General features: G+C 37.4%; 1 long non-coding RNA gene across 1 annotated transcript; it reads left to right on the forward strand.

Annotated features, from left to right (window-relative positions):
* The first annotated feature begins 13,175 nt into the window (after positions 1–13,175).
* On the forward strand, positions 13,176–35,886 carry LOC115507547. Its single transcript, XR_003966697.1, has 3 exons — positions 13,176–13,327; positions 35,572–35,582; positions 35,873–35,886. It is a non-coding gene; the product is annotated as an uncharacterized LOC115507547 (long non-coding RNA).
* Positions 35,887–72,089: the final 36,203 nt, after the last annotated feature.

Below are 72,089 nucleotides of genomic sequence, written 5' to 3' on the forward strand. Positions count from 1 at the left end.
TGGGGAAAAACTGAGAGCTTTCCCCCTGAGATCAGGAAGATGACAGGGATGTCCACTCTCACCTCTGCTGTTTAACGTAGTGTTGGAAGATCTAGCATCAGCAATCAGGCAACAAAAAGAAATCAAAGGCATCAAAATTGGCACAGATGAAGTCAAGCTTTCACTTTTTGCAGATGACATGATACTATACATGTAAAACCTGATAGACTCCAAAATCTGCTAAAAATGATACATGAATTCAGCAAAGTTGCAGGATACCAAACCAATGTACAGAAACCAGTTGCATTCTTATACACTAATAATAAAGCAACACAGAGACAGATACATACACCGATCCCATTCACAATTGCACCAAGAATCAAAAAATACCTAGGAATAAACCTAACCAAAGATGTAAAACATCTGTATGCTGAAAACTATAGAAAGCTTATGAAGGAAATTGAAGAAGATACTAAGAAATGGAAAAACATTCCATGCTCATGGATTGGAAGAATAAATATTGTTAAAATGTCAATACTACCCAAAGCAATCTACACATTCAATGCAATCCTAATCAAAATTGCACCAGAACTCTTCTCAAAGCTAGAACAAGCAATCCTAAAATTTGTATGGAACCACAAAAGACCCCAAAAAGCCAAAGTAATATTGAAGAAGAAGACCAAAGCGGGAGGCATCACAATCCCAGACTTTCGCCTCTACTATAAAGCTGTAGTCATCAAGACAGTATGGTATTGGCACATAAATAGACACATAGACGAATGGAATAGAAGAGAGACCCCAGAATTGGACCCACACAAGTATGGCCAACAAATCTTTGACAGAGCAGGAAAGAATATCCAATGGAAAAAAGATAGTCTCTGTAACAAATGGTGCTGGGAGAACTGGACAGCAACATGCAGAAGAATGAAAATAGACCTTTCTTAAACCATACACAAAAATAAACTCAAAATGGATGAAAGACCTGAATGTGAGACAGGAAACCCTCAAAACCCTAGAGGGGAAAAAAAGGAAAAAAACTTTTCTGACCTCAGCCGCAGCAATTTCTTATTCGACACATCTCCAAAGGCAAGGGAATTAAAAGCAAAAATGAACTATTGGGATCTCATCAAGATAAAAAGCTTCTGCACTGCAAAGGAAACAATCAACAAAACTAAAAGGCAACGAACAGAATGGGAAAAAATGTTTGCAAATGACATATCGGACAAAGGGCTAGTATCCAAAATCTATAAAGAACTCACCAAACTCCACACCCGAAAAACAAATAATCCAGTGAACTAATGGGCAGAAGACGTGAATAGACACTTCTCTAAGGAAGACACCCAGATGGCCAACAGGCACATGAAAAGATGCTCAACGACACTCCTCATCAGGGAAATACAAATCAAAACCACACTGAGATATCACCTCATGCCAGTCAGAGTGGCTAAAATGAACACATCAGGAGACTATAGATGCTGGCGAGGATGTGGAGAATTGGGAACCCTCTTGCACTGTTGGTCGGAATGCAAACTGGTGCAGCCGCTCTGGAAAACAGTGTGGAAGTTCCTCAAAAATTTAAGAATAGATCTACCCTATGACCCAACAATAGCATGACTAGGAATATACCCAAGGGATACAGGAGTGCTGATGCATAGGGGCACTTGTACTGCAACGTTTATAGCAGCACTTTCAACAATAGCCAAATTATGGAAAGAGCCTAAATGTCCATCAACTGATGAATGGATAAAGAAGTTGTGGTTTATATATACAATGGGATACTACTTGGCAATGAGAAAGAATGAAATGTTGCCTTTTGTAGCAACACGGATGGAACTGGAGAGTGTTATGCTAAGTGAAATAAGTCATACAGAGAAAGACAGATACCATATGTCTTCACTCTTATGTGGATCCTGGGAAACTTAACAGAAGACCATGGGGGAGGGGAAGGAGAAAAAAAAGAGAGGGAGGGAGCCAAACCATATGAGACTCTTAAAAACTGAGAATGAACACAGGGTTGATGGGGGGTCGGAGGGAGGGGAAAGTGGGTGATGGTCATTGAGGAGGGCACCTGTTGGGATGAGCACTGGGCATTGTGTGGAAACCAATTTGCCTGTAAATTTCATATTAAAAAAAAAAGTATTCTGGGGCGCCTGGGTGGCACAGTCGGTTAAGCGTCCGACTTCAGCCAGGTCACGATCTCGCGGTCCGTGAGTTCGAGCCCCGCGTCGGGCTCTGGGCTGATGGCTCAGAGCCTGGAGCCTGTTTCCGATTCTGTGTCTCCCTCTCTCTCTCTGCCCCTCCCCCGTTCATGCTCTGTCTCTCTCTGTCCCAAAAATAAATAAACGTTAAAAAAAAAAAAGTATTGAAATTTTACTGTCAGTTTCCACATGCTTCATAGCTAGTATACAGAAATACATTTGATATTTGACCTTGGATCGTGAAACCTTCCTGAAATCATTTATTTGAGATTTTATGTAGAGTCTTTAAGATCACCTATATAGACAAGCATGTCATTTGCAAATAGGGCAGTTATATTCCTTCCTTTGCAATTTGTATATCTTTTACTTAATTTTCTTACATTTTTGTACAGGCTAGGACTTCCAATACTATGTTGAATAAGAGCGGTTAGAGCAGACAGCCTTTGCTTTTTTTTTTTTTTTTTTTTGATTTTACAAGGGATGCATTTTGTTTTTTGTCATTAAGTATGGTGGTAGCTGTAGGCATTTTATGAATTTTTTTTATCAAGTTGAGGAATTTCTTCTCTATTATTCATTTGCTGAGATTTTTAAAAATCACAAATAGATACTGATTTTTGACAACAGTTTTATGCAGGAATTTATATGGTCATATAATTTTTTTTTCTTCAGCTTGTTGATATATGATTGTTTACATTGATTGAATTTCAAATATTTAACCAGCATTACATTCATGGAATAAGTCCCACTTTGTTGTGATATGCAATTTGTATTTTTGCTGGATTCAATTTGCTAGTAGTTTGTTGAGGATTTTTGTGTCTCTGGACATGGGAAATATTGATGTTTTCTTTTTTTATATGTTATTTTCTTTTAGTTTTGTCATTAGGGTAATACTGTTATGAAAATAATTTGGAGTGCATCCCCTCCTCTTAATTTTTGGAAGTGATTGTGTAGAATTGAAACTAGTTGTTTTTTGTATTTTTTAAAGTTATTATTTATTTATTTTGAGAGAGAGAGAGAGAGCTTGAGCATGGGAGGAGCAGAGAGAGAGAGAGAGAGAGAGAGAGAGAGAATCCCAAACAGGCTCAGCACTGTCAGCACAGAGCCCAACACAAGGCTTGAACTCACAAACCATGATATCATGACCTGAGCTGAAATCAAGAGTCAGATGTTTAACTGACCTAGCACCCAGCTGCCCTGAACTAGTTATTTTTAAATATTTAGTAGATTTCTCCAGTGAAGTTATTTGGACCTGGTGATTCCTTTTTCAAAAGATTTTAAATTCCAAATTCAATATTTTACATCTTAATAAAATTATTGTGGTTCTCTCTTTTTTTAAATTTTGTGAGCATTGTTAGTTTTTGGTATTTGAGAAATTGTTATATTGATTCTAAGTTCTGGAATTTATAAGAAAATGTTGGTCATAGTGTGCCTTAATTATATTTTTAATGTCTGTGGTATCTGTAGTTATATCACCAGTAGCATTCCTGATATTGGGAATTTTTGTCTTTTTATCATATTTCTCTTGTCACAACTTTATCAATTTTATTGGTCATTTCAAAAAACCACCCGACAAAAATGCACTTTCTCTATTGTTTTTCTGATTTCAATTTCATCGATTTCTGCTCTTGTCTTTATTATATCCTTCCTTCTCTTTGTTTTGAGCTTGTTTTCTTCTAATTTCTCTAATTTTTTTGAGGTAGAAACATGAATTATTGTTATAAAATCTTTTCTCTTTACTAATGTCAGTATTTATTATAGTAAATGTCCTTCTCAAAACTGATTTAGTACATCCCACATATTTTGACATGTTGTGTTTTTATTTTCATTCAGTTCCAGGTATATTTTCATGTACTTTGAAACAGCTATGTTTGACTTTTCTATTATTTTAGAGTGTGTTATTTATTTTTCCAGTGTTTGGTAATTTTTCCTTTTTTTTTTTCATTTGCCTTATCCAAAACAAAGTTGGATTTTATTGTCAGAGAACATACTCTGTATCTGTCATTATTTTTACATTTGTTGAGGTTTTTTTATGGCCCTGGATACAATCCATCATAATGAACATTCCTAATTTTCTCTCATTTGAAAATCATTGTTTCCCCTTCATTTCTGAGGGATACTTTCACTAGATACATAACTGAGTGCTGGAAATTCTTTTCTTTCAGCATTTGAAAAATGTGGCATTTTCGTCTGGTCTTCATTGCTTTTTATGAGAAATCCACTGTTTTTTGAGTTATTGTTTCCATGTAGGTTGTTTTCAGTATTTTTCTTTGTGTCTAGTTTTTGGAAGTTTGTATGTGCCACGTCTTGATATGGATTTTCTTTGGGTTTATCATTTTAAATCTGCAGATTTATGACACTTGCCAAATTTTGGAAGTTTTCATCCATTATTTATTTTAATACTCTTTCACCTCAAATTCTTTCTTCTCTCCTCTTGGACAATATAAATGTTAGATCTTTTATTTTATTATTGTCCCACCATCCCTGAGACTGTGCTTATTTGTTTGTGTATATTTTCAATCTGTTGTTCATATTTGGTAGTTTCTATTGTTCTGTTTTTGAGTTCATGGATTCTTTCTTTTATTGTCTTCAATCTACTACTTGGCCACCTAGAATGTTTTTTTATTCTTTATTTTAGTAATTGTATTTACTGATTCTATACTTTCCCTTTGACTTTATTTTATATTTTATGTTTTGTTGTGATTTTCTATTTTTCACTTGTTTCTAGAGTGTTCACAATAATTAATTGAAACATATTTATGATTGCTGCTCTAAAACACCTGTCAGAAATTTCCAACATCCGAGTCACTGCAATGTTGAGGGGTGAATGTTCAATTCCCCACTGGTCCCTGCTGACACCATCCTGGCCAAAGAATGGCCCTAACTTGCTCTGCCATTTTGCCAATGGGTAACAGTAAAAGATTAGCACCTTTTTCTGTTCTAGTGACTCCTTCCCAGTAAAAATGTTGCACTGACTTATAGTGTCTCATTGCCACTGGTTTTGGGTGGCAGTTCAGCTCTCTATTGTTCCCTGATGAGGACAGATATGGTAGCTAACTAGCATCACCTTGCACTTGTTCTATCTCAGTTATTTCAAGTGTATGAGGAAGTTGAGTTCCCACTGACTTCAGATTGGGGTAAGCAAACTACCATCAAGCACTACATTGCATAGCCTTATTGACATATTCTGACTTATTGATGTTAGGTTACAATGGAAATTCAGCTCTGTCTAAACCTCTCTTACCGCAAGGGAGGGAAAAGAAAAGTGCCACTTACACTATCTGATTCTATTTTAATTATTCTGGGTGAGAATGAAAGCTCAGCTTTTCTATGGCCCCACTGAAACTAGGGGAGTTGAAAGTAAAGAGTCTTAAACTGCCTCATTCTACCTTGTTGCTTCTGGGCAGAGTTAGAACTTCAGCTCCCTACAGGGCCCCTCTGACACTGGAGAAAAGTGGGTATGAAGAAGAGAGAGAAGTAACACTGCCTCACACTACTCTTTCTACTTCATTTCTGTTGGGTGACAGTGAAAACCCATCTTCCTACTTGGCCTTATTGACACCACTCAGGTAGTGGAATCAAAGTCTTGCCTACTATTACCAGGCAGGAGATGGAAGTCCCACCAATACCACCCTGATAGAAGAATTAAGGAACCATTTATCCATTGATGTTTGGCTTGGCTGGCATGGACACTATCAAAAATGCTCTCTGTTCTAATTTGCTACCCTCGCCTACATGCTTTGGAAAGAGAATCAACTTTCTTTGGGGCCCTTTATATCTATGTTTATTGGCAATTTTGGATTGCAAGTTTCTCCAGCACAATGTCCAGGATATATAAGAGGAAAACAAAATCCAACAGGATGCTCTCCTGTGTTGCTCAAGTCCCAAGGTCTCCAGGCTCTCTCTTTTCTTCTTTTCACTTTTCAGAGTTTTCCTATGCTTTATTTTTAGTTGTATGAGGAAGAACTTGAGAGTAAGAGGCAATTCCATCTTGGCCAGAAGTAGAAATTCTCCCATTATATATTTTATAGTAAAATATAGAAATACCTTAAACATTTTATTTTTAAAAAAATATTTATTTAAATTCAAGTTAGTTAACATACAGTGTAGTATTGGTTATAGGAGTAGAACCCAGTGATTCATCACTTACATATAACAAGTGCTCATTCCAACGAGTGCCCTCCTTAATGCCCATCACCTAGTTAGCCCATTACCCCACCCACCTCCCCTCCAACAACCCTCAATTTGTTCTCTGAATTTAAGAGACTCTCATGGTTTGCTTCCCTCTCTGTTTTTTATCTTACTTTATAATAAGGTAATGGATTAAGTTTCTCCTGTATTCTCAGTGGAATTTTGTACAGCCATTCAAATCACATTAGCAAATAATACTTATTGACATGAGAAAAATACCATGGTAAAGAGTATCAGAATGCAAAATTCTATGTACGTACAATTAAACCAATTACATAAGAGGGTGGGTGTGTGTGTGTGTGTGTGTGTGTGTGTGTGTGTGTGAAAGTATTCCCATGTTTGTGTATGCAAGTAGATGAAAGAAATAAGGCTGAAATTTTTACAAAAATGGTAGCAGTGGATACCTTTGTGGATTGGGATTATGCGTAATTTTTATTTTCTGCTTTATACCTTTCTGTTTCCAAATGTTCTACAATGGACATGTCTTATTTTCATAATCAGGGGGAAAAATAAAATCCTGATTAAATTAGATGCTCCATTCTTGACAGAACCATTTTGGTTCTATCAAGGAAAACCTGTTGCCAGTGACAGAACTAAGAAGTGAGTTTCACCCAATTAACAATGTTTAAATCTATAGAATCTCAGCAAAGAGGTGTGTAGAAAAAGGCAAGCTACAGAGAGAATTTGGTAATAGCTTCCTAAATCTTGAACTGGAAGTGTATAAGTGCTTTTGAGATGTAAAAATGTTTTAGGCAGCTACCACCAAGACATTTTAAGAAAATTATTTGAATTCTCCTAGGCCATTTTCTCCTAATATTTTCGATATATTTCCTTAAGAATTTACTAATTCAGTATCATTACATGGGAATGCTAGAACACATCATGGGAAAACCTTAGACCCTGAGAGATCCTTTGTTTTATGCTCTTTCCTGCTTCCTTTTACCAGATAAGTCAAAGACCTCTAGGCCAACCAGATATAAACTGTTTTGACTGAAGTCTCCAGAATCTCAGTCACATGAAAACCTGAAGCTCAGTTTATTCTCATAATTAGAGATAAATTATTTTTATCAGCCCTAATTTCAAGTCAGCAGTAGAAAGCTCAGTTCTAGATCAACATAAAAGATACAGTCCAGTCCCACCCACTCCAGTTACTTTAGGTTTAAAGATTCTTTTTGGTACATAGGCCCATAAAATTTGAGTTTTATTATTAGTTCCTTGTTGCAACTCTGTCTTAGAAGTAGAAAAAAATTTTACCCCTTGGGTAGATGTGTGTGGAGCTGCTAGTTCTTGATTGTGGTAAAGAGGGACATATGCTGCTCATTATCTCTCCCCCACTATTTTCTTCCTTTCTTCTGTACCTTCTCCACCTGATCAAGGGGTTGGTATTTGAGAAGGGAGGCAACTGTAAAATTGAGGCTCCACATACTAATGGTACTAAATTTGCTTCTTCTTTTGTTATAGTTCTTGTTGCTTATCTTTGAGATGCTGTACAGACAGACAGACAAAATTATAGACTGTGTGTTTTCTTTGTGATGTGTACATGCTTAATGATGGTGACTTCTTTTAGGATGTTCTGGGAAAAAGCAATATGTGCACCTAAGACTGTGTTATGCTTTAGTTCTAGGGCACAAAAGACCCTGAGGGGTGGCATTTTATTTTCACTTGGTACCACTATCAGTGATATTGAAAATATTCCCTTGTGCTGCCTGCCCCCTTATTCAAATGGCTTGCTTTATGATCCACATCTCCCTTTTAACTTCCCAGATTCCCCTTCATATTATCTTGAAGCCTGTGATTTTGGGTTTAGTATTTATATGCATATGTGGCAGGGAGTTGTGAGGGCTGACTTCCATTTTCTCTTCACCTAGATACCCTGTACCATAAGTCTTCTTATCAGCCCCATATGATAGTTTTGTGAATCTCTGGGTGAGAAGTAAACCTTTGTATATCTCAAAAATCATGGGAAATTCTGGGGGGAGGGGAACACAAATTTTGGGAAGGAACAAGCCAAATACTTCCCACTCACCTTGAGGACAGTGATGAAAAGTATAGCAACTTCTCATTAGCTCTGTTCTCTCCAAGTAGGTCACCTCAAAAAGGAGTGGCATGATATAGTCAAAGGGCTGAAAAGGAAAAAGAAACCCTACAATCTAGAACAGTCTACCCAGCAAGTTTATCATTCAGAATTAGAGGAGAGATAAAGAGTTTCCGAGACGAAAAAAAAAAAAAATTAAAGGAGAATTTCATCATTATACCAGGCTTACAAGAAATGTTAAAGGGATTTCTTTAAGTGGAAAAGAACAGGCCATAAGTAGAAATAAGAAAATTATGAATAAAAATATGTAAAATATGACAACATATGCATAAAACATGGAGGAGTGAGTAAAAAAAATTCTTTTAGAACATATTTGAAATTAAATGACTTCTAACTTAATACAGACTGCTATATACTCAAGATCCTATGTGTGAACCTCATGATAATCACAAACTCAAAAGCTGTAACAGATAAACAAAAAAATAAAGAAAAACAAAGCCAAGCATAACACTACAAAGTCATCAATCACAAGGAAAGAGAAGAAAAGAAGAAAAAGGAAACAGAGAACAAAAAAATAAATAAATAAATAAATAAATAAATAAATAAATAAATAAAAAACACCAAAAACCAAAAACCAAAAACAAACAAACAAAAACAGAAAATAATGAAGAAATGTCAACAAGTACATAATTATCAGTAATTCTTTAAATGCAAATAGTCTAAATGCTCCAATAAAAAGGCATAGGGTTGCAGAAATGGGTTAAAAAAAATAACACAGGACTTATCTATATGCTGTTTGGAAGAGACTCACTTCAGACCCTAAAGACAGAGAACCTGAAATTGAAGGGATGGAAAAAGATATTCTACGAAAATGGGAATGAAAAGAAAGCCAGAGTAGTAATACTTATATCAGACAAAAGACACTTTCATTTTTTTCTCTTCCAAAGTTTCATTTATTTTTTTTTCAAAATTTCATTTGAATTCAAGTTAATTAACATGTAGTATAGTATTGATTTCAGGAGTAGAATTTAGTGATTCATCGCTTATATATAACACCCAGTGCTCATCCCAATAAATACCCTCCTTAATGCCCATCATCCATTTAGCCCATCCTCCCCACCTCCCTTCCAGCAACCCTCAGTTTGTTCTCTACAGTTAAGAGTCTCTTATGGTTTGCCTCTCTCTCTGTTTTTATCTTATTTTTCCTTCCCTTCCCCTATGTTCATTTGTTTTGTTTCCTAAATTTCACATATGAGTGAAATCATATGGTATCTGTCTTTCTCTGGAGACAAAAGAGACATTTAAAATAATGTTGTAACAAAGATAAAGAGGGCATTACATAAGGTTAAAGGGGCCAATCTAAGAAGAGAATATAACAATTGTAAATACCTATACATTCAACATCAGAGCATCAAAATACATAAAACAAATAAAAACAGACATAAAAACAGAAATTGATAGTAATTCAATAATAGCAGGGGACATTGATAAGCCACTTCTATCAATGGATAGATCATCCAAGCAAAAAGTAAATAGGAAACAGTGTCTTTAAATGACACATTAGACCAGACAGCCTTGACAGATATGTATAGAACATTTCATCCAAAACAACAGAATATACGTTCTTTTCAAGTGCATGTGAAAAATTATTTAAGATGCAATAAAACAAGTCTCATTAAATTTAAGAAGATTGAAATGATATCATGCATCTTTTATGACCACAATGGTATGAAACTAGAAATCAATTACAATTTTAAAAAGTGGAATAAAACAAAACCATTTGGAGACTAAACAATAAACAAAAACAGAAACCAAAAAGGACATAAAAATAAATGGAGACAAATGAAAATGAAAACACAATGGTCCAAAATCTTTGTGATGCATAAAAAAAAATCTAAGTTGGAAAATTATAGCAATGAAGGTCTACCTCAAGAAACAAACAAAAAATTTCGAATAAACTATCTAAACTTACACCTAAAGGAATGAAAAAAGAACAAATGAAAACACAAGTTTAATAGAAGGAAGAAAATAATAAAGACAGCAAATATAATGAAGTAGAGGCTGAAACAAAATCGAAAAAATTGATGAAACGAAGATCTAGTTCTTTGAAAAGATCTACAAAATTGATAGTGCTTTAGTTAAATTCATCAGGAAAAATGGAGAGAGAATACAAATAAATAAAATCAGAGATGAAAGAGAAGTAAAAACCAACACCACAGAAACACAAAGGCTTATAACAGAACACTATGAAAAATTATATGTTAGAATAATGGACAACATAAGAGACTTAGGTGAATTCCTATTACATGCAACCTTCCAAAATTTAATCAGGAAGGATGGAAAATCTGATCAAATTACCAGTAAAGAAATTGAATTGGTAGAGAGGGGGTAGGCCAACATGGCGGAGAAGTAGGGGGATCCCTACTTCCCATGTCTCTCAAACAAAGAAGTGCTGAAGCCAAAGAATTTTGGCTTTCTCCTAAGAGTCTGGGAGGAAAAGAGACGAAATCTACCAGGAAGAAAATGGGACAACTTGAGAAAAGATATGTGGGTGATTGCAAATTGGGGGTGATAGGTATGGAGGGGAGGGATCCCCTTCTATGGAGAGACAAAGGGAAGAGAAAGAGCAGCTGGGGAAGTGTAGCACTGTATCTGGACAAGAGAAAAACCTCAGACTGGGACTGAGAGGGATCCTATCTCTAACTGTGGGGCTTTCTTCCGACTGGGGCTGCCTCCTTGTTTGCACACCTGGGGAGGAGGGGAGCCAGCCCTGGGTTCAGTGTTAGAACAAGGGTGCAGTCTGCAACAGGAAAAAGCAGTCCTCTCCCTGGAGGGCTGTGTGATAGAACAAAGCCTGCCTGCATCCGCCACCCCTGGGCTCAGTGGCTGGGTCGAGGGTGCAGTCCACAGTAGGAGAAAGCACCCCACCCCCCACGAGTGCTGTGGGAAAAGACAAAGCCTGGCTGCTTCGGCCACCCCAGTGCTTGGCAGTGAGGTCAGTGGCTCAGTCCACAGCAGGAAAAGGTGGTCCTCCCAGAAGTGCAGGGGCACAGACAAAGCCAGTCAGGACCACATATCGAGCCATGCAGAGAGGCGCTTGCCCAGTGCCAGAGTGCACAGAGCAGGACTTTGAATCCTGGACAAGCGCTGGGCCAGGGGAGTTGGTGGAGCCAGAAGGTCCGCCCCATCTGCACCTGCGACACAGTGAGGACGACTTGAAAGGAGTCCACCAGGTCATGGAGAAAAGACTGGGGGATTGCCATTTCCCACCTCCACCACCACCATCAAGGCAGGACCTCAGGGGTCAGTCCTGGGGTCCCTAGTGGAGGTGGGACCAGACTACACCAAACCACAGCCCTCCATGCCAGGTAACTGCATATCTGCTGGAGCCAGATAGATGCTGTGCAACCAGACAGCTCCATCATCCAGACCAGTGATGCTGCATAGCCTGGATTAATTCCAAGACAATTCTTGTTATTTAGATATAGTCTCCCTTACTATCTCTTCCCTACTCTAGGCTGGTACTCTGGTTGTTGATTTGTTTAAGCAGACATATTTAATCCATTCCCTTGATACATGTTTTACATCTCCTTCTGTACTGTCTTTTCTCTCTCTCTGGAATAATCAAGGCATATAGTTTTTCCATCTGGGTAACTTTATCTTCGTTTTTTTTCCCCCCAGCCTCCTTCTTTATTTTCCTTTCTCTATCTCTGGATTAAGACATTTAGTCTCTCTGCCTGGTCAATGTTTATTTTCTTTTTGTCCCTGCCCCTGTTATTTCTCTCTTTGTATGTGCTCTTCCATCAGCACCACCTCCACTCTGTTCTTTACTTTGTAGCTGTCGTTTCTGTCTTTTCACTTTTGGACTGTGTGTGTGTGTGTGTGTGTGTGTGTTTTGTTTGTTTGTTTGTTTTATTTCTATGTGTGTTTGCGTGTCTTTGTTTCCTGTTTGTTTTCCTACATCAAAGAACAAGTGAAAGCACACCTTGTGGAGGGTCCAAAACATCACTATGAGTATAGAAATAAAATAAACAAAGTCACAACAACAGATAGCAAGTAATATCTTCCAAAAAACACGTCCTGAAGGGCCAGACCCTGGACAGTGTATGAGGCCCTTTAATATAGCAGTGCTTGCAGGTGCAGAGCACATAACAAACTTTTTAAACTCATAAGTGACAGAAAACTAGCCAAAATGATGAAATGGAAGAATTCCTCTCAAAAGAAATTCCAGAAAGAAGTGACAGCTAAAGAATTGACCAAAAGAGTTATAGGCAATATAACTGAACAAGAATTTAGGATAATAGTCATAACATTAATCGCTGGGCTTGAAAAAGGCATAGAAGACAGCAGAGAATCTATTACTGCAGAGATCAAGAAACTAAAAAAATAGCCATGATGAATTAAGAAATGCTATAAATGAGGTTCAAAATAAAATGGAGGTGGCCACAGCGCAGATTGAAGAGGCAGGTGGGAGAATAGGTGATGTGGAAGATAAAATTATGGAAAACGAGGAAGCTGAGAAAAAGAGAGATAAAAAAATCCAGGAGTATGAGGGAAGAATTGGAGAACTAAGTGATGCAATCAAACGGAACACTATCTGTATCATATAAATTCCAGAAGAAGAGAGAGAGAGAAAGGGGCTGAAGGTACACTTGAACAAATCATAGCTGAGAACGTACCCAATCTGGGGCAGGAAAACAGACACTGAAACCAAAAGGCACAGAGAACTCCCTTAGGACGTAACGTGAATCAATCTTCTGCACAACATACCATAGTGAAACTGGCAAAATACAAGGATAAAGAGAGAATTCTGAAAGCAGCTAGGGATAAACAGGCCCTAACATACAAATGTAGACACATAAGGGTGGTAGCAGACATATCTACTGAAACTTGGCAGGCCAGAAAGGAAAGGCAGGAAATCTTCAATGTGATGAACAGAAAAAAAAAATGCAGCCAATGATCCTTCAGCCAGCAAGTCTGTCATTCAGAATAGAAGGAGAGAGAAAGGTTTTCCCAAACAAAGAAAAACTGAAGGAATTCATCACCACTAAACCAGCCCAACAAGAGATCCTAAGGGAGATTCTATGAGAGAAATGTTGCAAGGACCATAAAGTACCAGAGACATCACTACAAGCATGAAAACTAAAGACAACACAATGACTCTAAACCCATATCTTTCAATAATAACACTGAATGTAAATGGAGTAAATGCTCCAACCAAAAGACACATAGGGTATCAGAATGGATAAAAAAACAAGACCCATCTATTTGCTGTCCACAAGAGACTCATTTCATACCTGAGGACACTTTCAGACTGAAAGTGAGAGGATGCAGAACTATCTATCGTGCTACTGGAAGTCAAAAGAAAGCTGGAGTAGCCATATTTGTATCAGACAAATTAGACGTTAATTTTTTTTAACTTTTATTTATTATTGAGAGACAGAGAGACACAGAGCATGAGCAGGGGAGGGGTATAGAGAGAGGGAGACACACAATCTGAGGCAGGCTCCAGGCTCTGAGGCATCAGCACAGAGCCCGACATGGGGCTCGAACTCACAAACTGCAAAATCATGACCTTAGATGAAGTAGGTCACCTAACCTACTGAACCACCCAGGCACCCCCTAGACAAACTAGACTTTAAATTAAAGGCTGTAACAAGAGATGAAGAAGGGCATTATGTAATAATTACAGGGTCTATCCATCAGGAAGAGCTAATAATTATAAATGTCTATGTACCGACTATAGGAGCACCCAAATTTTTAAAACAATTAATCACAAACATAAGCAATCTTAACAATAAGAATGTGGTAATTGAAAGGGATTTTAATACTCCACCTATAGCAATGGCCAGATCATCTAGTCACAGAATCAGTAAAGAAACAATGGCCCTGAAAGATACTTTGGGCCAGATGGACTTGACAGATATATTTAGAACTCTACATCCCAAAGCAGCAGAATATACTTTCTTCTCGAGGGCACATGGAACATTCTCCAAGATAGACCACATACTGGGTCACAAAACAGCCCTTAATAAGTATAAAATAACTGAGATCATACCATGCACACTTTCCGACCACGACGTGATGGAAGTTGAAGTCAACCACAGGAAAAATCTGGAAAACCTCCAAAAGCATGGAGGTTAAAGAACACCCTACCAAAGAACGAATGGATCAACCAGGCAATTATAGAATAAATTAAAAGATATATGAAAAAAAAACTGTAAATGAAAATACAACAATCCAAACCCTTTGGGATGCAGCAAAGGTAGTCCTAAAAGGAAAATACATTGCAATCCAGGCCTATCTGAAGAAACAAAGAAAATCCCAAATACAAAATCTAACAGCACACCTAAAGAAATAGAAGCAGAACAGCAAAGACACCCCAAACCCAGCAGAAGAAGAGAAATAATAAAGATCAGAGCAGAAATAAACAATATAGAATCTAAAAAATTGTAGAGCAGATCAATGAATCCCAGAATTGGTTTTTTGAAAACATAAACAAACTTGATAAACCTCTAGCCATGCTTCTCAAAAAGAAAAGGGAGAGGACCCAAACAGATAAAATCATGAATGAAAATAGAATTATTACAGCCAATCCCTCAGAAATACAAGCAATTATCAGGGGATACTAGGCAAAATTATATGCCAACAAACTGGACAACCTGGAATAAATGGACTAATCCTAAGCACCCACACATTTCCAAAACTCAAACAGGAAGAAAGAGAAACTTGAACAGACCCATAACCAGCGAAGACATTGAATCAGTTCTCAGAAATCTCCCAACAAATAGGAGTCCTAGACCAGGTGGCTTCCCAGGGGAATTCTACCAGACATGTACAGCAGAGATAATACCTATCCTTCTCAAGCTGTTCCAAAAAATGGAAAGGGAATGAAAACTTCCAGACTCATTCTATGAAGCCAGCATTAGTTGGATTCCCAAACCAGACAGAGACCCAGGAAAAAAAGAGAACCACAGGTCAATATCCCTGATGAATGTGGATGCAAAAATTCTCAACAAGATACTTGCAAATCGAATTCAACAGCATATAAAAAGAATTATTCACCATGATCAAGTGGGATTCATTACTGGGCTGCAGGACTGGTTCAATATTCACAAATCAATCAATGTGATACATCACATTAACAAAAGAAAAGATAGGAACCATATGATCCTGTCAATAGACGCAGAAAAAGCATTTGACAAAATACAACAAACTTTCTTAAAAAACAAAAAACAAAAAACAAAAACCCTCGAGACAGTCAGGACAGAAGGAACATACTTAAACCTCATAGAAGCCATTTCTGAAACACCCACAACTAATATCATCCTCAATGGGGAAAAACTGAGAGCTTTCCCCCTGAGATCAGGAACACGACAGGGATGTCCACCCTCACCACTGTTTGTTTAATGTTGTCTTGGAAGTCCTAGCATCAGCAATCCGACAACAAAAGGAAATCAAAGGCATCAAAATGGGCACAGATGAAGTCAAACGTTCACTTTTCACAGACTACATGATACTCTACATGGAAAACCCGACAGATTCAACCAACAGTCTGCTAGCACTGATGCATGAATTCAGCAAAGACGCAGGGTACAAAATTAACGTACAGAAATCGGTTGCATTTTTAAACACCAATAATGAAGCGACAAAAGAGAAATAAAGAAACTAATCCCATTCACAACTGCACCAACAACCATAAAATACCTAGGAATAAACCTAACCAAAGATATAAAAATCTGTATGCTGAAAACTATAGAAACCCTTTGAAGGAAATTGAAGAAGATACAAAGAAATGGAAAAACATTCCAGGCTCATGGGTTGGAACAATATATATTGTTAAAATGGCAATACTACCCAAAGCAGTCTACACATTCAATGCAGTCCCAATCAAAATTGCACCAGCATTATTCTCAAAGCTAGGACGAACGATCCTAAAATTTGTATGGAACCACAAAAGACCCCAAAAAGCCAAAGTAATATCGAAGGAGAAGACCAAAGCGGGAGGCATCACAATCCCAGACTTTCGCCTCTACTACAAAGCTGTAGTCATCAAGACAGTATGGTATTGGCACAAAAACAGACACATAGACCAATGGAATAGAATAGAGACCCCAGAATTTGATCCACAAAAGTATGGCCAACAAATCTTTGACAGAGCAGGAAAGAATATCCAATGGAAAAAAAGACAGTCTCTTTAACAAATGGTGCTGGGAGAACTGGACAGCAACATGCAGAAGAATGAAACTAGACCACTTTCTTACACCATACACAAAAATAAACTCAAAATGCATGAAGGACCTGAATGTGAGACAGGAAACCATCAAAACCCTAGAGGAGAAGGCAGGAGAGAAACCTCTCTGGCCTCAGCCGCAGCAATTTCTTACTCGACACATCTTCAAAAAGGCAAGGGAATTAAAAGCAAAAATGAACTATTGAGACCTCATCAAGATAAAAAGCTTCTGCACTGAAAGGAAACAATCAACAAAACTAAAAGGCAACACAAGGGATGGGAAAAGATATTTGCAAATGACGTATCAGATAAAGGGCTAGTGTCCAAAATCTATAAAGAACTCACCAAACTCCACACCTGAAAAACAAATAACCCAGTGAAGAAATGGGCAGAAAACATGAATAGACACTTTTGCAAAGAAGACATCCAGACGGCCAACAGGCACATGAAAAGATGTTCAGTGTCACTCATCATCAGGGAATACAAATAAAACTACAATGAGATACCTTCTCATGTTGGTCAGAGTGGCTAAAATGAACACATCAGGAGACGATAGATTCTGGCGAGGATATGGAGAAACAGGAACCCTCTTGCACTGCTGGTGGGGATGCAAACTGGTGCAGCCACTCTGGAAAACAGTGTGGAGGTTCCTGAAAAAATTAAAAATCGATCTATCCTATGACCCAGCAATAGCACTGCTAGGAATCTACCCAAGAGATACAGGAGTGTTGATGCATAGGGTCACTTGTACCCCAATGTTTATAGCAGCACTTTCAACAACAGCCAAATAATGGAAAGAGCCTAAATGCCCATCAACTGATGAATGGATAAAAAGTTGTGGTTTATATATACAATGGAATACTACTTGGCAATGAGAAAGAATGAAATCCTGACTTTTTCAGCAATGTGGATGGAACTGGAGGGTATTATGCTGAGTGAAATAAGCCAGGCAGAGAAAGACAGATACCATATATTTTCACTCATATGTGGATCTTGAGAAATGTAATAAAAGACCATGGGGGAAGGGGAAGGGGAAGAAATAAAAGTTACAGAGACGGAGGGAGGCAAGCCATAAGAGACTCTCAAGGCCTGAGAACAAACTAAGTATAGATGGGAGGTGGGGGAGAGGGGAAAGTGGGTGATGGGCAGGGAGGAGGGCACTTGTTGGGATGAGCGCTGGATGTTGTATGGATACTAATTTGACAACAAATTATAATTTTTTTTAAAAAAAGAAATTGAACTGGTAATCAAAAACAAACTAAGACAAAAACAGAAGTCGACGGCCACATGCATGCACAAGTGAATTCTACCAAACATTTAAGGAAGAGTTAATACCTCTTTTCCTAAAACTATAGTTAATGCACATTCTTCTAAAAATAGGAGAAGAAAGAAAGCATCCAAATACATTCTACAAGGCTAGCATTACTCTGATATCACAACCAGCAAAGACACTAAAAGAAAAGAAAACAAACAAAACTCTACAGGACAGGCTAATATCCCTGATAAACATACATGTAAGATCCTCAAGAAAATATTAGCAAACCACATTTAATAACACATTAAGAGGATCACTCACCAAAACCAAGTGGGATTTAATCTGGAGATGCAAGGATGGTTCAATATTCACAAATCATTTAACATACACCACATCAACAAAACAAAGGATTAAAACATATAATCATTTCAATAGATACAGAACAAGCATTTGAAAAAACTCAGCATCTGTTCATGATAAACCTATCAACAAAGTGGGTTTAGAGGGAACATACTTAACATAATAAAGGCTACATATGAAAAATCCACAGTTAACACGATACTCAATTGTGAAAAACTGAGTTTCCCCTCTAAGTCAGGAAAAATACAAGGATTTATATATATATATATAAATTTATATATAAATATATATATAAATATTTATATAAATATATAAATATATAAAATATATATAAAATAATAATATATATATAAATATATATTTATAATATATATATTTATAAATATATAAATATATATATTTATAATATATATATTTATATATATAATATAAATATAGTAATGGAAAGAGTAAGTCATGGCAGTAAATATAGTAATGGAAAGAGTAAGTCATGGCAATAAAAGGTAAAGCATAGGGAATATAGTCAGTGGTATTGTAATAGTGTTGTATGCTGACTGATGGTAGTTACGTTTGTGGTTAATATAACATAATGTATAGACCTGTTGAATTGTTCTACATTTGAAACTAAGGAAATATTGTGTTTGAGCTATATTTCCATAAAAGATTAATTAATTAAAAATTTTTAACAGCCAGGTGAGGAAGGAAGTCAAGCATTCCAGGAAGAAAGCTTATGTAATGATAATAAAAGAGACCATGAAACTTTCTGAGGCATCAATTTTATTTAACTTTTATTGATAACCCAGCAAAATTACATACCATTATTTCTCTTCATACGGGGAAGTTGAGTTCCATCACAGCATAGATTTTCAAACAGTTTGAATGCAGCATACTGATGTGCAAAGAAAAATAAATCCCTTCAACCTCTGGGGTGATCAGGAGAGATGTGGAAAAACTGCAGTCTCCAAATCTATAGCCATGTGCAGCCATTGTGGTACCATTTCCTTATACTTTACCCTACTATGTTGCACAAACATCATTATTTTTTATGTGTTCATAATGTAAAAAAAAAAAAAAAAAGATTGGTAATCCTTGGCTTCAAAACTTAAGTGTTTTAAGTAATAGGTATAGCCAAGATTACAATTCAGGAGTTCTGGCTCTGTAACTAGGACTTTCTCCCTACCTCACAATATACTGTTTATTTGGGAATATTTTTGCTCAGGACTCTAGAACTTCCTATTCCTTCCAAGTGAATATATTTTCTTCTCACTATTTGACAGGATGGAAGACATGAGAACTGCAAGAAAATTTAGAGGTCACATAGTCTCATCTTTTCCTGAGCATTTCATAAAAGAAGCCCAGAAATTACCTTTTAATAATTATTTTATGAAGTTTATTGATTTTTTAGAAACATAAAGAAGTTCAGCAAAGAAACCTGATGATAAAGATTACTGAAAAAACTGTTTTAAGACCTTTTAAAATTTCAGTTTTATAGTTACAATTTTTATTCAATTGTTATATTCACATCTTAGAAGATACGGTATTTCTCTAGTTTTCCTTAAAAAATTAAGTCAACCACTGTTGACTGTAAAGGGAAGTTAAATCAGCATAGTCAACGTTTATTATAAAGCTGATCTGTTTAACTTTCCTTACATTAGAGAATCTTGGAGCCTACTTGGCCTACTAATAAGGAAACACTAAATTTATTTTAGGATAATATAAAGGATTCATTAATTTGTAAGAAGACCAAATTTGTTTTCAGATTACCCAGAATATGTGGACCCACCAGAAATACTACAAAGGAAAGTTATTTCCATCCACCATTACTGCTTGGAAAGTAATAACAAAAATTATATGAGGAAAATTTCCATACCATGTATCTTGAAAGTTCACAGAACCATGAAATTTTCTCAGGAGGCCACAATCCTGATGTAACTTTTTGAGTGATTGTTTGTGTTGTTGAAGAAGATTAATACTCGTTTTACTCACTTGCCAAACTGGGCTATGTATTATTAATCAAATGTTGACTGTGCTTTCCTGCCTTCAGGCCATACTGCCACCATTCTCTCAGCCCCAAAATAAGACTCTTTCTTCATCTCTATCCATACAAAGATATTTATCTATCCTTTAAGATTTATGTCCACATTCCTTATCATGAATGCTTTCTTAACCACATGCATAAAGATTAAAGACCATTACCTCCAATAAATGCCTGCCACATTTTATATATTTTATTAAACACATTATATTTTAACAAATATTTTATTTGGTATTTTCTGAAAACATGGCCTTATTTTATCAGTATGTTTCATCTCTCCCTTATTAGATAGTTATTTGTGTACCAGATCATCTAAACTCTACCCTCAACAGCACAGCCTACCCCATGCCTACTTCTAGGACAAAGTACGTGTTCAATAAATTTTTGTTAAATTTAGGTTGAACTAGATTTCCACATGATAGAGTTGCTTTCATTGTCAGGCCCAGATCCAGAACACTCTAGATCTTGAAGATTTTTCTCAAGTTTATCAGTATGATAGGAACTTGAAAGCAATGTTCCAAATTGGTTATCATTGTAGAGGGATATTTACCTTTTAAATATACTCTGTAATATAATCTTGACAACTCTACTTTTTTTTTATCTACACTTTCAGTCAAGAAGTAAACATTCCCCTGTCACTCTATTTATCTAGGTACTATTAATCAATAAATTATTAAGTGAAAAAAGTGCCTTAGACATCAAATGAATTGGAGTTTTTGCAATAAGGTAAAAGGAGCACTAAGCTTGGACTCAAGAGGCCTCAGAGTGTCACTCTACTGATAATTCAATATGGATTTGGGGGGTACAATTTATTTCTATGTTAAAAAAACATAATTCTTACAATCTGTACCTTGTAGACTACTGAAACTACATTGATTTATTCATTCATGTATAAAATACTTATTAAGGGTTTGTTTTGTGTCAGCACTTGTAAGAACAGGGAGAATTAAGCAGTATGACCAAAGAAGCCCCTGTTCTCATGGACTTTGCATTCTAATTTGGGAAAAAGATAATAAACCAGAAAACAATAAGCAAGAAAATATAAGATGGCAATGAATTATATCAATGAAATAAATTAATATCATGTAAGGGAAAGTGACCAGGGGTTAACATTAATTAAGACTGATTGCTCAGAAAATTCCTAACTGAAGGGGCATTTGAACTGAGACATGATTGGAAAGAAGGAGCAAGTAATGCAAAGAGCTGACATCAGAATGTTTCAGAGAGAAGGAAAAGAACATGCCAAGAGCATTAGGTGAGAATAAGTTTGGCAAATTTTAGGTACAAAATTATGATAATTCTACCTGGAACGGAGTAACAGAGACAGTGGCAGAAAATGAGGACAGAGAGATAAGAATAATGCAGATTACTTAAGGCCTTGTGTGCCAAAAGTAAATAGCTTTAAATTATTCTAGGTATCATGGGACATGAATAGAGGGTGTTAAGCTGGGGATTGATGAAAGATTATTTATATTTTTCAACATTACCTTGACTGTGGAGAAAGAATTAATTGTAACTGGCAGCACATTGTCCTAAGTAGATGATGACTAGCAATAAAGTATTCACTTGTCACTCTGAAAAACATGTTTAATCAATACAGTTTTATCAAACAAAAATTTTAAGATATAGATGAGCTAAAAAGAAAAGCAAGGAAATCCTTCAATGTCAGAAATAAATAAGGATCTCAAAACCATAGTGGTAAATACATAATATGAGTTATTCTAATAGCCTAGGAGGTTAAGGTCTAGGTGCTAAAATGGCCTTGAATTTGTCCAAACAATTGAAACTAAAGTTATTTGCATAATACTGGGACACTGAAAAACTGCTATCTTTATGAAAAGCAGACTGGAAAACCCCATCGACACTGGTCAAGGAATCAACCAGGAAGCTATCATCTGGTCACTACTGTGAAAGCAAAACAAAAGCTCCTGTAAGAAATAACCACCACCATCCCACCCCCCCATGCTATGATTGTATAAAAGATCAATATTTAAATTGCTTTTATGGCTTTGGAAAGCCAAGAAAGGAGTTACTATGAAAACTGACCTACGACCAGAGAAATCACTGGGACCATGGCAGAAACAAACATAGAATAATTCTGTTTGGACTCTTTAACAATCCAAGGTTCCCTGGACATGCATAGTAAATAAGTAAATAAGTAAGTAAGTAAGTAAATAAGTAAATAAATAAGCAAGCATGAACAATGTAGCTCACATTTAAAATATTAAAATTCCATAAACTATCAACAATGAGAGAGAATGAATACACACACACACACACACAAATTAATGACAAACATTTGAGATAATAGATATTGTGAAAGGAACTCTGAAATAAGTATTTTTAATGTTTATTTTATTTTTGAGAGAGGAGTGTGTAGAGGAGGGGCAGAGACAGATAGAGATACAGAATCCAAAGCTGTCTGCACAGAGCCCAACGCAGGGCTCAAACTCACGAGCTGTGAAATCATGACTTGAGCCGAAGTCAGATGCTTAACCAACTGAGCCACCCAGGTTCCCCAATAAGTATCTTTTAATTGGATTTTTGGAGTGCATTCTCAGCCCTACCATTCTTTTTTTTTGTGGGAAATGCTTTTTTTTTTTAATTTCAGGTTTTTCTTTAAATTCCAGTTAGTTAACATATTGTGTAATATTAGTTTCAGGAGTAGAATTTAGTGAATCATTACTTAAAAATAACACCCAGTGCTAAGTATGTTTAAAATTATAAAAGGATTCAAGAGGGAATGTACTCCATAATGAAATAGGATACTATGGAATAAAAGAAGAATAGTTCAAAAAGAAGAAAATAGAAATTTTAGCAATGGCACTCAATAAAATTAAATTTAATAGAGTTCTCTTCAAGATGGTTACATAGGAAGAACCTGAACTCACCTCCCCCATAGACACATCAATTCTACACCTATTTATAGAGCAATTCTCCCTGAAAAACTGAGGGCTGCCTGAACAACTTCTACACAGCAAAAGATAGAGATGCCACATAAAGAAAGGCAAGAGAGAGGCATGGTAATGAAAGTCACCGCCATCCCTGATACTAAAAATGTGTGAGCAGATTTGTCTTCCCTGGAGCACAGGAAAAAAGCTGTTGTTTAAACGAGCAATCACTATGTAAGGGAACCAGCCCTAGAACCTTTCCAAGTGGTGGGGGAACTAATAAAACTCTCTGCAACTCAGAGGGCCTAGTGAACACCATGACTTATGCTTACGTTCCACCTTGATAGTAGTGCAAACAGCACCAGGATGTGAGTTCCCTAGCTAGCTTACTGCCTCAGTGATCCCTAGGCCCCTAGCCCATACCACCCTCACCCATCCCAGCAAGGTGGCCCCAGTGCAGCACACCTGGACAGCCCTGGGCAATGCTCACTATAGCTCCAGCCATTGCACCAAAGTGACACAGCCATAATGTAACTCAAAACACTCCAGGTCTGTTCCACTTCAGATTCAGATGGTTTTCTATGGCACTCCTGGCAGAGATTATTCCAGGACCTCCTGGTTCATGGCTGCTTTGTTTCTAACCACCGCTACCTGTCCCTTGTGTGGAGTGCCCCAGGACATCCTGGTTTGCATCCGTAACAACTTCACCTCCCCACTTAGGGAACCTCCTACATGGAAAACCTCAGGACACAATATCCTGAGACCCACATTGGTTCCAGTCACACTACCATGGTGCCTACAGAGAGCCCTGGAACATCCCACCTTGCATCCATTTCAACTTCAGCTATCCTGCCAGGATGCCATCTGTATGGAGGGCCCAGAGAATGCTTGGCTTAAACCCATTTCAGCTTTAGCTGTACTACCATTGTTCTCTCAGTGTAGAGAGACTAATGACCATGCCCAGCCTGAATCCACTTCAGCTTCAGCTGTTCCACAAGGGCAGCCTCTACACAGAGAACCTCAGGACCACACAGCCCACATGTAATTCAGTTCCACCATACCAGACCCAACACAGAGTTCCCTGAAATCTCCAGCCAACACAAGACACTTCTCCAGTTAGCCAGCCAAAGTCACCAGGCACACATAGTCTAAACAGCAGATGACCATACACAACACCAGTCCTTCAAGTTTAGGAGAAATTCAGCCTAATTAATAGAAACAAACAAACAAAAAAAAAGTCAAGAAGAATAAGACAGAAGATGCTCCAAACAAAAGAAAAAGACAAAACCTAAGAAAAATAAGTAAATGGAGATAAGAACAAGGCCTGATAAAGTGTTTGAAGTATGGTTGTAAAGATGCTTAATGAACTGGAGTGAAGAGAGAAAGAACTGAGTGAGAATTTCAACAAAAATATATACGGGGCAACTGGGTGGTTCAGTCGGTTAAATGTCCGACTTCAGCTCAGGTAATGATCTCACAGTTCGTGGTTCAAGCCCCGCGTCGGGTTCTGTGTTGACAGCTCAGAGCCTGGAGCCTGCTTTGGATTCTGTCTCCCTCTTTCTCTCTGCCCCTCCTCCACTCATGTTCTGTTTCTCTGTCTCTCAACAATGAATAAACATTAAAAAAAACTTAAAAATATATAATATATAAAAATCAGAGTTGAAGAATATAATAACTAAAATGAAAAATACACTAAAGGGAATCAACAGTAGATTAGTAGATGTAGTAGAACAGATAAGTGATCTGGAAAATAGAGTAATGGAAAGTATCCAAGAAAAACAGCAAAGAAGAAAAAGAATTTAATACAATAAAGATAGGTTAAGAGATCTGAGGGACAACATCAAGCCAAAAAAAAAACATTTGCATTATAGCAGTCCCAGAAGGAAAAGAGAAAAAGAAAGATACAGAAAAGTTATCTGAAGACATAATGGTTTAAAACTTAAATAACCTTTGGAAAGAAACAGATATCCAGATTCAGGAATTATAGGGAGTTTCAAATAAGATGAACCAAAAGAGGTCCATATCACAAAAGATAATAATTCAAATGTAAAAGGTAAAAGATAAAAGAAGAATTTTAAAAAGCAACAAGGGAGAATCAAATACAAAGGAGACCCCATAAGTCTATTAGCCAATTGTTTAGCAGAAATTATTCAGGCCAGGGGCACCTGGGTGGCGCAGTCGGTTAAGCGTCCGACTTCAGCCAGGTCACGATCTCGCGGTCCGTGAGTTCGAGCCCCGTGTCAGGCTCTGGGCTGATGGCTCAGAGCCTGGAGCCTGCTTCCGATTCTGTGTCTCCCTCTCTCTCTACCCCTCCCCCATTCATGCTCTGTCTCTCTCTGTCCCAAAAATAAATAAAAACGTTGAAAGAAAAAAAAAAAAAAGAAATTATTCAGGCCAGAAGGGAGTGTCATGATCTATTCAAAGGGCTGAAAGGAGAACACCAACAATGAAGAACACTCTACGTAGTAAGATTATTACTTATAATAGAAGGAACGATAAAGACTATTTCAGACAAACAAAAGTTTATAAGGTCATCACCACAAGACAAGCCTTACAGAAAATGCTAAAAGGGGCCATTTAAGTGGAAAGGAAAAAGCAATAATTAGAAATAAAAAATATGAATAAAGATGTAAAAGATAACATATACATAAAATGTGGAGGGGGGAGTAAATAAAAAGTTCTTATAGAATATATTTGAATTTAAGTAGCCATCAACATAATATAGGCTGCAATATAGTTAAGGTGTTATATATGAGCCTCGTGGTAACCACAAACCCAAAAGCTATAATAGATACACACAAAAAAAATAAGGAGAAAGCCAAGAATAACACTACAGAATGTCATTAATCACATGGAAAAACAGCAAGCAAAGAAGAAAGAAACAGAGAAGAACTACAAAAGCAATACTTACAAAAAATAAAATTGACTTTAAAAGAAAGATTGTAACAAAAGATACAGATTAATGATAAAGGGGTCAATCCTACAGGAGGATATAAAAATTGTAAATATGCATCCAACATTGGAGGAGCTAAATACATAAATAAAAAATTAACATACATTAGGGAGAAATTGACAGTAATAAATAGTATGTGACTCTTACACCCCACTTGCATAAGTGGATAAATCATCCAGCCTGAAAATCAACCAGGAAACAGTGACTGTGATTGACACATTATATCTGATGAACTTAGCAGATATATACAGAATATTTCATCCAAAAACAACAGAATATACGGTCTCATTAGTATACATGAAAAATTCTCCAAGATAGATTGTTAGGCCACAAAAGAAGTTTCAATAAATTTAAGAGGTTTTAAATTATATCATCCACTTTTACTGACCACAAGAGTATAAAACTTAAAATCAATCCTAAGAAAAACATTGAAAAAAACACAAACATGTGGAGGCTAAAAAATATGCCACTAAAAAGATAATGGGTCAATGAAAAAAATTGAAGAATAAAAAATAATAATGACAAAAACAAAAATAAAACAATTAAAATTCTTTGAGATTCAGGAAAATCAGTGCTAAGAGGGAAAATTGTAATGACAAAAGACTACCTCAAGAAAATAGAAAAATTCCAAATAAATAATGTAACCTTACACCTAAAGGAACTAGAAAACAAAGAATAAGCAAAGCCCAAGGTTTGTAGAATAAATTAAATAATAAAGATCAGAGCAGAAACAAATAAAATAGAAACAAACAAACAAAACAATGGAAAAAGTCAATGAAACCAAGGGCAGGTTATTTGAGAATATCTACAAAATTGATAAATCTATAGGCATACTCATCAAGAAAAAGAGAATACTCAAATAAAATCAGACACAAAAGAAGAAAAGAGATAACACTACAGTAATAAAAAGTATTATAAAACATTACTATGAAAAATTATATACCAACAAGTTAGACAACCTACAAGAAATGGATAATTTCTTATAAGCATACAATCTTTCAAAACTGAATCAAGAAAATATAGATAATCCGGACAGAACAATTATTAATTACAAAATTGAATTGGAAATCAAAAACCTCCTAACAAACAAAACTACACAACCAGAAGGATTAACAGATGAATTCTACCAAATATTTAAAGAATTAATACCAATTATTTTGAAACTATTCAGAAAATCAAAAAGAAAAGAAAGCTTCTGAATACATTTTATGAGCCCAGTATACCCCTATACCAGAACCAGAAAAAAGATACTACAAAAACAAAAACAAAACAAAAATGATAGGCCAATATCCCTGATGAACATATGCCAAAATACTCAACAAAATACTAGCATATATGCATCCCTATGTTTAGCAGTATTATTTACACTAGGCAAGATATGGAATCTGCCCAAATGTTCATTGATTAATGAGTGGATAAAGAACATTTGGTATGTGTGTGTATATATACATATATATATGTATATGCATATATATGTGTGTGTGTATATATGTATATGTATATATATGTATATGTATATGTATATGTATACATGTATATGTATATATGTATATGTATACATATGTGTGTATATGTATATGTATATATATGTGTGTGTGTATATATGTATATGTATATATATGTATATGTATACATGTATATGTATACATGTATATGTATATAAGTATATGTATACATATGTGTGTGTGTATATACATATATATATACATATACATATATATATACATATACATATATATGTATATACACACACATTTATATACAATGGAATATTATTCAGCCATAAAAAGTAACAAAATCTTGCCATTTGCAACAACATGGATGCTAGCCACTATAATGCTAAGGAAAATAAGTCAGTCAGAAAGATAAATACCACATGATTTCACTCATGTGGAATTTAAGGAAAAAAATAAGCAAAGGGAAAAAGAGAAAGACAGCAAGACAAATCAAGAAACAGACTCTTGATTATAGGGAACAAACTGATGTTTAGAAGGGAGGTGGGTGAGAGGATGGGTTAAATTGTTGATAGCAATTAAGGAGTGCACTTGTCATGATGAGCACTGGGTGATGTATAGAATTGCTGAATCACTATATTGTACAACTGAAACAAACATAACACTGTATGTTAACTAACAGGAATTAAAAACTTAAAAACCTAAAAAATTATTAGCAAAACCACATTCAGCAATACATTAAAAGGATAAAAAAAATATATGGAAAGGATCATTTGGCATGATAAAGTGGGATTTATTCTAAGGATGCATGGATGGTTCAATATTTTAAAAATTATCAATGTAGGAATGCCTGGGTAGCTCAGCTGGTTAAAAATTTATCAATGTAATACATATTAATGAATAAAGGATAAAAATCATGGAATTAACCAATGTAAAAAAAGCATTTGACACAATTTGACATCTGTTCAAGATTAAAAATTCTCAACAAGATAAGTTTTGAGGAAACATACCTCAACATAATAAAAGCAATATATGATAAACCCACAGCTGACATCCTACTCAATGATGGAGAACTGAGAGCTCTTTCTCTAAGATCATGAACAAGACAAGGATATCCACACTCACTCTTTTTATTCAAAATAGAACTGGAAGACCTACCGACATCAAACAGAAAAAGAAATAAAAGGCATCCAGATCGGTAAGGGAGAAGTTAAACTGTCACTATTTGCACATGACATAATACTATACATAGAAAATCCTAAAAAACCCACCAAAAAAAAAAAAAAACATTAACTAATAGACAAAATCAGTAGAGTTAGGGGATACAAAATACACAGAAATCAGTTGCATTTTTATACACAGATAACAGTGGCAAAAAGAGAAATTGGAAAACAATTCTCTTTACAATTGTAACAAAATAATAAAATATCAAGAATAAATGTACCAAGGAGATGAAACATTTGTGCTCTGAAAATTATAATATATTATTGAAAGAAATTAAAGGTTACACAACAAATGGAAATATATTACACGCTCATGGATTGGAAGAATTAATATTAAAATATCCAGGAGCATCTGGGTGGCTCAGTTGGGTGAGCATCCGACTCTTGGTTTCAGCTCAGGTCATGATCCCAGGGTCATGGGATAGAACCCCATGTCAAGCTCTGCACTGAGCACAGAGCCTGCTTGAGATTCTCTCTCTCCTCCCCCTCTATCCCTCTTCCCTGCTCATGCTCTTTGTTTAAAAAAAAAAAATAAAAAAATAAAAAAGTATATAAAATGTCCATATGACCCAGAGCAATCTACATATTCAATGCAATCTCTATGAAAATTACTACAATGTTTTTTGTTTTTTATAGAACTAAAATTAATAATACTAAAATCTGTATGGAACTATAAAAGACCCTGAATAATAGTCAAAGCAATCTTGAAAAGAAGAGCAAAGCTGTAGGTATACCAATCCCAGATTTCAAGATACACTACAAAGTTGTAGTAATCAAAACAATATGATACTGGCAGAAAAATAGACAAATAGATCAATAGAACAGAATAGAGAGCACAGAAATAAACCCATGCTTATTTGATAAATAAATCTCCCACAAAGGAGGCAAGAATATATAGGAAAAATAATCTTTTCAATAAATGGTGCTGAGAAAACCAGACATTTACATGCAAAAGAATGAAAGTGGACCACTTTCTACATCATACACAAAAATAAACTCCAAATGGATTAAAGACCTAAATGTAAGGCCTGAAACTGTAAGACACCTAGAAGAAAATATGGGCAGTAAGGTCTTCAAGATTGGCCTTAGCAACAAAACATTTATGGATTTATCTCTTTAGATAAGAGAAACAAAAGTAAAAATAAATCATTGGGACTATAAAAAATTAAAATCTTTTTGTACATCAAAGGAAACCATCAACAAATTGAAAAGGTAGCCTACTGAATGGGACATGTGTGAAAATGATACAGGAGTGCTGATTCATAGGGGCACAAGTACCCCAATGTTTATAGCAGCACTCTCAACAATAGCCAAATTATGGAAAGAGCCTAAATGTCCATCAACTGACGAATGGATAAAGAAGATGTGGTTTATATATACAATGGAATACTACTTGGCAATGACAAAGAATAAAATCCTGACTTTTGCAACAACATGGATGGAACTGGAGGGTATTATGCTAAGTGAAATAAGTCAGTCAGAGAAAGATACCATGTTTTCATTCATATGTGGATCTTGAGAAACTTAACAGAAGACCATGGGGAGGGGAAGGGGAAAAAAGTTACAAACAGAGAGGGAGAGAGGCAAACCATAAGAGACTCTTAAATACAGAGAACAAACTGAGGGTTGATGGGGGGAGGGGGAGAGAGGAAAGTAGATGATGGGCATTGAGAAGGGCACTTGTTGGGATGAGCACTGGGTGTTGTATGGAAGTCAATTTAACAATAAATTATATTTTATTTTTATTATTTTATTTTTTATTTTTTTTAATGTTTATTTATTTTTGAGACAGAGAGAGACACAGCATGAGCAGGGAAGGGGCAGGGAGAGAGGGAGACACAGAATGTGAAGCAGGCTCCAGGCTCTGAGCTGTCAGCATAGAGCCCGATGCGGGGCTCGAAATCACAAACTGTGAGATCATGACCTGAGCCGAAGTCGGACGCTTAACCAACTGAGCCACCCAGGTGCCCCAACAATAAATTATATTTTAAAAAATTATATGTGATAAAGATTCATATCTAAAATATATAAAGAGCTTATACATTAACCAAAAAACCCAAACAATCCAATTAAAAAATGGGCAGAGGACTTGAATAGAATTACTTTTTCCAAAGAAGATATACATATGGCCAACAGAAACATGAAAAGATGCTTAACATCACTAATCATCATGAAAATGCAAATCAAAATCATGAGTGATTTACCTTACACCTATCAGAATGCTAGAATCAAAAGTGGAAAAAATACTAACTGTTGTGAGGATGTGGAGAAAAAATAACCCTCTTGCACAGTTGGTGAAAATGTAAATTGGTAGAAACATTGTGGAAAACAGTGGATGTTTCTCAAAAAAATTAAAAATATAATTACCATATGATTCAATGATTCCACCACTGATTATTTACCCAAAGAAAATAACACTTATTTCAAAAGATACATGCACTCCTTTATTTACAGCATCATTATTTTTTTTTGAGAGAGACAGAGAGTGCATGGGAGTGGGGAGGCAGTAGAGACAGAGGGAGAGAGAAAGAGAGAGAATGAATCTTAAGCAGGCTCCACACTCAGTGTGGAGTCTGACACAGGGCTGGATTCCACAACCCTGGTATCATGACCTGAGCTGAAATCAAGAGTCAGATGATTAACTGACTGAGTCACCTAGGCACCTATACAGCATTATTTGCAGGAAACATATAAAAGCAACACATGTCCATAGACAGAAGAATGGATAAATAAGATGTGCTATATAGATAGATATAGATATATAGATATGGATAGATGATAGATATAGAATATATATATATATATATATATATATATATATATATACACATTATTTTTTTTTCAGATGAGATCATGAGCTCTGGGTTCATGGGATTGAGCCCTGCTTTGGGCTCTGCACTGAAAGCCCAGAGCTTGCTTAGGATTCTCTCTCTTCCTCTTTATGACCCTTCCCCTTTATGTGTGTGCATTCTCTCTCTCTCAAAATAAATAAACTGAAAAATGTAAATAAATTTTAAAAAGCATAAAATGATGAATAGATGAAAACTTTAAAATATATTTTTTCATATATTATTTTATATTTATTTTTATTTATATAAATTATGTATATATATTATATTTTTATATATACCACATCATACATAAATGTATGTATACACACACACTGGAATATCATTCAGTCATAAGAATAGTATATTGCCATTTATTTGCAACAACAACATGGGTGAAGCAAGAGGGTATTACGCTATGTAAAATAGAAGTTTGATACATTTAGAGAGAAAATTAGTGACTTGAAAGGCATAGATTGTGGAAATAACACAGACAGCAATAAAAAGATACTAAAAATGGAAAATAGAAAATAGTTTGAGATGAAGAAAATACAATGAGATAGTCCAACATATGTATTACATACTGAACGTTTGTGTCCTCTCAAAATTCACATATTGAAGCCCTACCCCCTGATGTGATAGTATTTGGAGGTGAACCCTTTTTGAGAAGTGATTAATAGCTTAGATCATGAGGGTAGGAACCTCATCATGGAATTAATGCCCTTGTAAGATCTCCCTCTCTCTCTGTCTGTCTTGCACTAGGAAATGCCATGTGACCACACAGTGAGAAGAGAGCCATCTGTAAGCCAGGAAAAGGAACTTCATCAGAATCCGACTATGCTATCATCCTAACTTTGAATTTCTAGAGTCCAGAACTGTGATAAAAGAATGTCTGTTGTTTAAGCCACACATTCAATGGTATTTTTTATTGCAACCCAAGCAGACAAAGACACACATCTAAAGGCAATTTAAGGAGAGAATAGAAACAGAGAGAAATTTCCAAAGTCAAAGAAAGGTATGTGTCCTCAAATTAAAAGATCATACTGTCATGAGTGAAATAAATACAAATAAATATAAACCTAGACCTATTGTGGTGTACCTGCAGAACAATGACAAAGAAAATATTAAAAGCAGAGAATTACAATTTATCTACAAAAAAAGAAATTAGGCTGATGGTATATCTATCATTAATAATAATTGACTTTAGTATGCAATAGAATACTATTTCCAAAGCCCTAAAGGAAAAGAATTATCAACCTAAAGCTCTACATCCAGCTAAATTATCATTTCAGTGTGACAGTTAAATAACTACATTTTCAGGCAGAAAATATAAGAGATTTTACCATTTAAAGAACTTTGTTTACACAGGCATTGAAGGCTATCCTTCAATAAGAAAGACATTGAATTCAGAAGGAAATAATGGGATATAAGATCGATGAGGAACAAATATATTTGCAATATGTGGGTAAATCTAAATAAGAATCAACATTTAACAAATCAAAAAATATAATAATGACTACCAAAGGTTAAAACAAAGTGAAACTGAAATACTACACATGTAAAATAAAATTGAAGATGGGAGTGGGTAAATAGGGTTAAAATTTTCAAAAGACCTTTTCAAATAATCATGAGGTTATTAGAAATATTTTTTAACACTTATTCATTTTTGAGAGACATAGCATGAGCGGGGGAGGGGCAGAGAGAGAGGGAGACACAGAATCCGAAGCAGGCTCCAGGCTCTGAGCTGTCAGCACAGAGCCCAACATAGGGCTCAAACTCACAAACGGTGAGATCAGACCTGAGTCTAAGTCAGATGCTTAACTGACTAAGGCACCCAGGCGGCCCAGCACTACTAGAAGTGTATACAAAGGACACAGGAGTGCTGATTCATAGGGGTACTTGTACTCCAATGTTTATAGCTGGGTATTTGAGCTGCTTCCATAATTTGGCTATTGTAAATAAAGCTGCTATAAACATAGAGGTGCATGTATCCTTTTGACTTAGTTTTTTTTTGTATTTTGGGTAGATATCCAGTACTGGGATTATTGGATCATATGAGTTTTATTTTTAACACTTTGAGGAACCTCCATAATGTTTTCCACAGTGCCTACACCAGTTTCATTCCCACCAACAATGCATGAGGCTTCCTTTTTCTCCACATCCTCACCAACACTTGTTTCTTGTGGGTTTTTGTTTGTTTGTTTAGCCATTTTGACAGGTGTAAGGTGATATCTCACCATAGTTTTGATTTGTATTTCCCTGATGTTGAGCATCTTTTCCTGTGTCTGTTGGCCATCTTGATGTCTTCTTTGAAGAAATATCTGTTCTTATCTTCTGCCTATTTTTTAACTGAATTGTTTTATGGGTGTTGAGTTTTATAAGTTCTTTATATATTTTAGATACTAACTCTTTATTGTATATACCCTTTACAAATACCTTCTCCCATTTAGCTGGTTGTCTTTGAAGTCTGTTGTTTAATTCACTTGAAGAAGCTTTTTATTTTGATGTATTTCCAATAGTTTATTTTTGCTTTTATTTCCTTTGCCTTAAGAGATGTATCTAGATTCGAGGAAAGGAAGATGGCGGCGTAGGAGGACGCTGGGCTCACCGCACGTCCTGCTGATCACATAGATTCCACCTACACCTGCCTAAATAACCCAGAAAACCACCAGAGGATTAGCAGAACGGAGTCACCAGACCCAAGTGCAGACGAGAGGCCCACGGAAGAGGGTAGGAAGGGCGGCGAGGCGGTGCGCGCTCCACGGACTGGCGGGAGGGAGCCGGGGCAGAGGGGCGGCTCCACGGCCAAGCAGAGCCCCCGAGTCCGGCTTGCAAAAGTGGAGGGGCCTGACGGACTGTGTTCCGACAGCAAGCCCGACTTAGCGTCTGGGAGGTCATAAGTTAACAGCTCTGCTCAGAAAGCGGGAAGGCTGGAGGACAAAGGGAGGGTGAGCTGCGGAGCCCCCGGACGACAGAGCTCAGTTTGGCGGGGAACAAAGGCGCTCCCCAGCGCCATCTCCCCCGCCCATCCCCCAGCCAAAATCCCAAAGGGAACTGGTTCCGGCCAGGGAAATTGCTCGCTCCGCGCAAACACCCAACTCTGTGCTTCTGCGGAGCCAAACCTCCGGCAGCGGATCTGACTCCCTCCGGCTGCCACAGGGCCCCTCCTGAAGTGGATCACCTAAGGAGAAGCGAGCTAAGCCTGCCCCCCCTGCCGCCGTGCACCTTGCCTTCCCACCCCAGCTAATACGCCAGATCCCCAGCATCACAAGCCTGGCAGTGTGCAAGTAGCCCAGACAGGCCACGCCACCCCACAGTGAATCCCGCCCCTAGGAGATGGGAAGAGAAGGCACACACCAGTCTGACTGTGGCCCCAGCGGTGGGCTGGGGGCAGACATCAGGACTGACTGCGGCCCCGCCCACCAACTCCAGTTATACACCGCAGCACAGGGGAAGTGCCCTGCAGGTCCTCACCACACCAGGGACTATCCAAAATGACCAAGCAGAAGAATTCCCCTCAGAAGAATCTCTAGGAAATAACAACAGCTAATGAGCTGATCAAAAAGGATTTAAATAATATAACAGAAAGTGAATTTAGAATAATAGTCATAAAATTAATCGCTGGGCTGGAAAACAGTATACAGGACAGCAGAGAATCTCTTGCTACAGAGATGAAGGGACTAAGGAACAGTCACGAGGAGCTGAAAAACGCTTTAAAGGAAATGCAAAACAAAATGCAAACCACCACGGCTCGGATGGAAGAGGGAGAGGAGAGAATAGGTGAACTAGAAGATAAAGTTATGGAAAAAGAGGAAGCTGAGAAAAAGAGAGATAAAAAAATCCAGGAGTATGAGGGGAAAATTAGAGAACTAAGTGATACACTAAAAAGAAATAATATACGCATAATAGGTATCCCAGAGGAGGAAGAGAGAGGGAAAGGTGCTGAAGGGGTACTTGAAGAAATCATAGCTGAGAACTTCCCTGAACTGGGGAAGGAAAAAGGCATTGAAATCCAAGAGGCACAGAGAACTCCCTTCAGACGGAACTTGAATCGATCTTCTGCACGACATATCATAGTGAAACTGGCAAAATACAAGGATAAAGAGAAAATTCTGAAAGCAGCAAGGGGTAAACGTGCCCTCACATATAAAGGGAGACCTATAAGACTCGTGACTGATCTCTCTTTTGAAACTTGGCAGGCCAGAAAGAATTGGCACGAGATTTTCAGTGTGCTAGACAGAAAAAATATGCAGCCGAGAATCCTTTATCCAGCAAGTCTGTCATTTAGAATAGAAGGAGAGATAAAGGTCTTCCCAAACAAACAAAAACTGAAGGAATTTGTCACCACTAAACCAGCCCTACAAGAGATCCTAAGGGGGACCCTGTGAGACAAAGTCCCAGAGACATCACTACAAGCATAAAACATACAGACATCACAATGACTCTAAACCCCTATCTTTCTATAATCACACTGAATGTAAATGGATTAAATGCGCCAACCAAAAGACATAGGGTATCAGAATGGATAACAAAACAAGACCCATCTATTTGCTGTCTACAAGAGACTCATTTTAGACCTGAAGACACCTTTAGATTCAGAGTGAGGGGATGGAGAACTATTTATCATGCTACTGGAAGCCAAAAGAAAGCTGGAGTAGCCATACTTATATCAGACAAACTAGACTTTAAATTAAAGGCTGGAACAAGAGATGAAGAAGGACATTATATAATAGTTACAGGGTCTATCCATCAGGAAGAGCTAACAATTATAAATGTCTATGCGCCGAATACCGGAGCCCCCAAATACATAAAATAATTACTCATAAACAGAAGCAACCTTATTGATAAGAATGTGGTAATTGCTGGGGACTTTAATACCCGACTTACAGAAATGGATAGATCATCTAGACACACGGTCAATAAAGAAACAACGGCCCTGAATGAGACATTGGATCAGATGGACTTGACAGATCTATTTAGAACTCTGCATCCCAAAGCAACAGAATATACGTTCTTCTCGAGTGCACATGGAACATTCTCCCAGATAGATCATATAAAGGGTCACAAAACAGCCCTTTATAAATTTACAAGAATTGAAATTATACCATGCATACTTTCAGACCACAATGCTATGAAGCTTGAAATCAACCACAAGAAAAAGTCTGGAAAACCTCCAAAAGCATGGAGGTTAAAGAACACCCTACTAACGAATGAGTGGGTCAACCAGGCAATTAGAGAAGAAATCAAAAAATATATGGAAACAAACGAAAATGAAAATACAACAATCCAAACGCTTTGGGACGCAGCGAAGGCAGTCCTGAGAGGAAAATACATTGCAATCCAGGCCTATCTCAAGAAACAAGAAAAATCCCAAATACAAAATCTAACAGCACACCTAAAGGAAATAGAAGCAGAACAGCAAAGGCAGCCTAAACCCAGCAGAAGAAGAGAAATAATAAAGATCAGAGCAGAAATAAACAATATAGAATCTAAAAAAACTGTAGAGCAGATCAACGAAACCAAGAGTTGGTTTTTTGAAAAAATAAACAAAATTGACAAACCGCTAGCCAGGCTTCTCAAAAAGAAAAGGGAGATGACCCAAACAGATAAAATCATGAATGAAAATGGAATGATTACAACCAATCCCTCAGAGATACAAACAATTATCAGGGAATACTATGAAAAATTATATGCCAACAAATTGGACAACCTGGAAGAAATGGACAAATTCCTGAACACCCACACTTTTCCAAAACTCAATCAGGAGGAAATAGAAAGCTTGAACAGACCCATAACCAGCGAAGAAATTGAATCGGTTATCAAAAATCTCCCAACAAATAAGAGTCCAGGACCAGATGGCTTCCCAGGGGAGTTCTACCAGACATTTAAAGCAGAGATAATACCTATCCTTCTCAAGCTATTCCAAGAAATAGAAAGGGAAGGAAAACTTCCAGACTCATTCTATGAAGCCAGTATTACTTTGATTCCTAAACCAGACAGAAACCCAGTAAAAAAAGAGAACTACAGGCCAATATCCCTGATGAATATGGATGCAAAAATTCTCAATAAGATACTAGCAAATCGAATTCAACAGCATATAAAAAGAATGATTCACCATGATCAAGTGGGATTCATTCCTGGGATGCAGGGCTGGTTCAACATTCGCAAATCAATCAACGTGATACATCACATTAACAAAAAAAAAGAGAAGAACCATATGATCCTGTCAATCGATGCAGAAAAGGCCTTTGACAAAATCCAGCACCCTTTCTTAATAAAAACCCTTGAGAAAGTCGGGATAGAAGGAACATACTTAAACATCATAAAAGCCATTTATGAAAGGCCCACAGCTAACATCATCCTCAATGGGGAAAAACTGAGAGCTTTTTCCCTGAGATCAGGAACACGACAGGGATGCCCACTCTCACCGCTGTTGTTTAACATAGTGCTGGAAGTTCTAGCATCAGCAATCAGACAACAAAAGGAAATCAAAGGCATCAAAATTGGCAAAGATGAAGTCAAGCTTTCGCTTTTTGCAGATGACATGATATTATACATGGAAAATCCGATAGACTCCACCAAACGTCTGCTAGAACTGATACATGAATTCAGCAAAGTTGCAGGATACAAAATCAATGTACAGAAATCAGTTGCATTCTTATACACTAACAATGAAGCAACAGAAAGACAAATAAAGAAAATGATCCCATTCACAATTGCACCAAGAAGCATCACTTACCTAGGAATAAATCTAACCAAAGATGTAAAGGATCTGTATGCTGAAAACTATAGAAAGCTTATGAAGGAAATTGAAGAAGATTTAAAGAAATGGAAAGACATTCCCTGCTCATGGATTGGAAAAATAAATATTGTCAAAATGTCAATACTACCCAAAGCTATCTACACATTCAATGCAATCCCAATCAAAATTGCATCAGCATTCTCAAAACTAGAACAAGCAATCCTAAAATTCATATGGAACCACAAAAGGCCCCGAATAGCCAAAGGAATTTTGAAGAAGAAGACCAAAGCAGGAGGCATCACAATCCCAGACTTGAGCCTCTACTACAAAGCTGTCATCATCAAGACAGCATGGTATTGGCACAAAAACAGACACACAGACCAATGGAATAGAATAGAAACCCCAGAACTAGACCCACAAACGTATGGCCAACTCATCTTTGACAAAGCAGGAAAGAACATCCAATGGAAAAAAGACAGCCTCTTTAACAAATGGTGCTGGGAGAACTGGACAGCAACATGCAGAAGGTTGAAACTAGACCACTTTCTCACACCATTTACAAAAATAAACTCAAAATGGATAAAGGACCTAAATGTGAGACAGGAAACCATCAGAACCTTAGAGGAGAAAGCAGGAAAAGACCTCTCTGACCTCAGCCGTAGCAATCTCTTCCTCGACACATCCCCAAAGGCAAGGGAATTAAAAGCAAAAGTGAATTACTGGGACCTTATGAAGATAAAAAGCTTCTGCACAGCAAAGGAAACAACCAACAAAACTAAAAGGCAACCAACGGAATGGGAAAAGATATTTGCAAATGACATATCGGACAAAGGGCTAGTATCTAAAATCTATAAAGAGCTCACCAAACTCCACACCCGAAAAACAAATAACCCAGTGAAGAAATGGGCAGAAAACATGAATAGACACTTCTCTAAAGAAGACATCCAGATGGCCAACAGGCACATGAAAAGATGTTCAGCGTCGCTCCTTATCAGGGAAATACAAATCAAAACCACACTCAGGTATCACCTCACGCCAGTCAGAGTGGCCAAAATGAACAAATCAGGAGACTATAGATGCTGGAGAGGATGTGGAGAAACGGGAACCCTCTTGCACTGTTGGTGGGAATGCAAATTGGTGCAACCACTCAGTTTATATATAACATGCATATAGCAGTCTATATTAAGTTCATGGTCACTTAAGTTTGAACACCTTACTTAGTTCCTCCCCTCACCCCACATTTTAGGTATATGGTGTCATACTTTACATTCCTTTATTTTGTTAATCCCTTGGCTGATTTTTGTAGGTATACTTAATTTTACTGGTTTGGTGCTTCCTACTTTTAATTCTACTTAGTCTTTCCTTTGTACCAAAAAGTTTTCTTTAAGGAGGTATTTAGGTAGCTTGGAAAGATGGCAGTGTAGGAGGACACTCAGATCTCTGATACCATGTTCACAAGTAGATACCATCTGCATCCAAGTCAACAAACCAACTCATCATCATGTGCAGTGCTCAGCCTCACATCCCCAGCTGCCACAGTACTTCTGGGGATCCTGTACTGAATTAGTGACCCATTGCACATTTTTGTTATACTGCCACACCACTCCCAAGTTCCCCTTCAGTTCCCCTAAGAGCTGGCTTGCCTGGGTCCCACCAGCACCACAGAGAGCAAGCACACCCCACAATAGGCAGAAAGTCAGTGCACAATACTGCACTGAAAGTAAAAGTGACTCAAATACAACAGCAAGGCATAAACAACACATAGGATTCTCTCCTGAAGTGCCCAGTTCTAGTGAACAGGGAACACCAACTGCAGGTCTCTCTAGGCCATCTTCATAAAGTCAGTACATTCAAGAGCAGAAGACATAGCTGACTTTCTTAAAAGAAAGATACATAAAGACAGATAAAATGAGAAACAGAGAAATTTATTCCAAAGGAAAGAAAAGGACAAGGTCACATCCAGAGATCTAAGCAAAACAGATGTAAGTATGCTTGAGAGAGAATTCAAAGCACTGATCATATGTATAGTCACTGGACTTGAGAAAAGAGTGCAAGACATAAGTGAGAAACATAACACAGAGATAAGGAATAACATAACAGAGAGAAAGGGCTCAATAAACAAAATGAGAAACATGCTTGATGGAATGGACAGAAAGCTGGGAGACACAGAGGAATGACTAAATGACCTAGAAGACATAGTAATGAAAGTAATCAAGCTGAACAAAAGAGAAGAAAATAATCATACAAAATGAGTATAGACTTAGTGAACTCAGTGACTCCATGAAATATAATAACATTTATATTATAGGAATCCTGGAAGAAGATAGTGAAAGGGGGCAGAAAATTGATTTGAAGATATAATAGCTGAAAACTTCCCTAATTGGGGGAAGGAAACAGATATCCAGGTCCAGGAGGCACAGAAAACTCCCATCAAAATAAACAAAAGCAAAGTGACACCCAGACATATTGAAATTAAATTGGCGGGTGCCTGGGTGGCTCAGTTGGTTAGGCATCCAATTCTTGATTTTGGCTCCAGTCATGATCTCACAGTTCATGGGTTCAAGCCCTATGGGATCCTTGAGATCCTCTCTCTGCCCCTTCTCTGATTGTGCTCTTTCTCTCTCAAAATAAATAAACTAAAAAAAAAAGAAATTAAGTTGGAAAAATATGATTGTAAAGAAAAAAATATTAAAAGCAGCAAGACAAAAGAAGTCAGTAACTTACAAGGTAAAACCCATAAGGTTAGCAGCAGATTTTTCAAAAGAAACATTGCAAGCCAGAACAGAGTGGTATGATACATACAAAGTACTGCATGGGAAAAATCTGCAGCCCAAAATACTCTATCCAGCAAGGCTATCTTTCAGAGTAGAAGGAGATAAAGAGTTTCTCTGACAAACAAAAACTACAGGAGTTCATGACAACTACACCAGCCAGGCAAGAAATATTAAAGGGTACATTTTGAGCAGAAGGAAGAAACCAAAAGTGACAGTATAAAGGTGGAAACACAAAATCAGTAAAAATTAATATTTCTGTAAGAATTAGGGAACTCACTAAAAAACCTAATGTAAAATATGACAACATATACCTAAAGTGTGGGTAGGAGAAGAATAAAGAATGGGTTTAAATGTGAACAATCATCAACTTAATAGAGACTGCTTTATGTAGAAGAGATTGTATACAAACCTAATAAGAATCATATACTGAAACCACTAATAAATATACAAATAAAGCAAAAAAAATCCAAATGTATCACTAAAGAAAACCAGCAAACCATGAAAGAAAGACAAGAAAGGATGAGAGAAAATCTTTACAAACAACCACAAACCAAGAAATAAAATAGCAATAAATACATATATAGCAATAATTGCTTTGAATGTAAGTGGAATAAACATTTCAAGCAAAAGACACAGTGTGTCAAAGGAAAGCCAGGATAACAATACATATATCAGAGAAAACAGACTTTAAAACAAAGAATGTAACAAGAGACAAAGAAGGACACCAGTTAATAAAGGGGACAATCCAACAAGAAGATATAACAATTGTAAATATATATGCAGCCAACAAAGAAGCACAAAAATACATAAAATAGTTAATAACAAACACAAAGAAACTGATAATAAAGCAATAACAGTAGGGGACTTAAATACCCCACTTACATAAAAGGGAAGATTATCTAAGAAAATCAATGATGAAACAATAGCTTTGAATGACACACTGTAACATATGTGTTTAACAAATAGATGCAGAACATTCAAAACAGAAGAATATACATTCTTTTCAAGTGCACATGGAACATTCTCCAGAATAGATCATATATATTAGTCCACAAAAGCAGCATCAACACATTCAAGAAGATAAAAGTCATACCATGAAACTTTTCTGACCACATTATGAAACTAAAAGTCAATCAAGAAAAAAATCAGGAAGGGACAAAAATAAGTGGAAATTAAACAACATGCTACTGAACAATGACTGAGTCAGCCAGAAAATAAAGGAAGAAATGAAAACTACATGGAAACAAATTAAATTGAAACACAACAGTCCAAAACCTCTGGAATGCAGAAAAAGCAGTTCTTACAGAAAAGTTTATAGTAATAGAGACTATCTCAAGTAGGAAGAAAAATCTCAAATAAACAACCTAACCTTAAACCTAAAGGAGCTAGAAAAACAACAACAAACAAACCTAAAACTGGAAGAAAGAGGGAAAATAAATATTACAGCAGACTAAATGATTTAGAATATAAAACAGATTAGATCAATGAAACCAGAATCAGTCTTTAAAAATAGTCAATATGGGGCGCCTGGGTGGCGCAGTCGGTTAAGCGTCCGACTTCAGCCAGGTCACGATCTCGCGGTCCGTGAGTTCGAGCCCCGCGTCGGGCTCTGGGCTGATGGCTCAGAGCCTGGAGCCTGTTTCCGATTCTGTGTCTCCCTCTCTCTCTCTACCCCTCCCCCGTTCATGCTCTGTCTCTCTCTGTCCCAAAAATAAATAAACGTTGAAAAAAAAAATTAAAAAAAAAAAAAAAGTCAATAAAATTGATAAAACTCTAGCCAGACTTATCAAGTAAAAAAGAGAAAGTATTCAAATAAATAAAATCACAAATCAGAGAGGAGAGATAACAAGTAAAACCACACAAATACCATTATGAGAATATTATTAAAAGCTATCTGCCAAAAAATTGTACAACATAGAAGAAATTTATAAATTCCTAGAAACATACAAACTACCAAACTGAACAAGAAGAAATAGAAAATTTGAATACACTGATAACCAGCAAAGAAATTTAACCAGTCATCAAACAACTCCCAACAAACAAAAGTCCAGAATCAGTTGGTTCATAGGCAAATTCTAGCAAACACTTAAAGAATAGTTAATACCTATTCTTCTCAAACTATTCCAAAAAACAGAAAAGGAAGGAAAATGTCAAGCTTATTCAATGAGGCCAGCATTATCCTCATACCAAAACTGGATAAAGATAGAACTTAAAAAAGAGAACTACAGGCCAATATCTGTGATGAACATGGATGCAAATATCCTCAAAAAAAGAAAAAAAGCTACCAAAATGAATTTAAAAATACATTTAAAAAAATCGTTCACCATGACCTAGTGAGATTTGTTCCTAGGTTGCATGCGTGGTTCAATATTTGCAAATCAATCAATGGGATACAGCACATCAATAAGGGAAAGGATAAGAACAATATAATTAAATAGATGCATAAAAAGCATCTGACAAAATACAGCATCCTTGATAAAAACCCTCAACAAAGTAAGTTTAGAAGAACATACCTCAACATAATGAAGGCCATATATGAATACCTCATAGCTAACATCATCTTTAATGGGTAAAACAGAAAGCTTTCCCCTAAGGTCACAAACAGTACAAGGATGTCCACTCTCACCACTTTTATTCAATATATGTCTGGAAAGTCCTAGCCACAGCTATCAGACAACAAAAAGAAATATGAGGCATCCCAACTGGCAAGAAAGAAGTAAAACTGTCATTTATTGAAGATGACATGTTCATATATATAGAAAACCTGAAAGACTCCACCAAAAATCTACTAGAACTAATAAACAAATTCAGTTAAGTCACAGGATACAAAATCAATTTATAGAAATCTTTTGCATTTCTATACATCAATAATGAAGAAGCAGAAACAGAAATTAAGAAAAAGAGCACATGTTCAGTTGCACCAAAAGCTGTAAGATACCTGGGAATAAACATAACCAAAGAAGCAAAAGACCTGTACTCTGAAAATTATACAGCACTGCTGAAAAAAAAAAATGAAGATGACATTAAGCAGTGGAAAGACATTCCATTCTCATGGAGGGAAGAAAAACATCGTTAAAATATCTAAACCTTCCAAACCAATCTACACATTTAATGCAATCCTTATCAAAATACCAACAGCATTTTCCACAGGGTAGAACAAACAATCCTAAAATTTGAATGGAGCTACAAAAGACCTCAAATAGCCAAAGCAATCTTTGAAAAGCAAAGCTGGAAGTATTACACTATGGTCTTCAAGTTACATTAGAAAGCTGTGGTCAAGGCAGTATGATACTGGCACAAAATTAGACACATAGATCAATGGGACAGAATAGAAAAGACAGAAATAAATCCACAAATATATGGTCAGTTAATCTTTCACAAAGCAGAGAAAAATATCCAACAGGATAAGGACAGTATCTTCAACAAACGGTACTGGGTAACCTGGACAGCAATACACAAAAGAACAAAAGCATAACACTTTCTTACACCATGCACTAAAATAAATTCAAAATTGAACAAAGACCTAAATATGAGACCTGGAACCATAAAAACCCTTGAAGAGAATACACGGAGTAACCTCTTTGATATCTGCCCTAGCAACTTGTTTCTAGATCTGTCTCCTGAGGGAAGGTAAACAAAAGCAAAAATAAAATATTGGAGAGGCGCAGGAAGATGGCGGCGTAGGAGGACGCTGGGCTCACCGCGCGTCCTGCTGATCACTTAGATTCCACCTACACCTGCCTAAATAACCCAGAAAACCGCCAGAGGATTAGCAGAACGGAGTCACCGGACCCAAGTGCAGACGAGAGGCCCACGGAAGAGGGTAGGAAGGGCGGCGAGGCGGTGCGCGCTCCACGGACTGGCGGGAGGGAGCCGGGGCGGAGGGGCGGCTCGCCGGCCAAGCAGAGCCCCTGAGTCTGGCTTGCAAAAGTGGAGGGGCCTGACGGACTGTGTTCCAACAGCAAGCGCGACTTAGCGTCTGGGAGGTCATAAGTTAACAGCTCTGCTCGGAAAGCGGGAAGGCTGGAGGACAAAGGGAGGGTGAGCTGCGGAGCCCCCGGACGACAGAGCTCAGTTTGGCGGGGAACAAAGGCGCTCGCCAGCGCCATCTCCCCCGCCCATCCCCCAGCCAAAATCCCAAAGGGAACCGGTTCCGGCCAGGGAAATTGCTCGCTCCGCGCAAACACCCAACTCTGTGCTTCTGCGGAGCCAAACCTCCGGCAGCGGATCTGACTCCCTCCGGCTGCCACAGGGCCCCTCCTGAAGTGGATCACCTAAGGAGAAGCGAGCTAAGCCTGCCCCCCCTGCCGCCGTGCACCTTGCCTTCCCACCCCAGCTAATACGCCAGATCCCCAGCATCACAAGCCTGGCAGTGTGCAAGTGCCCAGATGGGCCACGCCACCCCACAGTGAATCCCGCCCCTAGGAGAGGGGAAGAGAAGGCACACACCAGTCTGACTGTGGCCCCAGCGGTGGGCTGGGGGCAGACATCAGGACTGACTGCGGCCCCGCCCACCAACTCCAGTTATACACCACAGCACAGGGGAAGTGCCCTGCAGGTCCTCACCACACCAGGGACTATCCAAAATGACCAAGCGGAAGAATTCCCCTCAGAAGAATCTCCAGGAAATAACAACAGCTAATGAGCTGATCAAAAAGGATTTAAATAATATAACAGAAAGTGAATTTAGAATAATAGTCATAAAATTAATCGCTGGGCTGGAAAACAGTATACAGGACAGCAGAGAATCTCTTGCTACAGAGATCAAGGGACTAAGGAACAGTCACGAGGAGCTGAAAAACGCTTTAAAGGAAATGCAAAACAAAATGCAAACCACCACAGCTCGGATGGAAGAGGCAAAGGAGAGAATAGGTGAACTAGAAGATAAAGTTATGGAAAAAGAGGAAGCTGAGAAAAAGAGAGATAAAAAAATCCAGGAGTATGAGGGGAAAATTAGAGAACTAAGTGATACACTAAAAAGAAATAATATACGCATAATTGGTATTCCAGAGGAGGAAGAGAGAGGGAAAGGTGCTGAAGGGGTACTTGAAGAAATAATAGCTGAGAACTTCCCTGAACTGGGGAAGGAAAAAGGCATTGAAATCCAAGAGGCACAGAGAACTCCCTTCAGACGGAACTTGAATCGATCTTCTGCATGACATATCATAGTGAAACTGGCAAAATACAAGGATAAAGAGAAAATTCTGAAAGCAGCAAGGGGTAAACGTGCCCTCACATATAAAGGGAGACCTATAAGACTCGTGACTGATCTCTCTTTTGAAACTTGGCAGGCCAGAAAGAATTGGCACGAGATTTTCAGTGTGCTAGACAGAAAAAATATGCAGCCGAGAATCCTTTATCCAGCAAGTCTGTCATTTAGAATAGAAGGAGAGATAAAGGTCTTCCCAAACAAACAAAAACTGAAGGAATTTGTCACCACTAAACCAGCCCTACAAGAGATCCTAAGGGGGACCCTGTGAGACAAAGTCCCAGAGACATCACTACAAGCATAAAACATACAGACATCACAATGACTCTAAACCCGTATCTTTCTATAATAACACTGAATGTAAACGGATTAAATGCGCCAACCAAAAGACAAAGGGTATCAGAATGGATAAAAAAACAAGACCCATCTATTTGCTGTCTACAAGAGACTCATTTTAGACCTGAGGACACCTTTAGATTCAGAGTAAGGGGATGGAGAACTATTTATCATGCTACTGGAAGCCAAAAGAAAGCTGGAGTAGCCATACTTATATCAGACAAACTAGACTTTAAATTAAAGGCTGTAACAAGAGATGAAGAAGGACATTATATAATAGTTACAGGGTCTATCCATCAGGAAGAGCTAACAATTATAAATGTCTATGCGCCGAATACCAGAGCCCCCAAGTATATAAAACAATTACTCATAAACAGAAGCAACCTTATTGATAAGAATGTGGTAATTGCAGGGGACTTTAACACCCCACTTACAGAAATGGATAGATCATCTAGACACACAGTCAATAAAGAAACAAGGGCCCTGAATGAGACATTGGATCAGATGGACTTGACAGATCTATTTAGAACTCTGCATCCCAAAGCAACAGAATATACTTTCTTCTCGAGTGCACATGGAACATTCTCCAAGATAGATCATATACTGGGTCACAAAACAGCCCTTCATAAGTTTACAAGAATTGAAATTATACCATGCATACTTTCAGACCACAATGCTATGAAGCTTGAAATCAACCACAGGAAAAAGTCTGGAAAACCTCCAAAAGCGTGGAGGTTAAAGAACACCCTACTAACGAATGAGTGGGTCAACCAGGCAATTAGAGAAGAAATCAAAAAATATATGGAAACAAACAAAAATGAAAATACAACAATCCAAACGCTTTGGGATGCAGCGAAGGCAGTCCTGAGAGGAAAATACATTGCAATCCAGGCCCATCTCAAGAAACAAGAAAAATCCCAAATACAAAATCTAACAGCACACCTAAAGGAAATAGAAGCAGAACAGCAAAGGCAGCCTAAACCCAGCAGAAGAAGAGAAATAATAAAGATCAGAGCAGAAATAAACAATATAGAATCTAAAAAAACTGTAGAGCAGATCAACGAAACCAAGAGTTGGTTTTTTGAAAAAATAAACAAAATTGATAAACCTCTAGCCAGGCTTCTCAAAAAGAAAAGGGATATGACCAAAATATATAAAATCATGAATGAAAATGGAATTATGACAACCAATCCCTCAGAGATACAAACAATTATCAGGGAATACTATGAAAAATTATATGCCAACAAATTGGACAACCTGGAAGAAATGGACACATTCCTGAACACCCACACTTTTCCAAAACTCAATCAGGAGGAAATAGAAAGCTTGTACAGACCCATAACCAGCGAAGAAATTGAATCGGTTATCAAAAATCTCCCAACAAATAAGAGTCCAGGACCAGATGGCTTCCCAGGGGAGTTCTACCAGACATTTAAAGCAGAGATAATACCTATCCTTCTCAAGCTATTCCAAGAAATAGAAAGGGAAGGAAAACTTCCAGACTCATTCTATGAAGCCAGTATTCCTTTGATTCCTAAACCAGACAGAGACCCAGTAAAAAAAGAGAACTACAGGCCAATATCCCTGATGAATATGGATGCAAAAATTCTCAATAAGATACTAGCAAATCGAATTCAACAGCATATAAAAAGAATTATTCACCATGATCAAGTGGGATTCATTCCTGGGATGCAGGGCTGGTTCAACATTCACAAATCAATCAACGTGATACATCACATTAACAAAAAAAGAGAAGAACCATATGATCCTGTCAATCGATGCAGAAAAGGCCTTTGACAAAATCCAGCACCCTTTCTTAATAAAAACCCTTGAGAAAGTCGGGATAGAAGGAACATACCTAAAGATCATAAAAGCCATTTATGAAAAGCCCACAGCTAACATCATCCTCAACGGGGAAAAACTGAGAGCTTTTTCCCTGAGATCAGGAACACGACAGGGATGCCCACTCTCACCGCTGTTGTTTAACATAGTGCTGGAAGTCTAGCATCATCAATCAGATAACAAAAGGAAATCAAAGGCATCAAAATTGGCAAAGATGAAGTCAAGCTTTCGCTTTTTGCAGATGACATGATATTATACATGGAAAATCCGATAGACTCCACCAAAAGTCTGCTAGAACTGATACATGAATTCAGCAAAGTTGCAGGATACAAAATCAATGTCCAGAAATCAGTTGCATTCTTATACACTAACAATGAAGCAACAGAAAGACAAATAAAGAAAATGATCCCATTCACAATTGCACCAAGAAGCATCACTTACCTAGGAATAAATCTAACCAAAGATGTAAAGGATCTGTATGCTGAAAACTATAGAAAGCTTATGAAGGTAATTGAAGAAGACTTAAAGAAATGGAAAGACATTCCCTGCTCATGGATTGGAAAAATAAATATTGTCAAAATGTCAATACTACCCAAAGCTATCTACACATTCAATGCAATCCCAATCAAAATTGCACCAGCATTCTTCTCGAAATTAGAACAAGCAATCCTAAAATTCATATGGAACCACAAAAGGCCCCGAATAGCCAAAGGAATTTTGAAGAAGAAGACCAAAGCAGGAGACATCACAATCCCAGACTTTAGCCTCTACTACAAAGCTGTAATCATCAAGACAGCATGGTATTGGCACAAAAACAGACACACAGACCAATGGAATAGAATAGAAACCCCAGAACTAGACCCACAAACGTATGGCCAACTCATCTTTGACAAAGCAGGAAAGAACATCCAATGGAAAAAAGACAGCCTCTTTAACAAATGGTGCTGGGAGAACTGGACAGCAACATGCAGAAGGTTGAAACTAGACCACTTTCTCACACCATTTACAAAAATAAACTCAAAATGGATAAAGGACCTAAATGTGAGACAGGAAACCATCAAAACCTTAGAGGAGAAAGCAGGAAAAGATCTCTCTGACCTCAGCCGTAGCAATCTCTTACTCGACACATCCCCAAAGGCAAGGGAATTAAAAGCAAAAGTGAATTACTGGGACCTTATGAAGATAAAAAGCTTCTGCACAGCAAAGGAAACAACCAACAAAACTAAAAGGCAACCAACGGAATGGGAAAAGATATTTGCAAATGACATATCAGACAAAGGGCTAGTATCTAAAATCTATAAAGAGCTCACCAAACTCCACACCCGAAAAACAAATAACCCAGTGAAGAAATGGGCAGAAAACATGAATAGACACTTCTCTAAAGAAGACATCCAGATGGCCAACAGGCACATGAAAAGATGTTCAGCGTCGCTCCTTATCAGGGAAATACAAATCAAAACCACACTCAGGTATCACCTCACGCCAGTCAGAGTGGCCAAAATGAACAAATCAGGAGACTATAGATGCTGGAGAGGATGTGGAGAAACGGGAACCCTCTTGCACTGTTGGTGGGAATGCAAATAGGTGCAGCCGCTCTGGAAAGCAGTGTGGAGGTTCCTCAGAAAATTAAAAATAGACCTACCCTATGACCCAGCAATAGCACTGCTAGGAATTTATCCAAGGGATACAGGAGTACTGATGCATAGGGGCACTTGTACCCCAATGTTCATAGCAGCACTCTCAACAATAGCCAAATTATGGAAAGAGCCTAAATTCCATCAACTGATGAATGGATAAAGAAATTGTGGTATATATACACAATGGAGTACTATGTGGCAATGAGAAAAAATGAAATATGGCCCTTTGTAGCAACGTGGATGGAACTGGAGAGTGTAATGCTAAGTGAAATAAGCCATACAGAGAAAGACAGATACCATATGGTTTCACTCTTATGTGGATCCTGAGAAACTTAACAGGAACCCATGGGGGAGGGGAAGGAAAAAAAAAAAAAAAAGAGGTTAGAGTGGGAGAGAGCCAAAGCATAAGAGACTGTTAAAAACTGAGAACAAACTGAGGGTTGATGGGGGGTGGGAGGGAGGGGAGGGTGGGTGATGGGTATTGAGGAGGGCACCTTTTGGGATGAGCACTGGGTGTTGTATGGAAACCAATTTGTCAATAAATTTCATAAAAAAAAAAAAGAAGAAAAAAAAATAAAATATTGGGATACATCAAAATAAAGCACTTCTGGACAGTAAAGAAAACAATTAACAAAACTAAAAGGCAACCTACAGAATAGGAGAATATATTTGCAAATGGCATATCTGTTAAGGTGTTAGTATCTAAAATATATAAAGAACGTATAAAGCTCAACACCCAAAAAACAAATAATCTAATTAAAAATGGGCAGAAGACATGAACATTCCTCCAAAGAAGACACAGAGGTGGATAATAGACACATGAAAAGATATTCATGTTCACTTACAATCAGACAAATGCAAATCAAAACTACAATGAGGGTGCCTGGGTGGCTCAGTAAGTTAAGTGCCCAACTTTGGCTCAGGTAATGATCTCATGCACGGTTCATGGGTTCAAGCCCCACATTGGGCTCTGTGCTGACAGCTTGGAGCCTGGAGCCTGCTTCGGATTCTGTGTCTCCCTCTCTCTCTGCCCCTCCCCTGCTCGTACTCTGTCTCTCTCTCTCTCAAAAATAAACATTAAAAAATTTTAAAAAACTACACCTCACACCTATCAAAAAGGCTAAAATCAACAACACAAGGAAAAAACAGGTATTGGTGAGGATATGAAGAAAAAGGAACCCTTGGGACACCTGGGTGGCTCGGTTAAATTCCAACTCTTGATTTCAGCTCAGGTCATGATCTCACAGTTCCTGAGGTTGAGCCCACCATCGGGCTCTGCATGGACAGTGTGGAGCCTGCTTGGTATTCTCTCTTTCCCTCTCTCTCTGCCCCTGCACCCCCACCCTCAAAAATAAATACATATTTTTTTAAAGGAACATTTGTGAATTGTTGGTGGGAATGCAATCTGGGTCAGTCACTCTGGAAAACAGTATGGAGGCTCTTCAGAATGTTAAAAATAGAATTACCCTATGATTCAGCAATTGCACTACTGGATATTTACCAAGAATACAACAACACTAAGTCAAAGGGATACATGCACCCCTATGTTTATAGCAGCATTATTTACAATAGCCAAATTATGGAAGCAGCCTAAGTGTCCAGCAATTGATAAATAAAAAAATGGTTTATATATACAATGGAATATTATTGAACCACTGAAAAGAATGAAATCTTGCCATTTGCAACAACATGGGTGGAGCTAGAGAGTATTATGTTAAGCCAAATAGAGAAAGAAAGATACCATGTTATTTCACTTATATGTGGAATTTAAGCAAGAAAACTATCAATCAAGAGGAAAAGGAGAGAGAGGGAGAGAGAGAGAGAGAGAGAGAGAAAGGGAGAGGGAGAGAGAGAATGAGATATATATATAGAGAGAGAAGCCAAAAAACAGCTTTATGTATAGCTGTTAAGGACTGCACTGATGTGCATTGGGTGATGTATGTGATTGTTGAATTACTACGTTGTATGCTTGATACTAACACAATACTGCATGTTAACTAACTGGAATTAAAATAAAAACTTAAAAGTTTCCTTTAACATTTCTTGCCAGACTGGTTTTGTGGTCATTAATTACTTTAACTTTTGTTTTCTGGGAAATTCTTTAATTCCTTGTATTCTAAATGATAGCTTGTTGTAGAGTCCCCCATCCCCAGTACTTTCTTTATATATCATGCCACTCCTTTCTGGTCTGCAAAGTTTCTCCTGAAAAATCAGCTTATAGATTTATGGGGTTTCCCTTATTTGTAACTTGTTTTTTCTTTTAAAATTCTCCCTTTATCACTACTTTTTTTTTCCATCTTAATTACTATGTGTCTTGGTGTGGACCTCTTTGGGTTGGTGTCATTTGGGGCCTTCTGTGCATCATGGACCTGGATATCTGTTTCCTACCCCAGATGCAGAATTTTTCAGATATTATCATGTCAAATAAAATTTCTTCCCCATTTTCTTTCTCTTTTTATTCTGGGATTCTTGTAATGCAAATAGTATTATACTTGATGGTGTCATATCAGACACAGCTGATAAAAAAGATATTACTGCCTATGTTTTCATCTAGTAATTGTATGGCTTCAGGTCTCAGAATTATGTCTTTATTCTGTTTATGTTTGTGTATGATGTAAGAAAATGGCCCCAATTCATTCTTTTCCATGTAGCTAATTTATCCAACACTATTTATTGAAGAAACTGTATTTTCCCCCACTGTATATTCTTGTGGCCTTTCTCACAGATTAAGTGACCATATGAGCATGGATTTTCTTCTAGACTCTATCTTTTCCAATGATCTATGTGTCTATTTTTATGCCAGTACCATACTGTTTTGATTACTAAACTTTATAATACATATTGAAAACAGGGACTCTGATACCTCCAGCTTTGTTCTTTTTTTTTCAAGATTGCTTTGGTTATTGGGGTATTTTGCAGTTCTATACAAATTTCAAGATTATTTGTTATAATTCTGTGAAAAACGTTGGTGTTTCGATAGATTACATTTGCAGAATGTTTTGGTAGAATGGACAAATCATGCAAATTCATTAGTGTATAGCAATGCAACAGATTTCTGGATAATAATGTTGTATCCTGCATCTTTCGTTAATTCATTCATCAGTTCTAGATTTTTGGGGGGAATCCTTAGGCTTTTCTACAAATAGTATCATCTCATCTGTAAATGGTGAAAGTTTTACCTCTTCCTCACCAACAAGGATCCTTTTGTTTTTCTTTTCTGATTGTTATGGCTAAGACTTCCAATATTATATTGAATAAAAGTGATGAGGAAACTAAAAAAATCCAGAAGAAGATGGCGGCATAGGAGGGCGCTGGGCTCACCTCGTCCTGCTGATCACTTAGATTCCACCCACACCTGCCTAAATAAACCAGAAGACTGCCAGAAGACTAGCAGAACAGACTCTCCGGAGCCAAGCACAGACAAGAGGCCCAGGGAATAGGATCAACCCCAGCTAATACGCCAGATCCCATCAAAACATCACCACAAGCCTGGCAGTATGCAAGTAGCCCAAACAGGGGTCACACCGCTCCACAGTGAGTCCTGCCCCTGGGAGAGGAGAAGATAAGATACACATTAGTCTGACTATGGCACCAGCGGTGGGTTGGGGACAGACATTTGGGCTGACTGTGGCCCCTCCCACCAACACAAGTTACTCCAGACAGCACAGGGGAAGTGCCCTGAAGTTCAGCGCCACCCCAGGGACTACCAAAAATGGCGACACAGAACTCTCCTCAAAAAAAAAAAAAAAAAAAAAAAAACAAACCCAGGAAGTAGCAACAGCTAAAGAATTGACAAAAACGATTTAAGCAATAGAACAGAACAAGAATTTAGAATAGTCATAAAATTAATTGTTGGGCTTGAAAAAAGTATAGAGGACAGCAGAGAATCTATTGCTACAGAGATCAAGGAACTAAGAAATAGTCATTAGGAGTAAAAAAAATGCTATAAATGAAGTGCAAAATAAAATGGAGGTGACCACAGCTCAGATTGAAGAGACAGAGGAGAGAATAGGTGAATTACAAGATAAAATTATGGAAAAAGAGGAAGCTGAGAAAAAGAGAGAGAAAAAATCTAGGAAAATGAGGAGAGAATTAGAGAACCATGTGATGTAATCAAGCACAACAATATCTGTATAATAGGAATTCCAGAAGAGGAAGAGAGAGAGAAAGGGGCTGAAGGAGTACTTGAAGAAATCATAGCTGAGAACTTCCCTGATCTGGGGAAGGAAAAAGGCATTGAAATCCAAGAGGAACAGAGGACTCCCTTCAGACGTAACTTGAATCAAACTTCTGCACCACATATCATAGTGAAACTGGCAAAATACAAGGATAAAGAGAAAATTCTGAAAGCAGCTAGGGATAAACAAGCTCTAACTTACAATGGGAGACCCATGAGTCTAGTGGCAGACCTATCTACTGAAACTTGGCAGGCCAGAAAGGAATGGCAGGAAATCTTCCATGTGATGAACATAAAAAAAACTATGAAGCCAAGAATCCTTTATCCAGCAAGTCTGTCATTCAGAATAGAAGGAGAGATAAAGGTCTTCCCAAACAAACAAAAACTGAAGGAATTTATCACCACTAAACTAGCCCTACAAGAGATCCTAAGGGGGATTCTGTGAGTGAAATGTTGCAAGGACCACAAAGTACTAGAGACATCACTACAAGCAGGAAACCTACAGACATCACAATGACTCTAAACCCATATCTTTCTATAATAACACTGAATGTAAATAGACTAAATGCTCCAACCAAAAGACACAGGGTATCAGAATGGATAAAAAAAAACAAAAGACCCATCTATTTGCTGTCTACAAGAGACTCATTTTAGACCTAAGGACACCTTCAGATTTAAAGTGAGGGAATGGAGAACTATCTATCCTGCTACAGGAAGTCAAAAGAAACCTGGACTAGCCATACTTATAGCAGACAAACAAGACTTTAAATTAAAGGCTGTATGTGACAAGAGATGAAAAAGGGCATTATATAATAATTACAGGGTCTATCCATCAGGAAGAGCTAACAATTATATATGTCTATGCGCCAAGTATGGGAGCCCCCAAATATATAAAACAATTAATCACAAATATAAGCAACCTTATTGAGAAGAATGTGGTAAGTGCAGGGGACTTGAATAATCCACTTACAACAAGGGATAGATCATCTAGAAACAGGATCAATAAAGAACAAGGGCCCTGAATGACACATTGGATCAGATGAACTTGACATATATATTTAGAACTCTGCATCCCAAAGCAACAGAATATACTTTCTTCTCAAGTGCACATGGAATGTTCTACAAGATAGATCACATACTGGTTCACAAAACAGCTTTTCATAAGTATAAAACAATTGAGATCACACCATGCATACTTTCAAACCACAATGCAATTAAACTTGAAATCAAACACAGGAAAAAGTCTAGAAAACCTCCAAAAGCATGGAGGTTAAAGAACACCCTGCCTCAACCAGGCAATTAGAGAAGAAATTTCAAAATATATGAAAACAAATGAAGATGAAAATACAACAATCCAAACGTTTTGGGATGCAGCGAAGGCAGTCCTGAGAGGAAAATACATTGCAATCCAGGCCTATCTCAAGAAACAAGAAAAATCCCAAATACAAAATCTAACAGCACACCTAAAGCAACTAGAAGCAGAACAATAAAGGCATGCCAAACCCAGCAGAAGAAGAGAAATATTAAAGATCAGAGCAGAAATAAACAAGATAGAATCTAAAAAATCTGTAGAGCAGATCAACGAAACCCAGAGTTGGTTTTTTGAAAAAATAAACAAAATTGATAAACCTCTAGCCAGGCTTCTCAAAAAGAAAAGGGAGATGACCCAAATAGATAAAATCATGAATGAAAATGGAATTATGACAACCATCACTCAGAAATACAAGTAATTATCAGGGAATACTATGAAAATTTATATGCCAACAAACTGGACAACCTGGAAGAAATGGACAAATTCCTAAACACCCACACACTTCCAAAAATCAAACAGGAAGAAACACAAAAATTGAACAGACCCATAACCAGTGAAGAAATTTAATCAGTTACCAAAAATCTCCCAACAAATAAGAGTCCAGGACCAGATGGCTTCCCAGGGGAGTTCTACCAGACATTTAAAGCAGAGATCTGTTCCAAAAAATAGAAAGGGAAGTAACTTCCAGATTCATTCTATTAAGCCAGCATTACTTTGATTCCTAAACCATACAGAGACCCAGCAATAAAAGAGAACCACAGGCCACTATCCCTGATGAATATGGATGCAAAAATTCCCAACAAGATACCAGCAAATCGAATTCAACAGCATATAAAAAGAATTATACACCATGATCAACTGGGATTCATTCCTTGGCTGCAGGGATGGTTCAACATTTGCAAATCAATCAATGTGATACATCACATTAATAAAAGAAAAGATAATCATTTGATCCTGTCAACTGATGAGGAAAAGCATTTGACAAAATTCAGCATCCTTTCTTAATAAAAACCCTCGAGAAAGTCGGGATAGAAGGAACATACTTAAACATCACCAAAGCCATTTATGAAAATCCCACAGCTAATATCATCCTCAATGGGGAAAAACTGAGAGCTTTCCCCCTGAGATCAGGAACATGACAGGAATGTCCACTCTCACCGCTGTTGTTTAACATAGTGTTAGAAGTGCTAGCATCAGCAATCAGAAAAAAAAAGGAAATCAAAGGCATCAACATTGGCAATGATGATGTCAAGCTTTCACTTTTTGCAGACGACATGATATTATACGTGGAAAACGCGACAGACTCCACCAAAAGTCTGCTAGAACTGATACGTGAATTCAGCAAAGTCGCAGGATACAAAATGAATGTAGAAAAATCAGTTGCACTCTTACACACTAATAATGAAGCAACAAAAAGACAAATAAAGAAACTGATCCCATTCACAATTGCAGCAAGAAGCATAAAATACCTAGGAATAACTAGCCAAAGATGTAAAACATCTGTACGCTGAAAACTATAGAAAGCTTATGAAGGAAATTGAAGAAGATATAAAGAAATGGAAAAACATTCTGTGCTCATGGATTGGAAGAATAAATATTGTTAAAATGTCAATACTACCCAAAGCTATCTACACATTCAATGCAATCCCAATCAAAATTGCATCAGCATTCTTCTCAAAGCTAGAACAAGCAATCCTAAAATTTTTATGGAACCACAAAAGGCCCGAATAGCCAACGTAATTTTGAAGACGAAGACCAAAGCGAGAGGCATCACATTCCCAGACTTTAGCCTCTACTAAAAAGCTGTAATCATCAAGACAGTGTGGTACTGGCACAAAAACAGACACATAGACCAATGGAATAGAATAGAGACCTCAGAATTAGACCCAGAAAAGTATGGCCAACTAATCTTTGACAAAGCAGGAAAGAGTATCCAATGGAAAAAAGACAGTCTCTTTAACAAATGGTGCTGGGAGAACTGGACAGCAACATGCAGAAGGATGAAACTAGACCACTTTCTTACACCATTCACCAAAATAAACTCAAAGTGGATCAAGGACCTGAATGTGAGACAGGAATCCATCAAAACCCTATCAGACAAAGGGCTAGTATCCAAAATCTATAAAGAACTCACCAAACTCCACACCTGAAAAACAAATAATCCAGTGAAGAAATGGGCAGAAGACATGAATAGACACTTCGCTAAGGAAGACATCCAGATGGCCAAGAGGCACATGAAAAGATGCTCAGCATCACTCCTCATCAGGGAAATACAAATCAAAACCACACTCAGATACCCCCTCATGCCAGTCAGAGTGGCTAAAATGAACAAATCAGGAGACTATAGATGCTGGAGAGGATGTGGAGAAATGGGAACCCTCTTGCACTGTTGGTGGGAATGCAAACTGGTGCAGCTACTCTGGAAAACAGTGTGGAGGTTCCTCAAAAAAATTAAACATAGATCTACCCTATGACCCAGCAATAACACCGCTAGGGATTTACCCAAGGGATACAGGAGTCCTGATATATAGGGGCACTTGTACCGCAAGGTTTATAGTAGCACTTTCAACAATAGCCAACTTAGGGAAAGAGCCTAAACGTCCATCAACTGATGAATGTATAAAGAAATGTGGTTTATATACACAATGGAATACTACCTGGCAATAAGAATGAAATATGGCCCCTTGTAGCAACGTGGATGGAACTGGAGAGTGTTACGATAAGTGAAATAAGTCATACAGAGAAAGACAGATACCATATATTTTCACTCCTAAGTGGATCTTTAGAAACTTAACAGAAGACCATGGCGGAGGGAAAGGAAAAAAAAAGGTTAGAGAGGGAGGGTGCCAAAACATGAGAGACTCTTCAAAACTGGGAACAAACTGAGGGCTGATGGGGGTGGGAGGGATAGGAGGATGGGTGATGGGTATTGAGGAGGGCACCTGCTAGGATGAGCACTGGGTGTTGTATGGAAACCAATTTGACAATAAATTTCATTAAAAAAAATAAATAAAAGTGATGAGAGTTGTCATCCTTCTCTTGTTCCTGATCTTAAAGCTTTCAGTTCTTCACCATTGAGTAGGCTGTGTGTTTTTCATATATGGGCTTTATCATATTGTTTCTTCTAAACATACTTTGTTGAGATGTTTTATCATGAATGGTAGTTATACTTTGTCAAATGGTTTTTCTGCATCTATTGAAATGATCATATGTTTTTTTTATCCTTTCCTTTGTTGATATATCACATTGACTTGTGAATATTGTACCATTTTTGCATCCAGGAATAAATTTCACTTGATCATGCTAAATGATTTTTAATGTACTATTGGATTTGGGTTTTGTTTTACATGTACGTTTATATTTACTGGCCTGTGGTTTCTTACATTGTAGTGTCATTATGTAGCTTTGGTATAAGATTCATGCTAGTTTCATAGAAGGAATTTGGAAGCTCTCCTTCCTCTTCTATTTTTTTTTTGGAATAGGTATTAACTCTTCTTTAAATGTCTGGTAGAATTCACCTGTAAAGCATTCTAGCCCTGGACTTTTGTTTATGGGAGTTTTTGATTACTGATTCCATTTTGATTACTGATTCAATGATTACTGCTAGTAATCATTCTGCTCAAATTTTCAATTTCTTCCTGATTCAGTTTTGTAAGTTTATGTTTCTAGGAACTTGTTGGTTTCTTCCTCTACGTTCTCCAATTTGTTTATATATAATTTTCCATATTATCTGAATACCCTTTGAATTTGTTATCAGTTGTTATTTCTCCATTTCTGATTTTATTAGAGTCTTCATTTTTTTATGAATCTGGTTGAAGTTTTATCAATTTTGTCATTTTTTTCAAGGAACTGGCTCCTGGTTTCATTGATCTGTTCTACTGTTTTTCAATCTCTATTTATTTCTGTTCTAATTTTTATTATTTCCTTTTAGTGCTGTCTCTGGGCTTTATTCATATTTGTTTTTTCTAGTTCTTTCTAGGTTCATGTTTGTGAGGTTAGTTTGAAATTTTTCTTCCCTTTTTAGGGAGATCTATGTTGTTATAATCTTCCCTGTTAGAATAGCTTTTACTGGATCCCAAAGATTTTGGACCATTGTATTTTCATTTTCAATTGTCTCCATGTATTTTTTGATTTCCTCTTCAATCTCCTGGTTGACCCATTCATTTTTTTTTCTTTTAGTAACATATACTTAGCCTCCATGCATTTGTGTTTTTTCCAGATTTTTTTCCTGTGGTTTATTTCTAGCGTCATACTGTTGTGATCAGAAAAGGCACATCATATGAATAGTTTGAATTCATCGAGACTATTTTTGTGGCCTAACATGATCTATTCTGAATAATATTCCATGTGAACTTGAAAAGAATGTGTATTCCACTTCTGAATGGAATGTTCTGAATATATGTGTTAGATCTATCTGGTGCAAAGTGTCAAAGTTGCTGTTTTCTTCTTGTCTGTTTGTATGATCTATCCATTCATATAAGTGGTGCTAGAATCCCCCACTATTATTGAAATACTGCTAGTTTCTCCCGCTATATCTCTTAATAGTGGATTTATGTTTTTGGTGCCCCCATTATGGGAGCATAAATATTTAAAAAGCTTATATCCTCTTCTTGGATTATTCCTTTTATCATTATGTAGTGCCTTTGTTTTTCACTTGCTAGACTCTTCGTTTTAAAGTCTATTTTGTCTGATATACGAATTGCTACTCCAGCATTATTTTCACTCGCATTTGCATGGTATATAGTTTTCAATTTCTTCACGTTCAATCTGCAGATGTTTTCAGGTCTGAGATAGGCAGCATTCATTTGGGTCTTGCTTTTTTATTCAGTCTCCCTGTGTCTTTTGATTGCCATATTTAATCTATTTATATTCAAAATTGATAGGTATATACTTACTGCCATTTTGTCACTTGTTTTACAGTTGGCTTTATAGTTCTTCACTATTCCTTTCTTCTCTTGCTGTCTTCCCCCGTGGTTTGATGGCTTTAGTGATATACTTGCATTCCGTTTCTCTTCATTTTTGCACATGTATTACAGGTTTTGATTGAGGTTACCATTAGGTTTATATACAACATCTTATGCATATAGCAGTCTATATTAAGTTGATGTCACGTAAGTCTAACTCATTTTAAAAGCTCTAATTTTTTAGTCCCCCTAAGGTTTTATGTATATAATGTCACACTTTATAACCTTTTATTTTGTGATTTCCTTGACGAATTTTTTATAAATACAATTAACTGTATTGCATTTGTACTTTAACCTCCATACTGGTTTTATAAATGATGAGTTACCATTATTATGTTTTTATGTACCAGGGAAATATTTGCCCTTCCTAATTTTCTTATTCCTCATTGTGCCCTTTTTTTTCCATTCAAAGAATTCCCTTTAATGATTCATTTTTAGTATATGTGCTGCCGAAGCAAGCACTTAATGATTCATATAAGGCTGGTTTTATAGTTATGGACTACTTTAACTTTTGTTTGGGAAACTCTTTATCTCTGCTTCTATTCTGAATAATAGTCCTACTGGGTAGAATATACTTTATTGCAGGTTTTTTTTTTCCTTTCAGCACTTTGAATGTCACTCCCTTCTGGCCTACAAAGCTTCTGCTGATTGCTTTATGAAGTTCCCCTTATATGTAATGGTTTTCCCTTGCTGCTTTTAAATTGTTTATCATTACATTTTGCCATTTTAATTACTTTGTATCTTTTTTTTTTTTGGAGGCTCTCTGTGATTTCTGGATCTTGATGTCTGCTTCCTTCTCCAAATTAGGTAAATTTTAAGCTATTATTTCTTGAAATACATTTTCTTCCCCTCTTTTTTTCTCTCTTCTCCTTCTGGGATCCCTATAATGCAAATGTTATTACATTTGATATTGCTGAATTCCCTTAACCTTTTCTCATTTTTCTTTTTGCTGTTCAGCTTCATTGTTATCCATTACTGTCATCCAGCTCATTGATCCATTCTGCCTCCTCTAATCTATTTATTCCATCTAGTGTATTTCATAGTCCAGTTATTAAGTTCTTCACTTCTGGTATTTGTATTTTCTATATATTTGTTGATGGTGTCACTGGGATCCTCCACTCTATTCTCATGTCCCATAAATATCTTTATGAAGGTTAATTTAAAAAAAATTAACGTTTATTTATTTTTGAGACAGAGACAGAGCATGAATGGGGGAAGGTTAAGAGAGAGAGGGAGGCACAGAATCTGAAACAGGCTCCAGGCTCTGAGCTGCCAGCACAGAGCCCGACACGGGGCTCAAACTTATGGACCACGAGATCATGACCTGAGCCCAAGTTGGACGCCCAACTGACTGAGCTGCACGGGCGCCCCTAAAAAAAAATTTTAATGTTTATTTTTGAGAGAGTGACAGACTGTGAGTGGAGGAGGGGCAGAAAGAGAGGGAGACACAGAATCTGAAGCAGGCTCCAGGCTCTGAGCTGTCACCACAGATCCTCTCGTGGGGCTTGAACTCACAACCCACAAGATCATAACCTGAGCCAAAGGTGGATGCTCAACTGAGTCACCCAAGTGCCCCTATGATGATTAATTTGAATTCTTTATCAGGCATATAACTTATCTTGTTCCATTTCATTCTTTTGCTATAGTTTTGCCCCATTCTTTTATCTGGGGCATATTCCAGTCTCATTTTGTGTAACTGTTTGTTTTTATGTATTAGTAAAGTCAGTCACAGCTCTTAATCTTAAAAGTAGTGACATTACAAAGAAGAGTTCCTGTGGTGTAAAGACCCCTCTTAACCAAAACTAGGTGCTTCAGGGGCATCTCCTATGTGAGTTGTATATGCCCTACTATTGTGTGTGAGCTTCACTTGCCTTTAGTCTAGTTGGCTGCAGTGGCCCACTTTGCCTTTTGTGGGCTAGGTTTGGTCCCTGTGCTGTTATGGGGCCAGTTTGGGGCCACTATGGGCTTATAGTTGGTCAGTGCCAGCAGTAATATCACATACCTGCCCTCAGTCTGTTTGCGGGGGATGCAAGTGGCACAGAACTGCAAGGCACTCTGTATTCCCTTCAGAGGCTTTCATTGGTGGATGGCGTCAGCAGCCAGATCTAGATGCCTGCCCCCAGACGATCTGCTGGGGCTGATGCACTGATTGGCAGGGCACCCTTTGCACTGCAATTGTAAGGTTCACCTGTTGGGGCTGCAAACTGCTGTGTGTGGTTATCTTCCCCTCTCAACAGGACAGGAGTCACTTTGGAGTGGCACCAGTTGCTGCCATGACAGTTTTCAGAATAAGATGTGACAGGAGCTGCTCTAGAGGTATTCCTGAACAGTAGGATTGGTTGGATGGGGAAGACCTTCAGGAGAATGCAGGGACAGGGGGCATGGTGTCAGCAAGGTATGTAGAGAGTGTGCTGGTTCTCAAAAGCATCAGACTATGTTAGTCCCTTCTCCCTCCAGCACACATTCTAAGATTAGTAGATAAACCTCCTTCCTGTGTACCCCAGATACTTTTTAAGCTGCACTGTATATGCTGTATCTTGGCGGGACTGTTTGTATCTTTAAGGGTGGAGGCTCAGCTTCCTATTGTGTTCTGGCTCTTCCACAGTTAAGCCTGCTGATTTTGAAAGTACCCAGAGTTAACCTCTTAGTTGTGAAAACTCACAAAGTTAAACACCTCTGTTTTTCAAAGCCCAATGTTATGGGGACTCATCATACCAGGGTACGTCCCCCATTTCTGTGGTGCCTGGTATGGGGTCTGATCCTTTCCCTTCTTTGTGCTTGTGGTCTCCTTCCCATTTGTTATAAGTCTTCTCAGGAGTTTGGTTAGCAACCACATCTCTGTCCTACTCTTTTCCATGTGGCCTTCTCTCTACAATTAACTACAGAAAATCTATTGTGCCAGTCTTCAGGTCATTAGTTGCAGAGATGTGGTTATCATCTAGGTGTGTCAGTGGGACAAGGTGATCTTAAGATCCTCCCCTCCTACTTTGACACCTTCTCCTAAAATCCTACATGTGTTGCTTTTCAATTATCAAATCACTTATCAAATTTGAAATTTAATTTATTTTAACAAGAGATAAAAGTTCACAGGTTGTGGAGCTACTGTTCTAAGAATAAAGACATTTTTATTATAATAGATCCAAAAGTGAAACTTGAGGTATATCAAAGAACAATTTTTACAAGATAAATATGTTAGGGCTGTTAAATAAAAGTATGAGAAGCCATATTTATCACAATTACATTTCTAGATTTAAGTAAGCTACATTCACAATTTCACAATTTTTATTAAGTCAATAAAACAAAATCTACAATTCCCACCAACAAAAAATAAGAAAACTGTACTTCATAGATTTTTTAATCTGTAATAATCTCCTCTATGGCTTCTCAGGACATTCCAATATAATCAAATAATTTTACCATTTAAGTAGAAAGAACAAAGCATCAATTATAAGGAAAACAGAAGATTACCACATTGAGGTCACACCATACAGTCAAGTACTAAAAAAGTTAAATAGGTTTAACCCAATGTATGAATGCTGCAATACTGAATCCATCTATGGCCCTCCATCTTGTTCATATCCTTGTAACAACCTCCATTGGGTCTATGTGTTCTAGACCCCTTGGAGGTCAAGCTCTGACCAGAATGTGGGAAGATTTGTACTGATCTTCCTTAAAGTTGTTTAGTACTAGTCAGTACAGATAGCAGTTTCTTCCCCTCCTTCCCCTCTGGGGCAGAGATGGCACTAGGACATCTGTTAAATGTTAAACCCTTTGACCTCACTACAATGCCCTCTGCACACCCCCTCACTCTATAAAATCTGTGGATTAAGATCTAGACTTTTTGGAGAATAGCTCTGCAGTGCCTGGATCATCATTTGCCCAATACCCTGTCAGTAAGTTACCCTGAATAAAACTGTGTGAATGGTATGAACCGGTTTGCTTTATTTTTTAGTCTCAAAGTGCCTTCTCAGTTTAGAGGATACTTTACTGACTTTCCTTCACCTTCAAACACCCAAACTTAGCAAAAGGGTAATTTCTCATTTCATTAACCAGTGAAAATAATCTTCATTTATACCCATTCTCATTTATGGTAGGAAACATCACATATGACTGGTGAATACTTAGCAAACAAAGAGTCTCCATAATTGCACTCTGAATGCCTTCATGACTTACAATGAAAATATCTTCTAAATGTATCTTGTCTTCAATAGAACTTCAAAAAAATATGGGAATTCTTTAATGGATAAATCATGAAGTAAGAAAAATACCTTATTTACTTTACCTAGATTACTTGCTAAAATATAACTTGGTTACCTCTCCAATTTGGAGATTGTTATATCAGAAAATTGCAGGCACATGTTAATTTGTTTTAGTTGGGTATAAAATACAGACATTCTTGGGGAGATGGCTAGTAGTACAGCTGGTCATCATATGCTTTTCCCTGAAGATGCTGGCCTTTCAGACGCTACTCTTCTTTATAATTTTATGACTTTTTTGTCCCTTCAATCCCCTATATTGTACTCCCAACTTCCATTGGACTAGAAGTTATTTTCAGGGTTTGGCAACACATTTTAATCTAACTTTTTAATTTTTACTTAATTTCTTCCAGTTACTGAAGAGCTGTTTAAGATAAAAGATGAATTCATTTAACCAGGATTTAATAGTGGTTTTAACTTGAGTTGGCTCAATTTTGTTTTCTATGTTGTTATTTTTTGCTGATTGGTTTCAAAACACTTTTTTTTTGAAAATCCTGGCCTCTCAACAATACTAGGGAAAATATAAATGATATTAAGACCATGGAAATTAGTATCCTTAAATTTTTTTTTAACATTTATTCATTTCTGAGCAAGAGAGATAGAGCATGTGTGGGAGAAGGAGACAGAGAAGGAGACAAAGAATCCAAAGCAGGCTCCAAACTCTGAGCTGTTAAAACAGAGCCCAACACAGAGCTTGAACTCACAAACGGCAAGATCATGACCTGAGTTGAAGTCAAATGCTTAACCAACTGAGCTACCCAGGCGTCCCAATATCCTTTTCAAAATCCAGCCTAATAAGGTTTGAGTAGAAATAAAGAGAATGATTAAATACGTGATTATATTTCATTTCAAAGTATCCAAGGTGAAATTTCTCTGAAATTCTTAACAGTGATATTTAGCAAAGAGAAAATTTCAAAAATGAGCGAATTTAATTTCTTTGATTTAATGTTACAGATTTTTTCTAGTTATATAAGAAAATTATCAAAGAAATTTTTTAATCTAAAAATTGTAAATAAAAGTCATTAGATTGCTAGGTAAAAATTCCAATAATAATCTAAATTTAAAAGCTGGTACACAGATTAAAAGTCAACTACATTTCTGCTTGAATAAGCAAAGACAAACAAAAACTTAAAACACACAGAAAAAATAGCACTCTCCATTGTACGACACTAAATAAGGTGTTTTTTGGTTACATATATACTAAGTAAACATGTTTTCCTTGCTTTTTTTTAAGTTTGACCTGATATTATTTCACCTGTAAAAATTTATTATTTTACTTTTTTATTATATGAAATTTATTGTCAAATTAGTTTCCATACAACACCCAGTGCCCATCCCAAAAGATGCCCTCTTCAATGCCCATCATCTGCCCTCCCCTCCCTCCCACCCCCATCAGCCCTCAGTTTGTTTTCAGTTTTTAAGAGTCTCTTATGCTTTCGCTCTCTCTCCCACTCTAAACTCTTTTTTTTTTCCTTCCCCTCCCCCATGGGTTTCTCTTAAGTTTCTCAGGATCCACATAAGAGTGAAAACATATGGTATCTGTCTTTCTCTGTATGGCTTATTTCACTTAGCATAAACACTCTCCAGTTCCATCCACGTTGCTACAAAGGGCCATATTTCATTCTTTCTCATTGCCACGTAGTACTCCATTGTGTATATAAACCACAATTTCTTTATCCATTCATCAGTTGATGGACATTTAGGCTCTTTCCCTAAGTTGGCTACTGTTGAGATTGCTGCTATAAACATTGGGGTACAAGTGCCCCTATGCATCAGCACTCCTGTATCCCTTGGGTAAATTCCTAGCAGTGTTACTGCTGGGTCATAGGATAGGTCTATTTTTAATTTTTTGAGGAACCTCCACACTGTTTTCCAGAGTGGCTGCACCACTTTGCATTCCCACCAACAGTGCAAGAGGATTCTCGTTTCTCCACATCCTCTCCAGCATCTATAGTCTCCTGATTTGTTCATTTTAGCCACATTGACTGGCATGAGGGGGTATCTGAGTGTGGTTTTGATTTGTATTTCCCTGATGAGGAGCGACGTTGAGCATCTTTTCAGATGTCTTCTTTAGAGAAGCGTCTATTCATGTTTTCTGCCCATTTCTTCACTGGGTTATTTGTTTTTCGGGTGTGGAGTTTGGTGAGCTCTTTATAGATTTTGGATACTAGCCCTTTGTCCGATATGTCATTTGCAAATATCTTTTCCCATTCCGTTGGTTGCCTTTTAGTTTTGTTGATTGCTTCCTTTGCTGTACAGAAGCTTTTTATCTTCATGAGGCCCCAAGAGTTCATTTTTGCTTTTAATTCCTTTGCCTTTGGGGATGGGTCAAGTAAGAAATTGCTACGGCTGAGGTCAGAGAGGTCTTTTCCTGCTTTCTCCTCTAGGGTTTTGATGGTTTCCTGTCTCACATTCAGGTCCTTTATCCATTTTGAGCTTATTTTTCTAAATGGTGTGAGAAAGTGGTCTAGTTTCAACCTTCTGCATGTTGCTGTCCAGTTCTCCCAGAACCATTTGTTAAAGAGGCTGTCTTTTTTCCATTGGATATTCTTTCCTGCTTTGTCAAAGATGAGTTGGCCATACTTTTGTGGGTCTAGTTCTGGGGTTTCTATTCTATTCCATTGGTCTATGTGTCTGTTTTTGTGCCAATACCATGCTGTCTTGATGATTACAGCTTTGTAGTAGAGGCTAAAGTCGGATTGTGATGCCTCCTGCTTTGGTCTTCTTCTTCAATATTACCTTGGCTATTTGGGGCCTTTTGTGCTTCCATATGAATTTTAGGATTGCTTGTTTGTATATAATTTTTAAGGAAGGTGTTTCATATACAACAAGCTAATGCTGGGGTGCCTGGGTGGCTCAGTAGGTTAAGGGTCTGACTCTCGAATACAGCTCAGGTCATGATCTCATGGTTCCTGAGATAGAGCCCCAGGTCAGGCTCCGTGCTAAAAGGACGGAGCCTGCTTAGGATTTTTCTCTCCCTCTCTTTCTCTCTGCCCCTCCCCCACTCACTCTCTCCCCTCTCTAAATAAACTCATTCTCATTCTCTCATTCTCTCTCAAAATAAAATAAACAACAACAAAAAAACAAGCTAATGCTAGCTTTATCAAAGACATACCAAAAAATTCCCTTACACTTTTTGACATAATATATAAAACTATAAATTCTGTCTAGATGAAAACTGTCTGGAACATCATAAAGTATTAGAAAGTACAGCAAGGCAAAAGTAAGCATTTTCAACATAATATATAAAACTATAAATTCTGTCTAGGTGGAAACTTTCTGGAACTTCTTAAAGTATTGGAAAGTACATCAAGGCAAAAGAAAGCATTATATACAAGTGATGTTTAACCATTCTATAATATATGGTATTCTCAGAGTAACAGGAGTAAAATTCTCTATATATACACACAAAATATTTCAGAAACAAATGAAGTAAACAAAAGCACCAGTTCTCTAAATTACACTTGATCACAGATGAGCAAGCCTCTGTTAAAGTTCATCCTGGAGAAAGCAAATTTGAAAATGCACAATACTCTGACAAAAATAAATCACTAATATTTTATTTTTTAAATATGAAATTTATTGTCAAATTGGTTTCCATACAAGACCCAGTGCTCATTCCAACAAGTATCTTCCTCAATACCCATCACCCAACCCCCATCAACCCTCAGTTTGTTCTCAGTTTTGAAGAGTGTCTTATGTTTTGGTTCTCTCCCTATCTAACCTCTTTTATTTTTCCTTCCCCTCCCACATGGTCTTCTGTCAAGTTTCTCAGGATCCACATAAGAGTGAAAAACACGATATCTGTCTTTCTCTGTATGACTTATTTCACTTATCGTAACACTATCCACTTCCATCCACGTTGCTACAAAAGGCCATATTTCATGCTTTCTCATTGCCAAGTAGTATTCCATTGTGTATATAAACCACAATTTCTTCATTCATTCTTCAGTTGATGGACATTTAGGCTCTTTCCCTAAGTTGGCTATTGTTGAGAGTGCTGCTATAAACCTTGGGGTACAAGTGCCCCTATGCATCAGCACTCCTGTATCCCTTGGGTAAATCCCTAGCAGTGCTATTGCTGGGTCATAGGGTAGATCTATGTTTAATTTTTTGAGGAACCTCCACACTGTTTTCCAGAGTAGCTGCACCAGTTTGCATTCCCACCAAGAGTGAAAGAGGGTTCCCGTTTCTCCACATCCTAGCCAGCATCTATAGTCTCCTGATTTGTTCATTTTAGCCACTCTGACTGGCATGAGGGGGTATCTGAGTGTGGTTTTGATTTGTATTTCCCTGATGAGGAGTGACACTGAGCATCTTTTCATGTGCCTCTTGGCCATCTAGGTGTCTTCCTTAGCGAAGTGTCTATTCATGTCTTCTGCCCATTTCTTCACTGGATTATTTGTTTTTCAGGTGTGGAGTTTGGTGAGTTCTTTATAGATTTTGGATACTAGCCCTTTGTCCGATATGTCATTCGCAAATATCTTTTCCCATTCCGTTGGTTGCCTTTTAGTTTTGTTGATTGTTTCCTTGCCAGTGCAGAAGCTGTTTATCTTCATGAGGTCCCAGTAGTTCATTTTTGCTTTTAATTCCCTTGCTTTTGGGGATGTGTCAACTGAGAAATTGCTGCGGCTAAGGTCAGAAAGGTTTTTTTCCTGCTTTCTCCTCTAGGGTTTTGATGAATTCCTGTCTCACATTCAGCTCCTTGATCCACTTTGAGTTTATTTCGGTGAATGGTGTAAGAAAGGGGTCTAGTTTCATCCTTCTGCATGTTGCTGTCCAGTTCTCCCAGCACCATGTGTTAAATAGGCTGTCTTTTTTCCATTGGATATTCTCTCCTGCTTTGTCAAAGATTAGTTGGCCATACGTTTGTGGGTCCAATTCTGAGGTCTCTATTCTATTCCATTGGTCTATGTGTCTGTTTTTGTGCCAGTACCATGCTGTCTTGATGATGACAGCTTTGTAGTAGAGGCTAAAGTCTGGGATTGTGATGCCTCCCGCTTTGGTCTTCTTCAAAATTACTTTGGCTATTCGGGGTCTTTTGTGGTTCCATACAAATTTTAGGATTGCTTGTTCTAGCTTTCAGAAGAATGCTGGTGCAATTTTGATTGGGATTGCATTGAATGTGTAGATAGCTTTGGGTAGTATTGACATTTTAACAATATTTATTCTTCCAATCCATGAGCACAGAATGTTTTTCCATTTCTTTATATCTTCTTCAATTTCCTTCATAAGCTTTCTATAGTTTTCAGCGTACAGATGTTTTACATTTTTGGTTAGGTTTATTCCTAGGTATTTTAGGCTTCTTGGTGCAATTGTGAATGGGATCAATTTCTTTCTTTGTCTTCTGTTGCTTCATTATTAGTGTGTAAGAATGCAACTGATTTTTGTACATTGATTTTGTATCCTGCGACTTTGCTGAATTCATCTATCAGTTCTAGCAGACTTTTGGTGGAGTCTGTCGCATTTTCCATCTATAATATCATGTCATCTGCAAAAAGTGAAAGCTTGACATCATCATTGCCAATTTTGATGCCTTTGATTTCCTTTTGTTGTCTGATTGCTGATGCTAGAACTTCCACAACTATGTTAAACAACAGCGGTGAGAGTGGACATTCCTGTCATGTTCCTGATCTAAGGGGGAAAGCTCTCAGTTTTTCCCCACTGAGGATGATATTAGCTGTGGGATTTTCATAAATGGCTTTGATGATGTTTAAGTATGTTCCTTCTATCCCGGCTTTCTCGGGGGTTTTTATTAAGAAAGGATGCTGAATTTTATCAAATGCTTTTTCTGCATCGATTGACAGGATCATATGATTATCTTTTCTTTTATTAATGTGATGTATCACATTGATTGATTTGCGAATGTTGAACAAGCCTTGCAGGCCAGGAATGAATCCCTCTTGATCATGGTGCATAATTCTTTTTATATGCTGTTGAATTCGATTTGCTAGTATCTTGTTGGGAATTTTTACATCTATATTCATCAGGGATATTGGCCTGTGGTTCTCTTTTTTTGCTGGGTTTCTGTCTGGTTTAGGAATCAAAGTAATGCTGGTTTCATAGAATGAGTCTTGAAGTTTTCTTCCCTTTCTAGTTTTTGGAACAGCTTGAAAAGAATAGGTATTATCTCTGCTTTAATGTCTGGTAGAATTCCCAAGGGAAGCCATCTGGTCCTGGACTCTTTTTTGTTGGGAGATTTTTGATAATTGATTCCATTTGTTCGCTGGTTGTGGGTCTGTTCAAGTTTTCTATTTCTTACTGTTTGTGTTTTGGAAGTGCACGGGTACTTAGGAATATGTCCATTTCTTCCAGGTTGTCCAGTTTGTTGGCATATAAATTTTCATAGTATTCCCTGATAATTGCTTGTATTTCTGAGGGATTGGTTGTCATAATTGCATTTTCTTTCATGATTTTATCTATTTGGGTCATCTCCATTTTCTTTTTGAGAAGCCTGGCTAGAGGTTTATCAATTTTGTTTATTTTTTCAAAAAACCAACTCTGGGTTTCATTGATCTGCTCTACAGTTATTTAGATTCTATCTTGTTTATTTCTGCTCTGATCTTTAATATATCTCTTCCTCCGCTGGGTTTGGCGTGTCTTTGGTGTTCTGCTTCTATTTCCTTTAGGTGTGCTGTTAGATTTTGTATTTGGGATTTTTCTTGTTTCTTGAGATAGGCCTGGATTGCAATGTATTTTCCTCTCAGAACTGCCTTCACTGCATCCCAAAGCATTTGGATTGTTGTATTTTCATTTTCATTTGTTTCCATGTATTTTTTAATTTCTTCTCTAAATGCCTGGTTGCCCCATTCGTTAGTAGGGTGTTCTTTAACCTCCATGGTTTTGGAGGTTTTCCAGGCTTTTTCCTGTATTTGATTTCAATCTTCATAGCATTGTGGTCTGAAAGCATGCATGGTACGATCTCAGTCCTTTTATACTTATGAAGGGCTGTTTTGTGACCCAGTATGTGATCTATCTTGTAGAATGTTCCATGTACACTTGAGAAGAAAGTGTATTCTGCTGCTTTGGGATGCAGAGTTCTAAATATATACGTCAAGTCCATCTGATCCAATGTGTCATTCAGGGCCCTTGTTTCTTTATTGATCCTGTTTCTAGATGATCTATCCCATGTTGTAAGTGGAGTATTCAAGTCCCCTGCAATTACCACATTCTTATCAGTAAGGTTGCTTATGTTTGTGTTAATTGTT

This window comes from Lynx canadensis, chromosome X (genome assembly GCF_007474595.2).
Source record: "Lynx canadensis isolate LIC74 chromosome X, mLynCan4.pri.v2, whole genome shotgun sequence".
In the NCBI taxonomy this organism is placed as follows: domain Eukaryota; kingdom Metazoa; phylum Chordata; class Mammalia; order Carnivora; family Felidae; genus Lynx; species Lynx canadensis.